The 72,089-nt window shown below is 48.1% G+C and overlaps 3 protein-coding genes across 3 annotated transcripts; 1 reads left to right on the top strand and 2 right to left on the bottom strand.

Moving 5' to 3' along the window:
- Window positions 1–32,849: 32,849 nt before the first annotated feature.
- LOC142483260 (histone H2B 1.1-like) lies at window positions 32,850–33,230 on the bottom strand. Its single transcript, XM_075583325.1, has one exon. It carries the CDS (start codon window positions 33,228–33,230, stop codon window positions 32,850–32,852), a length of 381 nt encoding a protein of 126 aa, XP_075439440.1.
- Window positions 33,231–33,556: 326 nt separating this feature from the next.
- Window positions 33,557–33,952, top strand: LOC142483259 (histone H2A type 1-like). Its single transcript, XM_075583324.1, has one exon. It carries the CDS (start codon window positions 33,557–33,559, stop codon window positions 33,950–33,952), a length of 396 nt encoding a protein of 131 aa, XP_075439439.1.
- A 16,412-nt stretch (window positions 33,953–50,364) lies between these two features.
- On the bottom strand, window positions 50,365–50,778 carry LOC142483252 (histone H4). Its single transcript, XM_075583316.1, has one exon. The coding sequence runs from the start codon at window positions 50,761–50,763 to the stop codon at window positions 50,452–50,454; it is 312 nt and encodes a 103-aa protein (XP_075439431.1). The 5' UTR covers window positions 50,764–50,778; the 3' UTR covers window positions 50,365–50,451.
- Window positions 50,779–72,089: the final 21,311 nt, after the last annotated feature.

The following is a 72,089-nucleotide window of genomic DNA, read 5'->3' as shown; positions in this document are numbered from 1 at the left end:
TTCTGGATCTCTTCGATGGTTAGGATTATAATATCGAAAGAACACTTATTCAGAATTCTCTCACATTTGTCACAACATCACTTATTAAGAACATATACAGACCAGCGCCCAAAAAGTCCAATAAGTCCCAAATAGAGTCCAAACAAATGAAGGGGGAGAGAATCCAGATGGTCCAATCACTGAAAGATCTCCAATCCGGGGGTCCGTGACATAGGGACAGAAACAAAAAGAAAATAATAGTGTAATACGTAATATTAAAATTAAACAAACAACATAGAACACATAACAAGAGACATAACACTAAACAAACAAGCTGAAAATAAAATAACTATTTATTAAAACAAACGGAGCCTGCTGCAGCGGGTCATCAGGGGGTTAAAACCCAAAACCCTACTTACAGCAGGACTGGAATAACCAAGTAAGGCAGACGCCGGCAGCAGTAAGTAAGTAAGGATAATCCCCTGAGGAAGTGACGTCAGTCACGAAACGCATAGGGTCAGAGGTCACGGCGCCTTGGAGAAGTACTGGTTGTGAGAACGTGTCTGTCAAGTAAAGCAGGGAACAGCATCATCGAGACATCGCTAGAGAGGCTGTTTTGCATGTGTGCAGGTGGGTGTGGATTTCCCTTCCTCGGCATCCATCTTGGAGAGTGCTCCGAAGTCAGAGGAAAACGGGACATATACCACACATCGGGGAGCTAGCGAGGACCCTTACTGCTGCCGGCGTCTGCCTTACTTGGTCACACATGCGTGTTATTCCAGTCCTGCTGTAAGTAGGGTTTTGGGTTTTAACCCCCTGATGACCCGCTGCAGCAGGCTCCGTTTGTTTTAATAAATAGTTATTTTATTTTCAGCTTGTTTGTTTGGTTATATGTCTCTTGTTATGTGTTCTATGTTGTTTGTTTAATTTTAATATTACATATTACACTATTATTTTCTTTTTGTTTCTGTCCCTATGTCACGGACCTCCGGATTGGAGATCTTTCAGTGATTGGACCATCTGGATTCTCCCCCCCTTCAATTGTTTGGACTCTATTTGGGACTTATTGGACTTTTTGGGCGCTGGTCTGTATATGTTCTTTGTGCTTTCTCTGGTGGTGTTCTGCTAGTGTTCCTGGCTGCCCTGCATACATTGTGTACTGTTACATGTTCTATTTAGTTTCTATATTGGTTGTATTTCTATGTTTATGGTTTGTAGCGCCTAAGCACTTTCTTTTGTGTTACAACATCACTTATTGTCACTAAATATTGTAGGCATTAAATTCACTCTTAACCCCAGAGGTATTTGTTTTACTCTAAAGTATTCAGCAAGTGAAACTCCACGCGGTGAATGGTCCCATCCCCTCTTCCATGCTTTCCTACGGTAGAGGGAAAGCTAGATAAGTGGCACCCGATTAGCACTCCAGAGTTCATTCTGATCCTAACATGGTGGTGAACAAAGCGCTGAGCTCTGATGCTGTGCCACCTGAAAACGAGGCTGAGATCCTTGCCAGCGGGAAATTCAAACATGATTCGTGTTGTGGAACTGTGGCTCTGCCGGAGAAGCGGAGAGCAGGACTTTAAAGCAGGAGATTGGAAAGTCCTCTGCTGCAAATTGTTCCAGAGAGGTTTGGACGATCCCAACCCAATGGGGTGTGGAAGAAAACCCTTGGTAAGCCTTCAATGTGGTGCTCACTATAACGGTAGGGTCCCAGAAACCAGAGTATTAAAGGTAAGCCCACTGCCTGGCCCCTATCTGTGTGATAGGTGTACAAGGTAATCCTGTATATCCATCTACCTGTGGCTCATGTGGCCACCATGTTATGTGTAAACTTGTATTTTCTGTGAAATATATTTGTGCTTGTGTAATTGTGTGTTTCTTTGTTCCCTGGGAATGCTAGGCTGGTAATACACTTACCCAGCCAATACATCCACATATCTGGGTTTATCTGGTTCCACGAGTGTGTTGTATTGTATGTCTTTATTTATATAGCGCCATTAATGTACATAGCGCTTCACAGTAGTAATACATGTGGTAATCAAATAAATAACAGATAATATAAATAACAGATCATGGGAATAAGTGCTCTAGACATAAAAGTAATATTTCGGAAGAGGAGTCCCTGCCCCGAGGAGCTTACAGTCTAATTGGTAGGTAGGTAAAACTTACAGAGACAGTAGGAGGGAGTTCTGGTAAGTGCGTCTGCAGGGGGCCAAGCTTTATGTATCATGTGTTCAGAATATACACAGTGCTATTCATATGCTTATTTAAGCAAGTGTGTCTTAAGGTGGGTCTTAAAGGTGGATAGAGAGGGTGCTAGTCGGGTACTGAGGGGAAGGGCATTCCAGAGGTGTGGGGCAGTCAGCGAAAAAGGTTTAAGGCGGGAGAGGGCTTTAGATACCAAGGGGTTAGAAAGAAGACATCCTTGAGAAGAACGCAAGAGTCTGGATGATGCATAATGAGAAATTAGGGGTGAGATGTAAGGCGGGGCAGAAGAATGTAAAGCTTTAAAAGTGAGGAGAAGAATGGAGTGTGAGATGTGGGATTTGATCGGAAGCCAGGAGAGGGATTTCATGAGGGGAGATGCTGAGACAGATCTAGGAAATAGTAGAGTGATTCTGGCAGCAGCATTTAGGATGGATTGTAGGGGAAACAGGTGAGAGGCAGGAAGGCCGGACAGCAGGAGGTTACAATAATCAAGACGGGAGAGAATGAGGGCCTGAGTCAGAGTTTTAGCAGTCGAGCAACAGAGGAAAGGGCGTATCTTTGTTATATTGCGGAGGAAAAAGCGACAAGTTTTAGAAATGTTTTGAATGTGAGGGGCAAATGTGAGAGAGGAGTCGAGTGTGACCCCTGGGCAGCGTGCTTGGGCTACTGGGTGAATGATTGTAGTTCCAACAGTAATGTGGAAGGAGGTAGTAGGGCCAGGTTTGGGAGGAAGTATGATTAGCTCTGTTTTAGCCATGTTGAGTTTAAGGCGTCGGAGGGCCATCCAGGATGATATAGCAGAGAGACATTCAGAAACTTTGGTTTGTACAGCAGGTGTAAGGTCAGGTGTTGAAAAGTATATTTGTGTGTCGTCGGCATAGAGGTGATAATTAAAACCAAAATATGTTATTAGGTCACCTAGAGAGAGTGTGTACAGAGAAAAGAGAAGAGGTCCCAGTACAGAGCCCTGTGGTACCCCCACAGAGAGATCAATAGAGGAGGAGGAAGTGTTAGCAGAAGAGACACTGAAAGTATGATGGGAGAGGTAGGATGAGATCCAGGATAGAGCTTTGTTCCGAATACCAAGAGTATGGAGAATGTGGAGGAGAAGAGGGTGGTCCACTGTGTCAAATGCTGCAGAGAGGTCGAGTAATATGAGCAGAGTGTAATGACCTCTGTCTTTGGCAGCATGGAGGTCGTCAGTTATTTTAGTGAGGGCTGTTTCCGTGGAGTGAGCAGTGAGGAAGCCAGATTGTAGAGGGTCTAGGAGAGAATAGGTGTTGAGAAAATGGAGCAAGCGAGAGAGTACAAGACGTTCAAGGAGTTTTGAGGCAAAAGGCAGGAGGGAGACAGGTCGATAGTTAGAAAGACAGGTAGGGTCAAGCTTGCTGTTTTTGAGTAATGTGTTAATGACAAAAGAGTGGGGATTGGTCGACCTCCTATCTGGGTGCCAGTCTGCCCACACAGAGAGGTGTATAAAGAGATATCGGGTCAGCATTGAGAACATTGGCAGGTAAGAGCGGTTCTCATTTTTGGTTTATAATTCCACCCTCCTTACCTCAGCCTCCCCATCATACTCGCCGCGCAGATTGCCCATTGTGCTGTGATTGGCCTAACTCACGGTATCTGAGCTGTGATCAGTTCTGCCCTGTTCTCCATGATTTCCTATGGAGGCTGGGAATCTGTAAAAAGGGCAGCTGATCTCAGCTCTAGAGACTTCGCTCAGGCCAGCGTGGAGAGGTTGTCATGGGAGACCAGGTACTTGTAACATCTTTTATATTTGTTCATTGATCATACATTAGGCCAAACTTAGTAGAAACAAAATGGAGTTTATTTTGGAAAACCTGCGTACAACAAGAATATATACACAATAGACAGACAACAAAAGCACACTTAATGGAGGTCTGGGGGGTAATGTAAACTTTCCTAAGTGCTGGGCGCCCGCTTGGAGTGGGCTTACCCTGACTGGAATATACCCCCGGTTCCTCTGCTTTTTCGAAAAGCGCACCTTACCTTCATCGACACAAGTCACTGGATGGTCTGGTTCCCTGCGTTGGTCATCTCCTTACATACACTCCACTAAGCTATACTTAGCATGGTGTTAGGAGGAGCGACCAATCATAGCGTGGAAACCCTATTCCACTAGAAAATAGAAACAGGGGCTCATCTCTTGGCTGATATCAGAGGAGGGTGCATGCCATGCCAGTTCGGGATGTGGGGGACAGGACATATGAATTGGCCAATGGGAAACGCACCAACATACTTCCACTTGCCCCAGTCAACCCATTGCCACCTACTGAGTAGGCTCCATTAAGTCTGGCAGGCCAGAGGATCCTCCCCACAGTTTGTCTCTGTTCTCCAGACTCAGTACTCCGCCCTGCCCCGTCCACTTAGCACCACCACACCTCTCAACATCCTGTCTCCTCTTTGAACTACAGACATTATGCAGACTTGCTGGCACCTTAAGCAGCTTCCCTGTCTGACTGCACAGAGCCTTAAAATACATGTATTAAACATAAAACATATTGTAATACATGGGGAGACACATGGCTGTAAGGGATATAGGAGTGAGATATCAGGGCTCGAAAACCTGGAGTCTGGGGCACACGGGGCAGCCCAGATGTAATTTTGCACGTGTACAGGCAAATCATGCCTGCTCACGGGTAGAATAAAGGTACTACCGGTAGCTCCGGTCTCCCCAAATTCCTACAAACAAAATAATTGCATTCTTACCCAAATATCCTACCTAAAACTTACACACAGAAAGTGTCATGAGTCTGGGGTAAAGGGAACATGGAAAGTGAAAAGAAGGGGTCAATTTAACTTTCATGCAAAGATACCTGGCCCCTGGCTTACAGGGATAGGTAGCTGCCAGGGACCCAAGGGCAACCAGAGGGCTTAGCCTTTATTATATAGCCTGGTTACCCTTGCCACATCACAGAGGTACTAATAAGTCTTAAGCAAGGCTGTGCCAAAGACACCCCAAGATGAGGCTGTCTGCCTTCCTGAAGCACAACATTTAAACCAGTCTGTCAGTTTCCAACTTGCAGCCAGCACTGCCTTTGGATGTGTGGAGGGGTGGTATTGTATTTTGGGTGTGTGAGGAGGGGTATTGTATTGTAGTGTGTGTGGGGGGTATGTTTTTTGGGGGTGAGTTGTATTGTACTTTGGGTGTGGCAAAGTATTGTGGGGGGTATTGTATTTTGAGTGTGTACAGGGGATTGAGGTAGAGGGGGTTAATTTAATGATAGTGGAGGGGGGAGAGTGAGTGAAGAGAGACAGACTGGGGAAGAGAAATACATGGGGAGAGGAGGGGGCCCACAAAGAGGTACGAAAGGGCGGAATAGTAAAGGGGGCTTGCAATGTCTGAAAAGGATGGGGGTTCTTGTAAGGCTACTTACATGGGGGTGGGGGCCCAGTCAAATCTCTCATCCTGTGCCCCGGTACATTTGTGTGTGGTACTGCCCAGTAGTACCTGGACTGGGCCGTTGGCAATGGGATCTGCAAGGTAGGTGTGCTGCCCCGTCTCAATACTGATATGCTGCTCGGTTCTGATTTGGGAAATTATTTCTGTATGTTCCAAAGGACCTTCCAGCGACCCCAATCACAACTGTAACACTCTGCTCTATACTAGGGGAGATTGTCTCAAATCAGTAGGAGATAAATCCTGAACCCTACCAGGATCAACTCCCATGCTGCCCATGCTGATCCCAAGAGTCTGCGTACATGGATAAACCAGGGGTTCACCCAGGCCCACCAGTAGATTGTGGGTGCCATAGGGTCCTAGCACGGTCCCGAGCCTGGCACCAAAACCCCAGAGGACTTGGACTTCCAGGTATACTGCAGAGGATGACTCTGGAGCCCCAGCTGGCCTTAATATTGGGGGGGGGGGTCATCCCAGGATGGGTCTTTCCCATGAACTCTTGGGTTAGAGGGGGAGGTGTGACAGAAAGGTACCCAGGAACAAGTATTGTATTGTATGTCTTTATTTATATAACACCATTAATGTACATAGCGCTTCACAGTAGCAATACATGTGGTAATCAAATAAATAACAGATAATATAAATAACAGGTCATGGGAATAAGTGCTACAGGTATGAAAGTAACATTAAGGAAGAGGAGTCCCTGCTCCGAGGAGCTAACAGTCTAATTGGTAGGTAGGGAGAACGTACAGAGACAGTAGGATGGAATTCTGGTAAGTGCGTCTGCAGGGGGCTAAGCTATATGTAACATGTGTCCAGTAATATCCACAGTGCTATTCATACACTTCTTTAAGCAAGTGTGTCTTAAGGTGGGTCTTAAAGTGGATAGAGAGGGTGCTTGTTGGGTATTGAGGGGGAAGGGCATTCCAGAGGTGTGGAGCAGTCAGTGAAAAAGGTTTAAGGCGGGAGAGGGCTTTAGATACAAAGGGGATAGAAAGAAGACATCCTTGAGAAGAACGCAAGTCTGGATGGTGCATAACGAGAAATTAGGGCTGAGATGTAAGGAGGGGCAGAAGAGTGTAAAGCTTTACAAGTGAGGAGGAGAATGGAGTGTGAGATGTGGGATTTGATCGGAAGCCAGGAGAGCAATTTCATGAGGGGAGATTCTGAGACAGATCTAGAAAAGAGTAGAGTGATTCTGGCAGCAGCGTTTAGGATAGATTGTAGTGGAGACAGGTGAGAGGCAGGAAGGCCAGACAGCAGGAGGTTACAGTAATCAAGACGGGAGAGAATGAGGGCCTGAGTCAGTGTTTTAGCAGTCGAGCAACAGAGGAAAGGGCATATCTTTGTTATATTGCGGAGGAAAAACAACAAGTTTTAGATATGTTTTGAATGTGAGGGGCGAATGTGAGGGAGGAGTCGAGTGTGACTCCTAGGCAGCGTGCTTGGGCTACTGGGTGAATGATCATAGTTCCAACAGTAATGTGGAAGGAGGTAGTAGGGCCAGGTTTGGGAGGAAGTATGAGGAGTTCGGTTTTTGCCATGTTGAGTTTATGGCGGCAGAGGGCCATCCAGGATGATATAGCAGAGAGACGTTCAGCAACTTTGGTTTGTACAGCAGGTGTAAGGTCGGGTGTTGAAAAGTACATGTGTGTGTTGTCAGCATAGAGGTCATATTTAAACCCAAAATATGTTATTAAGTCACCTAGAGAGAGTGTGTACAGAGAAAAGAGAAGAGGTCCCAGTACTGAGCTCTGGAATACCCTCACAGAGAGATCAATAGAGGAGGAGGAGGTGTTACCAGAAGAGACACTGAAAGTACGATGGGAGAGGTAGGATGAGATCCAGGATAGAGCTTTGTTCCGAATACCAAGAGTATGGAGAATGTGAAGGAGAAGAGGGTGGTCCACGGTGTCAAATGCTGCAGAGGTCGAGTAATATGAGCAGAGTGTAATGACCTCTGTCTTTGGCAGCATGGACATGGAGGTCATCAGCTATTTTAGTGAGGGCTGTTTCCGTGGAGTGAGCAGTGTGGAAGCCAGATTGTAGAGGGTTTAGGAGAGAATAGGTGTTAAGAAAATGGAGCAAGCAAGTGTATATAATATGTTCAAGGAGTTTAGAGGCAAAAGGCAGGAGGTCGATAGTTAGACAGGTCGATAGTTAGAAAGACAGGTGGTGGTCAAGCTTGCTGTTTTGAGTAATGGTATAACTGTATCATGTTTGAAGGAGGATGGAAAGGTTCAAGAGCAGAGGGAGGATTTAAAAATGTGTGTGGGTGTAGGGATTATAGTAGGACCAAGAGGTTTTAGGAGATGGGAGGGAATGGGGTCAAGAGAGCAAGTGGTAGAGGGAGAAGAGGTGATCAACAGCGACACATCCTCCTCTGAGACAGTGGAAAAAGAGTCAAGGAAGTCAGGAGGAGAGTTAGAAAGAGGTGTAAGATGGGAGGAAGTAACAGAGGGGATGTTCTGACATATGGATTCTACCTTTTCCTTAAAATAGTCAGCAAAATCCTGAGCACAGATGGAGGAAGGAGAGGCAGCTGAGGGTGGTTTGAGTAGAGCATCAAAGACAGAGAACAGTCGGCGTGGGTTAGACTTGTGCATTTTGATTAGTTAAGAAAAGTAGACATGTTTAGCTTGCGAGAGGGCAGAGTTGAAACAGGATAGCATAAATTTGTAGTGAAGGAAGTCTGCGAGAGTATGAGATTTCATCCAGAGGCGTTCAGAGGAACGAGTGGAGGAACACAGCATGTGGGAATTTATCCAGGGCCTATGGTTAGAAGGGCGAGGGCGGCAGAGAGAAAGCGGGGCAAGTAGATCAAGAGAGGAGGACAAGGCAGAGTTGTAGTTCCTGACCAGGTTGTCAGGGTCTGTAGCAGAGCTGAGAGAGGAGCGTAACGTGGATTCAAAGTCAGGAAAGTGAATAGAGCGCAGGTTTCTGCAGAACCGGGGGTTAGATGGAGGTGGAGAAAGGGAGAAGCGAGATAGAATGAGATGAGGTGATGGTCAGAGAGAGGAAAAGAGGAAATGGAGAAATCGGAGAGAAGTTTTTAGTGAAAACCAGGTCTAAGTAATGGCCATCCTTGTGGGTGCTGGCTGCAGACCACTGTTGAAGGCCAAACGAAGAGGTTAGAGAGAGAAAGTGGGATGTCCAAGGGAGAGAGGGGCCATCAATATGACAATTGAAGTCCCCAAGGAGAAGAACAGGGGAGTCTGAGGAGAGAAAGAGAGCCAGGATTCAAAGTGAGAAAGGCAGAAGGGGGGTGAGTAGAGGTAGGTGGGCGATAAATGACCGCCACATTGACATGGAAAGAAGATCTGGACAGTGTGAGCCTAAAGGAGGAAAAAGCAAGAGATGGAGGAATAGGAAGGGTTCGGTAACGGCAGAGAGAGAGCAGGAGTCCCACGCCTCCACCCCTGCCGTCAGGACACGGAGTGTGGGAGAAAGAAAGGCCACCATAGGAGAGCGCAGCTTCCAGAGCAGAGTCAGACTGAGTGAGCCAGGTCTCAGTTATAGCAAATAGGAGCAGAGTGAGAGAGAAAAAAGTCATGTACAGAAAGGCACTTGTTAGTAAGGGAGCAAGCATTCCAAAGGGCACAGGAGAAAGGGAGAGAGGAGGGAGGGTGGCAAGGGATGGGTATGAGGTTGGAGGGGTTCACACCAGAAGGAGTAGAGGTTGTAATTGGCAGGCGAGGACGAGAGCATGTAGGAATAAGGCAGGGACCAGGATTGGGAGAGATATCCCCAGAAGCAAGGAGGAGAAGCATGGATAGAAAGAGGATGTGTGAGGATGATTTGTAGGGGTGTTTTTTAGTGCAGGGGATATAGCTGTGTGGTGTCAGAGGACGCAGGTAAGAAAGGAGTTCATGTGAACAGAGAAGTGGTAAAGGAAGGAGAGATGGAGATATATGAATGGAGTTAGAGACATACTGAGGCTGGTAAAAAGAAGTGCATAATTTGAGAAGAAGTGAACACACAGCAAATATAAATGGTAAAGGCAGCATCACAGCAGTAATGATGCAGTCTGGTATAGATGACATCCTCCTTTCCAGCGTAATTCAAATGCAGGAATCAGGGCCAGTTGGGGGTGTCCACTTCTTCTGAACTTCCTTTTAAACTTTTGTCTGCTTAATTAGCACATCTGAGGCACATTCAAACAGATGGTTTTCTACACAGGGTGTTCCCTGCCTAGGTGTCAATGCTTAATTTAATTAAGGGTAGGATGAAACAGGATTCAAAGATGGTTTTTACCTAGCATTGTATCACTTGCATATACTGTACTATAATACACACACACAAGTATAATAAAGGTTAATACCTGGGGCTCGTCCTTACCTGGGGCTCATCTAACCATCAGACACGTTAGCTACCCTGTTGTTACAAGCCCAGAAGCCTATGGATCCTATTTAAAATATACTCTTTATTCAACTGCAAATGTAGAAATGTTTTTTTTTTTTTTTGTTTTTTTATGCAACAGTTAAGCATATCCAAAGTCTGGGCATGTGGGGATGAGAAACCCTTTGTGCAGCCCACACGTTTGGGGAAAATGGCTGCTGCTGTGACTCGAGGAGCAGGTGAAGTGTAGAAAGAAAGGAGAGTGGCAATTGGCGGACATCTGACTGGGGGGGGGGCATCCACCATAAAAGTGGAACATTTTGTTACCTCCCCAGCCAGAGTGGTGCCAGCCAAGGGGGGAAATCATTCCAGCCAGCTGGGGGAAGCCATTGCTGAGTCCACACTGATAGGTTGATAGGTGCTGCTCCCATTGACTCGTTTGCATTTCCCTCCACAGGCCCTTACATCTCTTAGCCCCACCTCATCTGATTGGCCAATTACAGATGAACCCTCACCTACTGATTGGTCACCTGCAATTCTACCATGATTTCCTATGGAAGCAGGGAATCTATTAAAGGGGAACCCAATCAGCATTCCATAGTTCATTCTGATCTTGCCGTCAAAGTGAACTAAGCGGTGAGCTCCAAGACTGTGCTGGAGACACCCAAACATGGGCCTGGAAGTCTAACCCAGTGGGACATTCAAAATAACTTTTGTACTAAAAACTGTATCTTGACAGAGAAGAGAAGTGGAGAGCAGGACTATTAAGCATTACTTTTGAAAGGTCTCTGCTGCAAATTGTACCAGAGAAGTCTAGACAATATTTGCCTCAACAGAGAGTGGAAGCAAGTCCCGGGTAAGCCTTCAATGTGGTGCTCAGCACCTAGCCAGCTCAGATCCCTTCCGTATGACCCTGTTTTAGTGAGAATAGCTCAATTATGTTTTTTGTTTTGAGGTTGCTGGCTCTGGCTGGAATATAAACATTTATTGAACTGCTTTGTCCTGTCTGGTCACAGTGATAAGTTCTGGTCTCTTGTGACAGGCCATATGACACATTCTGGTGCCTGAAGACACGTTGCAGCCAATTCTAGTCAATGAGTCATGGCATGTTTGCTGGTACTTGAATGTCCTACACTTGGGGTCCAAACTAATGTAGATGAATCAGAGCATTACAGATTTTCATCAAGTAACATTTATTGTGCCAAAAGGAAACACAATGTTTAGGCCTCAAACTGGCTTTTATCAAGTGAAAGGCCAGTTAGAGGCAAAAACAATGTGTTTTGTTTTGGCACAATACATTTAGCTTGATGAAAATCCATAGTGCTATGTTTCAGCTACATTAGTTTTGATTCATTCTGGATTATTGGCAGGCTGTCCGTGGAACCAGGACCACAGATATTAGTATCAGATTTTTTCCCCCTCATTTTATGGTGTGCAGCATTTACCCTATTTTTCACTACACATGTGGTCCCAACCTTTTTGTGTCCAAGGCGCCCACTTGAGAGTCCAGGAGAGTAGCAGGCAGCAACCAATTAACATACAAAAACAAAATTACCTTGGGGGTGGCCTCCAGTGTCACAGATGCGGAAGTTGTGCCCGACGTCCGGAGCAGAAGGAAAGAGCAAGAAGCACAACAGCTGTTGGCGGCACTGCGGCAAGCTACTCACTGGCAGCCGGCAAGCTAACCGTAGCTCACGATCAACGTGTTTGCGACCCTTGATCTATGAAATGGCTAGTCACGGCCACCCACAAATGCTTGGCAGGCATCTTGGTGCGCATTTGGGACCATTGCATATAGACAGGCAGCCTTACATCTATAGACTCAAACAAAAATGCAAACTCGTTCAGCAATGCACTGAACTTATCAAAGTTTAGTGAATAGGCCACAAAGTGTTTAATAACCCCACAAAGGATACCATAAATATTCACACCACTGTTGGTTGGGTAAAATGGAAGTCTTCTTGCCTCAGACTTGTATTCAATGTTTAGAGAGTTGAGATTCTCCTATAGAAGGTCCAATGTGACAAAGCTTTTTTATGGACATTGTGTTTGATTTTGAGAAGGGCCTTTATGCTTGTAAATCCTGGCTCTAAGGCCCGGATGTTTAGATCACTTGTTTGTGGCTCTAGCCAGTAGCACAATCTTAGCTAGTAGCACAATCTGGAGGCTGACAAAATTCAGGGCCTCAGATACACAACTCTAAACTTAGTGGTCACATTTCGTCTCTCACAAGTCTGCTTCTCACGTTTACTTCTTCAGAGCACCCTCTTTGTTTTCAGCCTCCAGATATTATTTCATTTAGACAAGGATTCTGGTATTCAGACCCACATATCTCTCTCTGAAAGTGCACGCTCACCCTGCCACAATACTTGCAAAGGACACCAGAAAAAATAGCATTGAAATTATAAGGTAGAGTGACCATGTAAGTCTGCCAGGATCTTCAGGGAAACATACAAGTGTATTATGCAAAGTAGTAGACTGTCAGGTTTGTGCTCGCCACAAACCAGGACTGGACTGCAGGGCTGAGGTGGGGATGGTTATACACCAACCTTAGACTACAAAGACGGGTCCGGAGTGCGAATTCCGTGGTCAAACGTAGCCGGGTCAGGATTGGAGAAGTCAGGGTTAACAATATATATCCGGGCCGGGGTTAGGGCAGGCGGCATAGGTGTAAGGAATCTGTTCATGGGTTTGGTGGAAACCCTATCCTTACAGAACTGTGCTGTTTCCAGACAACCTCCCCTCACATCCACCTGTGCTGGCAATTAGTGTCACCCTGCCTTGGTGCTCTCTCATTGGAGGAATGCCCTCACACCTCTCTTGCTGGCCTTCTTATACTCTGCTCTCACACTTCCTCAGTGCCGAGCATAGTTCTTTCTCTTAGAATGTTACTGTGTTTGCCACAAGCTATCTTTTTTGGCGCCCTGTTCCTGTATTCTTGTTCCTGGTTCCTGTGACCTGCTGCCTTTTCCCATAGCAGAGTTCTGCCTACTGAGTCCTAGGTCTGTTGCTCTCTCGCCTCACCGAGGCCTGTTTTGGACTCCTGTGCTGAAGCACTGGTTTGCCATTGCTGCCCAGCAGTGTGCCTGTTCCGACCTCCTTCTCTCTTTGCTGTGACTGGAACCATGGGCCGTTCCCACTCCTTGCGAAGAGGCCACTCCTGCGCTGCTGCTTTTCCTATGCTGAAGCGCACCCGATTTCCTGGCGTGTCAAAGGATTACCCTGGCCTCTCCAGCCCTGACCATGCTATGAACGACAACGAACTGCACAATCCAGAACCAGCTTCGTGGCCTATGGTCTGTTTATTCACATCCCACCTCAGCCCCGCGGTCCGGTCTAGGTTTGTGGCGAGCACAAGCGTGACAGTATGCTCGACCCCACAAACTCGGACCTCCCTGTGGTGAGGGTGGGAATGCTCGTGCCTGAAATACTATCTGCAGACCGGTTCCTGTTTGAAAGAATGCCCCCGCCTGAAATCCCGTCCCTGTATGAAGGTCTAACTCCGCCTGAAAGACTGCTCCATAAAGATCTCCATATTAAGGCCCAGCACCTTAGGGAGTTCAAACAGACCCTGCTCTCCTGTGTCCCATCTCCTGGTTCCCCTGTTACCTGGGAGAAAAGGAATTATGCGCACCTGCTGCAGGTTCAAAGTATGATCCAAGAACTGTCCTTAGCTTTGGATCAGTGCATAAAAAAAAAGGGTGACCCTCTCGCCAGCTACGCTATTTCTGGATGGTTCCCCGGCACTATTAGTCCTGTTACTAAACCTTTGGAGGTACCCCCTCCTCCTGAAAATTACCAAGCTGATGTTTTCCCTCTTAAGCCAAAAGAGAAGTTGGCCACAATCCCTGGTTTTGATTCTACCTCTCATTCCTCTGACTCATGTACTGCCTGCTTTAACCCCTGCTAGTGAAACCTTTGAGCCTCCCTCTGTGTATTCTTGTAAGCCCCACGCCAATGTTATGTTCCCAGCACCAGAAGATGAACCTTCTATGCCCCCAGTTTCAAAGTCAGATTCCCTTTTCTCTGACTCTCAGGCACTGCCTGCGTTAACCCTTGATAGTTCTCTACCCCTGGTTTTAAAGGCAGACATTGCACATTATGCCGCCCCTGAAGTTCATTGCTTTCATCCCACTGTCCCAGCTAAAGTTCCGGCCACTGAGTTCTTCTGAAACTTTAGGCCAACTAAAAGGAATACCCATGAAACCGCCGTAGCCATGAACCAGCACACAGATTCCCCCCTCTCAAACGTTTATGGTATCTAGTAATACCCCTCCAGTTTCCCAGAGAGTTGAAAATCCTGCTTTAGACTCTAAATCTCCTTCCTTGGAGCCACCCACGGCGGTTGGTCCCCCTTTTGCTGTTTCTCTAGCTACCACTTCAAAGGTCAGCGTACCTGCGTCTGTTCCCTTAGTGGGATCGGAGCCTTCCCTGCCAGCAGTGGAGGATCAGGTTTCCAAGTCCGATTTCCCTTTCACTCATTTAAACCTTCAATTCCCTCTCACTGCATTTAAGAATTCTCCAGCACTTCCGGTGTTAACCTGTGCGACTGCTAAAATTCCTGATGTAAAAGCAGGTCACCCTGTCTCTGCCCCTTGAGTAGTATGTGATACGCCTGTCACCAATGCTATTCCTCCTATGTCTCAGACTGTTGCTATTCCTGTCCTTGTCTAAGTCTGTCTCCTTGGAACCTTTTATAGCGATTAGCTCCCCTGTTACTGCCCCTCAGGCTATCCCTTCAGAGATCAGCTTTTCTGCCTCTTATCCTTTAGTACCCTCTGAGTCTCCCCTTATTGCTTCTAAGGATTCTCCAGCATTTTGTGTGTTAACCTGTGCCACGCAGACTCCTCCAGGTTCTGACTTATCGATTACGGACCCCCTGACTCCCACTTCAGAGACAAGCACAATGTCCTCTGATTCCATTGAAGAGTCTAGAGCAGTTCCGGTCACTTCCCAATCACCCTCATCTGAGACAAGCACCATCTCCTCCGATTTAATTGAAGTGTTCGGTCCGGTTTCTGCTATTTCCCAAGCACCCATTTCAGAGACAAGCACAATGTCCTTGGACCCCATGGAAACACCCAGTCTGACTCCTCAAGTACTCTCGGCAGTGTCCAGTATACCTTCCTCGGACTCCGCTGCTGTACTTAGTACAGGCATACCCCGCTTTAAGTACACTCACTTTAAGTACACTCGCGAGAAAGTACATATCGCCCAATAGGCAAACGGCAGCTCACGCATGCGCCAGTCATCACATCCTGAACAGCAATACCGGCTCCCTACCTGTACCGAAGCTGTGCGCAAGCAGGGAGACTATAGAGCCTGTTACAAATGCGTTATTTACATCAGTTATGCATGTATATATAACGATTGCATTACAGTACATGCATCGATAAGAGGGAAAAGGTAGTGCTTCACTTTAAGTACATTTTCGTTTTACATACATGCTCCGGTCCCATTGCGTACGTTAATGCGGGGTATGCCTGTATAACCACTGTTGCTGTTCAATCCTTCGGTTCAGGAACAAACTGTTTCTCCACTGATTTTCCCGCAGCTTCTGTGATAACCAAGAATGACTTTAAGCTCCTCACTGCTGAGAACGCTTTTTTCTTCTTCCTAACTTCCCTATAGCTCCACGCTTAGCCTTAGAGTCTGGCATTCCGACTCCTCAGATAATACTCTCTTGCTGTTTTTCCCACAGCATTTGAGGTATCCGCTACAGACTACATGGCTGCTACAACCAACTAAGGGTTATCTCTCTTGGATTCTTCTGTAGTGCCTGTTTATCCTACAGATTCAAAGGACCCAGGGTTCAAAACCGAGTTACACTTCTCTGATTTTTCCACAATATTTGGGGTACCTACTACAGATCGCTCTACTTCAGCTGCAAACTCAGGCTTACCTTCCAGTGAGGTTTCGCTAGTACCTAATGTATCTACTGCTTTCAAGGACCCTGTGTTCGAAACAAAGATATCTGATACTGTCTCTCCTACAGTATCGCGTGAAGCCTCTGACGCTGGGACTTCCACTACTCAGTCAAGTTCATGTTATCCCGATCCTTCCTCTGTGCTTGAAATACCCAGTTCTAAATACAAGACTTCTGTTTCTAAATCAGGTTTACTGCTCACCTTGCTTCCTGCTGTACCGGATAAAGTCTGTATGGATCCAAGCTTTCTCACTTTGCTAGCAGATCCTATGCCCGCAGGGCCCCGTGTGGCGGCTGAGGTGTTTCCTCTGGATTTCATGTTGCCCTCGCCAAAGATTGAAACACCCCTATTGGACTGTTTCACCCCTGTGGTGTCCGTTCCTGTTTCTTGTCCTCCCACGGTGAATACGGGCATGCTTTTCTCTGCTTGTTCTTTGGTGCCTACTGCTCCCTTCCAGGATGTCCAGCTTTCGGACCGGATGCTTCCTAGACCTCAGATGCCCAGGAATGCTGACCTATCGTTTGCCAGTGCCACGGCAGGAAACTACTTAAACACAATAACCTCCACGTTTGACTTCTTTGGGGGAACGGGCCAGGACTGTACCAAAGGGGTTGCGTCAATATCTTGCAGTGAACCCTCCAGCCCTATACCCTTGCTAACCACGGTCAGGAATTCCTGGGGAGCAAAAGATTTTCTCAAGCTTCTACGTACCGATTCCAGCAAAAACATTGCCTGTCCAGAAGGCCTCTCTGCTATATCCGACCAACAATCAGTGTTTTTGTCCTATACTCTCGGACTATTACTAGGGACCAGGCACCTGGCTGGTGTCCTTTGGACTTCCCTGTTCGGGAATCACCTACTTTTCCACAGCTCTGGATTTCCAAGACATTTTGTGTTGCTTTCCATATACCAAGAATTGCAGTGCTACTGCTCTCTGATCTAAAGATGGTGCTTGCCAATGATTTGTGGGATTATGGATCTACTCCTCGCCAAGACAGTTCAGGAACAATGATATGTCTCCCAGATCTATGAGTGGTCCTGTTCGCCCAGAGTTCTCACCTGAAAGGGTCGGGGGTACTGTAAGGAATCCGTTTCTGGGTTTGGTGGAAACCCTTTCTTTACAGAACTGTGCTGTTTCCAGATAACCTCCCCTCACAATTACTGCCGCCCTGCCTCGGTGCTCTCAATGGAGGAATGCCCTCACACTTCTCTCCTGGGATTAGCCCGCTGGCCTTCTTATACTGTGCTCTCACACTGCCTCAGTGCCGAGCATAGTCCTTTCACTTAGGATGTTACTGTGTTTGCCACAAGCTACCTGTTTGGCCGCCCTGTTCCTGTATTCTTGTTCCTGATCCCTGTTCCTGTGACCTGCTGCCTTTTCCCAAAGCAGAGGTCTGCCTACTGAGTCCAAGGTCTGCTGCTCTCGCCTCGCAGAGGCCTGTTTTGGACTTCCGTGCTGAAGCGTTGGTTCGCCAACGCTGCCCGGAGGTGTGCCTGTTCCGGCCTCCTTCTCCCTTTGCTGCGACCGGTACCATGGGCCATTCCCACTCCTCGCACAGAGGCCACTCCCGCACTGCTGCTGCTCCTACGCTAAAGTGGAGCGCACCTGATTTCCTGTTGCCGAACCCCTGCTTGGATAACAATTTTTCTACTGTCTCCAACCAAGACCCATGCGTGTCAAAGGATTACCCTGGCCTCTCCAGCCCTGAACCTGCTATGAACGACTACGAACTGCGCAATCCAGAACAGGCTTTGTGGCCTAAGGTCGGTGTATTCACATCCCCACCTCAGCACCGCGGTCCGGTCTTGGTTTGTGGCGAGCACAAGCGTGACAATAGGAGCATAGTTTGAGGTCACAGACCGGGGTCAGCATCAGGAAGAGCGTCAGCGTAGGGTTTCAGCATAGGCACTGCAGTGCAAAGGGAGGTCTCCGGGACAGGAATCCTGCAGTGCAGCGGGTCCAGCACAGGAGGTCCTCAGACCAACAGGAAGGGCTTTGGCAAGGGTGCTCCAGCATAGATGCTGCAGCGTAAACAAGGCAAAGACTTAAGAGAACAAGGAAGCTTCAGCACAGGGGATTCGGCACAGGAATGGACTCTGGACAAAGGAGGCTCCAGGATACAGGAAGCTTAAGCACAGGAAGGCAAAGAAGAGACAAGCAAAGGAGCTTGTGGTCAGCACAGTAACACCAAGAAAGGATTATGCTCAGCCACTTCCTGGGTAAAGGGCTGACCCTAAATAGCATAGGCAGCCAATAGGGACAGAGCTGCATAGCAGGCAGCAAGAAGCAGACTGCATTGTGAGTCCAGACCCAGGTGATTCCAATTGCCAAGTATAGGGAGGCCTTTGTCTGGAAGCTCTGAATGCTTGTAAGGGTGAATTGCAGCCAAAGCCAGGACCAGAACCCTAACATAGACATTCACTTTAATTTAAGATGTTACAGAGACAGAAGAACAGCAAATTGAGAACATGAAGACATAATGCCATTTGAACTGCAACACCACATATGTGGATTATACTATCAAATGCTCTTGTAATAAGAAATATGTTAGCCTGACAAAGAGACTATGACAGTAGGGGTAAATGTGGCTGCTCTTTAATAAAGGTCAAACACACCATTATCCCTACCTGTCAATAATATGCTATATTTATTCATGTATGAATACAGTAGGGCCCCACTTTCCAGTGTTCCGCTGATACTGTGGTACAGAGAAGGGGGCCGCCATGTCTGCGCATGCACAGAATGGGGGCTGCTGAGGTCACGCATGCGCAGAAGGTGGATGTGCAGGTCTGCATATGCACAGAAAATATCCGGTTAGGGTCCGTAGAGCAGAACTTGCCGTATTAGCGGGGCCCGCCTGTAGTCCCATATCTGTATACTGTGGCTACATTGTAATGATGTTATATGTTGTAGCCTGGATTCAGCACTTTTGGAACCAGGAGTTAACCGATGTTAAATATGTTAAATGTGCGGATAATTGGTATATCAGTATCCAATCTAAACACAAGAGATCTTGGGCAAGATAAGGCGAGTGGCCTGAAATATTATCGAGCGTGGCAGGGCTCTGGACTCAGGTGTGGGAAAAGTGGCTCCCCGCAGGGGTACCAGTGTTTGGTCCAGACACTGAGTTGCCTAAACCTTCAGGGGCTTTTGAGCGGACATAGGGAACCGTTGCCGGGAATGTGCCCTGTTGTTGTGATTCCCATTGGTCCATTCAAATGCCCCGCTAAACTTAAGCATGCCCCTGTGGGCTGTACTGGAAGTCTTGTAACCCGCCGTCACTAAGGATTGGTCCGATGCAGGCGAGCCTTCACTCACTGATTGGACCCTGAAGACTATCCGCCCTGGGATTAGCCGGCCCTCTTCTTCCTCCATGGTGGTGAATGGTGACTGAGGGATATACAAGTGGGAACCCGGCTTTGGCTCCAGAGTTATCAGAAAGCCAAAGTGGACACATTACATATTCAAAGTCGTTAATGGGTGATCCGGAGGGAAGCAAAGGAAGAAACTTTGAAAATGCTGGCTCATGGAGAGCAAACCAGTGCTGCCCATACTACCAAGGACAGTGGCACAAATTTGGGAATGTGGATGAGGGTAAATATTCAAGACAGATGTCCCCACACGTAGGACTTTAGGTTGTTTGTTGTTCCCCGCGTTGGGTGAGTTTGTGTATATGTTTTATGTACTAGAGCAGGCCTGCACAACTCCAGTCCTCGAGGGCCACAAACAGGCCAGATATTCAGGATATCCCTACTTCAGCACAACTGGCTCAATTAGTGTCTCAGTCATACTGAGCCACTAATTGAGCCAGCTGTGCTGAAGTAGTGATATCCTGAAAACCTTGCCTGTTTGCGGCCCTCGAAGACCGGAGTTGTGCAGGCCTGTACTAGAGGTTTGTGAAATGTTCTAATGCATTCCCTTTTTTTCAACTCTGCAGTTCTGTCTAGTGTACGGATCCCCCGGTGTAATTGTCATGGTCTCCCGTGACAAAGTGTTTCAAGCACAGCCCAAAGGTGCAGGCTTAAGCACAATGGGAAATTCAAAATGGCCACCAGGAATCATGCCGACAGGGCCAATACCCAGCAACGGCTCCCAGGGCCGGCCTGATACCTACCACAAAGAAAAACTACTAAGAGTCTGGGATGAACAAAGGCTCCGCTCCTCGAGCCATCGTTCCCTAAACCAGAGTACACACCCCTCCTGACTAACAATGTCTTAAGCACTTCACCCACACCCATTTGGATAACAAACCCAGATTTCTGTGTGTGCATGCTGGCTAAGGCCACGTCCATAGAGGAGTTACTAGCCCTGCACACAACTCGGGGGGGGGGTGGAGGGGGGGAGGCATCTGCCTGAAAATCGGAGTATTTGAATGTTCCACCAGATATAACGGCACCAAGCCCAGCGGGGGATATTCTGCTATCCGGGGAATCCATTGCCGATCTCCCGCCTGTAGCCGCTGCTACCATTGACCAGTTTGTTGATTGGTTCCAGTGCAGCACCCCTCACATAATAAAGGTGAAGCCCGTCTGGCTGCCACAAAGCCGTGTGTAATGGTCACCTCTGTAAGGCTCATTTTGCCTGGAATGTAAAGTATTGTGTGTAACCTATTCCAGATGAGAGCTATATCACTGTGTGATATTTAGAAGGGGGGAAACTGTGTCTTGGGGAACAGGGATTGTTCCCATACAGTTAGTAAGGCAACCAGCACTGTCCTTTTGTGTTAGCATTTCTCTGCATGCAGACACAGTAATTCACTTAGCTAAGATGCATGCAGAGAATTGCCGGTTTGTGTCAGAGATCGGGAGCGGCTTAGTACCTTGACTATGGTGAGTGGGGAAGGGTTGTGATTCAGGTACGGAGAACTGGTTCTCGGCAGTGCAGACCCTTTGTTTACCGAGACGCTAAGGCACCTACCCAGCGGGATGTATGGGGCTGGCCAGGGAGCCATTGCCGGGTCTGAGCCCCATAGCACGATTTCCAATGGTCAGTTTGAATTTCTCGCTCGCCAGACGCTCACTCCACGATGGGCGCCCTAAAGTCCTTAAGCCGGTCCCTTATATGATTGGTGCAGCCTGGCGAGCTCTTGTTCTCTGATTGGCTGCACCGTCACAATATGCCCTTTGATTGGCCAGTGGCCCCTGCTCCATGGAAACAATAGGCAACCGAGGGCTATGTAAGGGGAGCAGCCAATCAGAGTACCAGACAAGTTTTGGAGTTGATCTGAGACGCGACTGGCTGGTTTTTTGAAAGTGCTATTGGACAAATAGCACAGAGAAGCAGGAGGAGGAGCTAAAGCAGGCCCCTGCACATAGTTCAGTCTATATTCTCCTCCAGGCCCAGTTGGTGAGTGTACATTGTGTGTTTTATATGTTTGCAAGATATACATTTTTGTTTATTCAACTATTGTGTCCTGCATTGAAAGTTCTGGTCTCCCGTTACAGTTGTAATTTACCCTATAACAAATTTCATATGGCCGGGGTGTATCTATGTTAGTGGAACCTGATCAGAGTGCCAGGTCTGTCTGATCCTAGCGTGGAAGTGAACTAAGTGGTGTGCTCCGAGGCTGTGCTGGAGACACCTGAAACCGAACTGGGAGTCTAACCGAGTGGGACATTATAAGTGCTTCTGTGCCGAGTTGCCGGAGAAGCAGAGAGCAGGATTTTAAAGTGGAGAATTTGAAAGTTCTCTGCCACATATTGCACCAGAGAGGTCTGGAAGGTCCCTATCCCCTTACATAGATTACCTTGTGACCAATCACAGTGCAGATGTTGCACAGCAACCACCACTCCTGGCCCTGCGCTCTGGGCAGTGTGAATAGCCATAATCAGTGGTCATCAAATCACCCAAAAATCTACTCGCCGGACCAAAAAAATCTACTCGCCACCTAGCCCTGCCCTAGTCTCGCCCCACCACTAGTCCCACCCCCAGGCCCGCTTTAAAAAATGTTTTGAATAAATTCCAAGTAAGAACAACATTCGTTGTTGACATAAGTTTATTTATTGTATTACATTATACTACAATTAGTCCTTGTTAAGTGTATGTGTGTATATGTGTGTGTGTATGTGTGTGTATATCTGTATCTATGTGTGTATGTGTGTGTATATCTGTATCTGTGTGTGTATGTATATGTCAGATTTAGAAAAAAAAGCCAGGTGTGAATGACTAGTTTCCTGCACCCTTTAAGCAGTGTCTGGACGTCCCCGCTTCACAATATCTAAAGCAGCAATCTCACCTGGAATCTTACCTGATCCGCAGTCTTTCAATGTCCAGGTACCCTCATTCCCGCAATGTTATATGTTGGAGGGGAGGTGTTCCCTACCTGTCTTCTGGGTTAGGAGGGATTCCGATGTCTCCCGTGTGAAGCTTGAGTCAGATCTGGAAGAAAGAATTATAGGAGAGTGAGAGAGACAGAGAGACAGAGGGGGCAGAGAGACTGAGAGAGACAGAGGGGGAAGATAGAGAGACAGACAGAGGGGTCGAGAGAGAGGTCAAGAGAGAGAGAGAGAGAGAGAGAGAGACAGAGGGGCGGGAGAGACAGAGGGGGCGGGAGAGACAGAGAGACAGAGGGGGCGGGAGAGACAGAGAGACAGAGGGGGCAGGAGAGACAGAGGGGGCGGGAGAGACAGAGGGGGCGGGAGAGACAGAGGGGGCGGGAGAGAGAGAGGGGGCGGTAGAGAGAGAGGGGGCGGTAGAGAGAGACAGAGGGGTCGGGAGAGAGAGACAGGGGGCGGGAGTGAGAGAGAGGGGGCGAGAGAGAGAGACAGACACAGAGGGAAAGGAGAGAGACAGAGGGGGGCGGCAGAGAGAGAGAGACAGAGGGGGGAGACAGAGAGGAGAGAGAGAGAGAGAGAGAGAGAGAGAGAGAGAGAGAGACAGAGACAGAGACAGAGACAGAGACAGAGACAGAGAGAGAGAGAGAGAGAGAGAGAGAGAGAGAGAGAGAGAGAGAGAGAGAGAGAGAGAGAGAGATTCGCAGTCTTTCAATGTCCAGGTATAGGAGAGTGAGAGAGACAGAGACAAAGAGGGGGCAGAGAGACTGAGAGAGACAGAGAGACAGAGGGAGATGCAGAGAGAGAGAGAGAGAGAGAGAGAGATGCAGAGAGAGAGAGAGAGAGAGAGAGAGAGAGAGAGAGAGAGAGAGAGAGAGAGAGAGAGAGAGAGAGAGAGAGAGATGCAGAGAGAGAGAGAGAGAGAGAGAGAGAGAGAGAGAGAGAGAGAGAGAGAGAGAGAGAGAGAGAGAGAGAGAGAGAGAGAGAGAGAGAGAGAGAGAGAGAGAGAGATGAGAGAGAGAGAGAGAGAGAGAGAGAGAGAGAGAGAGAGAGAGAGAGACAGAGACAGAGACAGAGACAGAGACAGAGAGGTAGGTAGAGGTAGATAGAGGTAGAGGTAGAGAGGGGGGCAGGGTGCGGCAGAGGGGGGCAGGGAGGCAGAGGGGGGCAGGGTGCGGCAGAGGGGGGCAGGGTGCGGCAGAGGGGGGGCAGGGTGCAGCAGAGTGCGGCAGAGGGGGGGCAGGGAGCAGAACAAACAGTATAAACCTGGCAGTAAGAAATCTCAGCAAAATATTCCATCTAATAGCAAAAATATCAAACCTGAAAAAAAACTATCCCTAACAGACCAACAACAAATGACAAAATCAAAGAAAAATGGTTCGATAAGGAATGCAACACCCTTAGAAAAGCCTGCAAACAATATCAATCCAAAAACACAGAGACCCAAACAATACAGAACTACGAATGAGGTACCACCAACACCTGAAGCACTACAGGCACTCCCTAAGGAAGAAAAAACACAACCACATTGCCAAAAAATTAGAAAGAATTGAAGAAGCATTAGATGAAAATACTTTCTGGCAAACCTGTGTAGCCGTGACCCTTGATTCACCCCGAGTAATGAGAGGTTGCGCTTGCACGGAGTAGTTGCAGAAGCCCGCGAAGGAGGAGGATACATATTGGCGGGAAAGGAGCAGTCCCTTGACCCAGCAGCCCCCACGGGGAGGGTCAGGTGAGCGCGTTTAACCTATGGGCGGAGGAGTTGCCAGAGATATAGGCAGTTGTTGCGCGCACGTGGAGTTAGAGCATCGTGGAGAGACGAGGAGACGGAGACACTGCGCTGGGAGGTTGTACCCCCCTCAGGCGCAGTCAAGATGCCCCGGCCCAGTTAGCCCTGAGTCACCGTAGAGACAAGCGGAGCTAGGGACACCCTTAGTAAGGGATTTACCCCCCTAAAACTACTGCTGTGTTCGGGACTATCCTGTCGGGGAGAAGCGCCCCATATCGCAGCGTGGAATCCCCAGAGACTCTTCTTGAAGAACCGTAGCAGTTCCGAGCACTGGAGTGCTCGGCAGGTATTTCATCAAGTGCACCAACTCTACCCTTTCAATCACCTAAGACCTAGTGGCTGCGCAGTCACCCCTACACATACACACGGCCGCTGGAAGCGAGAGAACTGATTAACGTATTTGGACACGGGGTGGGAACACCCGGTGGTGGGATTTGGGGAAAGTTATTGTTGGCGTCCGCCGAGGCGCAAGTTATTGTTGGCGTCCGCCGAGGCGCATAATTGTGGACGTCCTCCGTGGCGTGTTAAATGTTGTGTACCAGCGGATTGGAATGTCATGGCATGCAATGTATCGTAAGGTTGATTTATCAGTAAACAAGATTGGTTTTATAACATGGTCGTGTGAGAGAAATTCTTGTATAGAGGTCCTGCGAAGACTAACTCCCCCTTTGGCGGGATCTGTCACAGGTGGAGGCGCTGCACCGAACATATACATATACATATATACAAATTCACATATACACATATATATATATATACACCCCGGGCTCTCCGTGGCAGAGGCTCAGGCCCTGTGAGTCAGCAGGTAACACAGCACAGAGTAACAGCTTGCCAAGCGATAGGAAGCAGGGTTACACCTGGAAACATCTGGATACAAAGCAGAATAACAGACACCTGGCCATTCAGAATGGCAACATCTGGAAAAACTACTTCAAGGACCTTTACCAAGAAATCCCAGAAGAAAACCTGACACAAGAACAAAAACAAATCTTCACCAAACAAACATCACTGGAGAACACTATAAAAGATAACCAAAACCCTCTGGACATACCAATCACAATCCAGGAAATAAAAGAAAAAAATAAAACTAATAAAAACCAAGAAAGCCAGCAGACCAGATGCATTCTGCAAGAGATGCTGAAGTATAGCAATCCATCTATACAAGAAGCAATACTGAAAATGTTCAACCTGGTCCTCACTACTGGCTACTTCCCTGAACTATGGAACGAAGGACTGATAACCCCTATGCACAAGAAAGGAGACAGGCTGGACCCATCCAATTCCAGAGGAATCTGTGTCAGCAGCACCCTGGGGAAACTGTTCAACAGCATCTTGAACAGCAGAATCCTCACCTTCCTGACAGAGCAGTGTACTGAGTAAGAGCCAGACAGGCTTCCTGCCAAACCACCGCACCACGGATCACATCTATACCCTACACAGCCTGATTAATAAGCACGTCCACAACACCAACAAGGGCAAAATCTTTGCTTGCTTTGTGGACTTCAAAAAAGCCTTTGACTCCATCTGGCAGCCAGGCCTATTGCTGAAAATACTAGAGAGCGGAATAGGGGGGAGAACATACGACACAATCAAAAGTATGTACTCTGAAAACAAAGGCTGCGTGAAAGTTAATAACTAGAGGACAGACTTCTTCCATCAAGGCCGTGGAGTTAGACAGGGCTGCAGTCTGAGTCCCAAACTTTTTAACATTTACATCAATGAGCTTACAGCAGCCCTAGTATCCTCCTCAGCACCTGGGCTCAACTTGGCTGGAACTGAGATTAAGTCTCTTCTATACACAGACGACCTGCTCCTGCTGTCTCCAACAGAACAAGGCCTCCAACAGAAACTGGCAATACTAGAAAAATTCAGCCAGGCCTGGGCACTCTGTGAACCTAGAAAAAAACAGAATAATGGTATTCCAGAAAAAATATAAAAAACATCCAACCATATCGCAATTCACACTGGACGACAATGCACTGGAACAGACAGCGAGTTACACATACCTAGGTCTAACAATCAGCTCATCAGGGAAATTCAGCCTGGCCATAAATACACTGAAGGAGAAGGCCCGCAGAGCATTCTACACAATAGGGAAACAGATGTAGCACCTCAAACCACCAATACGAATCTGGATGAAAATATTCAACAGCATCATCACACCATCCTTCTGTATGGCAGCGAGGTGTGCGGCCCTGTAACATTCCCAGACTCCACAAAATGGGATACCAGCCCAACAGAAATACTGCATCTGGAATTCTGCAAAACACCTTCTCCAAGTACACAGGAGTACATCAAACAATGCATGCCGGGCTGAGCTGGGCCGCTTTCCTCTACTGCTCACTGGACAGAAGAGAGCACTGACATGCTGGGCCCACCTAAACAACAGTCACCCACAGTCTTACTGCTACAGAGCAATGAGAAGCCAGGACCTCCTCACTAAACCCTGTGCCATCAAATAACTTGTCCTCTCACTCCAAGGACAAAACCCCACACAGATCAACAACCTGCCGAAAAAATAAATCAACTCAATCGCCAACGAAATGAAGAAGCGGTATGTGACTAGGTGGGACAATGAAATCCAGCGCTCAAAGAAGCTGGAAACCTACCACAGCCTACAGAGAGAATACACTCTGGCACCCTACCTACTGAAGGTAAAAGACCCAAAGCAGAGACAGACCCTGGGCCAGTACAGAATAAGTGCCCACAGCCTAGAAATAGAAACAGGCAGACACAGACAGAACTGGAAGCCGCGGGAGATGAGACTGTGCCAAAGATGTGAGCTAGGAGAGGTAGAAGATGAAACTCACTTCCTGTTGCGTTGCACACAATACTCTGAAATGAGGAGTGCCCACCTAGAGAAACTCACTGCACTTATCCAGAACTTTAATAATATAGTGGAGAACCAAAAAATAGCGATCCTCCAGGGAGAAGATGAAACCACAGCAGAACTGGCTGCACACTATGTCAGCACCTGCCACAGGCTGAGAGACGTCCACTAACCCCCACATCCCTGTGTGAAACTGTTACCCATATACTGTGCAACCATTATACCCTACCCCCTAGTATTCATGTAATCATTGTCCCCCACCCCCTATTATTCACGCGAGGGCAAGACAGAGGGCGAGACTTCAACTTACACACACACTCTCCCACACACACACACACACACACACTCCCACTTACACACTCCACTCTGGTATGCTGCATCTCCCTCCTCACACACAACCACACTCTCTCTCTGCCACTTACACACACACAGACACCAAACCCCTCCCCTACACGAGAGCAAGTGTCCGCCCTCTCAAATTCCTCTCTCTCCCTCTTATCAGCGGTGCCAACAGGAGATGAAATACAGCAGTGACCGGGTGGATGCTCTTATGTCTGAAGCCGGCTCACTGGAGTGGTATGCTGCATCTCCCTCCCCCCCCCACTCTCTTACCTGCCATGAGAGTGAGGAAATCCAGCCTGGGGGGCTCCCACCGTCCGCCTCGCCCGCGATACACATGGAAGCAGCAGCAACACGAGCAGCACTTCCTCCAGCCACACAGCGCCGCTCCGCAGACACATCCAGCTAAAGCCACAATCTCCAGGCCTCTCTCCGCCTCTGGTCCCGGCAGTTGCTAGGAGATCCTTAGTGGGGGAGGGCGTGCCTGTATGCGCCTGCGTTGGTGTGTGGCGTAGCGTCACTGCAGTGCCTCCAAGGGATGTCTTCGGCTGGGCTATCCTTCCGGCGTCCCGCGTTGCTAGGTGACCCGCTTGATCGTGTCCCGGCATCCTGAAATGAGCCACAGCACAGCAACGGCACTCTACAGGGGGTTAAATGCACTCCTCCGGGCGATCGGGGGTTGCATTTGTCGAACACTGGCCAAAATCATGTGTGTGCATGGTCCATCTCAGCTTCAAACACTCTCCGGATTGGACAGCTGATTAAAGAGACAATGCTGAATGGCCTAGCCGCCCCCTCTCCATGGTTTTGTATGAGAACCAAACCTATATAAGCCCAGAAAGACTTCCAGAGATTCAGAGAAACTCTGCGTCCGGTGGAACCGTTTGTTGACTGTTTTGAAGCAACATGCTCCAGCTGCTGGAGGTCCTCACCCAAGCCTTTCTTAGTTCCAGAGGCCTCACAGTCTGCAAGAACTTAACCACAGGATAAGCGACATCATGAACTCTAGTAAGAGTTTATGTTCTATGTTTTCCCCTTTTAATTTCTATTGGGCTAGGCCTGTACTATTACCTGTTCCTAATAACTCGTCCCCCTAGGATCCCTAGAAATGGTGTGATCTGCATGCGTGTCATGACAATGCATATGCAGAAAACACGTCCCCATCAAGCTCTTGCAATATCCACAACTGGGTGTCGTCTCTCAGACAGAGGTAAATAAGGTTTATGTGCAATGCAGCAAGTAAAGTGTGGCATAGATTTCCATATCCCAGTGGTCAGCCAACTATGTTACAGATGCACATCATACACAGATACAGTTGTATTGAGGCATACTCACAGACACCATGCAATGCCGATTTGGCAACCAATTGTTTCCTGTCTGCCGAGAGCTGCTGACCCCTATTTGTAGTAGCACTGGTAATGCTTGTTGACTTCCACAATGGAGGTTGAGTATTGCCGGTAGACCGTGTAATCTTCAGCAGCACACCTTCAATTATAAATGCCATTTATAATGAATGTGTTGTATTACATACAAGCTTCATTACCCTGTCAGAGAGACGACAATACGTCCAAGGGGTATGGACATTCCAAGAGCTTGATCACAACTGTTATAATGCAGACAAATACTTTTTGAACTCAGAACAGCTCAAGATACTTCAACAAGTGGGGCATATTACATGACATCGAAAGTCCCCTATGGCCTATTATGGAGACTGAACCAAAACAACATTGTAATTGTGCATTAGGTGAGACTTATATTTGTTTGTTGAAGGGCATTCAGGGAGACATACTTCCAATTATACCACTATCCTGCTTATTATTGTAGTTTCTATGCACCTCCTATAGTTTTTTTTTAGATTTCTGAGGCATGAAGAAGTGTGGTAACTTTGCAACATAATCCTACATTTCCTATAAGGATATGTAATGATAGCTCAAACTTTTCATAACTGTGCATTGTACCATAATTTACCACATCATTGTTTTAGCATAGCACAATTATCGCCAGTGTATATTCCTCTCCCCTGTGCCTTATTCTGTCTGGTGTAATTGCTAATTTCCTATTATAAGACAATGATTAAAAGATGGGCCAATGGGGATCATATTAATAAAGGTTAACCCATTGTCCCTACCTATCTTAAGGGATCCTCAGGGGGTTAACCCAGTATCCCAGAGAATAATGTGATTGGGTTTATGTACCTCCCTGATTAGAATGAGTATGTTTTGCTGCTGCCCATGTGTGCAGGGCTGGTAATCACTCAGCGAGCCTGCACACACAGAGATAGGGTCCTGCTATCAGGAATGTGGGTGGGGAAGTGCCCCAGCCATTGTTAGGAGTGGGGAGGAGCGCTGACTCAGGTCTGGGGAACAATGTCTCACCGAGTGGCGCTATTGTTCAGTCCAGATTCTGAGGCGCCTATCTCTGAGGGATATATTGGGTTGTCTTGGGGAACCGTTGCTGGGTATAAGCCCCGTAGGTACAATTTCTACTTGTCAGTTTGAATTTCCCACACCTCTTCAAACCCACCTCTGTGGGGTGTCTTAGGGGCACAGTCACCTCCTGTGTCCCGGATTGGCTAATCAGACGAGCCTCTGCTCGGTGATTAGTCAGCACCCCGTCTTCCATGCTTTGCTATTAAGACAGGTAACCTATGTAAAGACAGAAAGTTACTCCCTGCACTTCAATCAATGGGTAGCAATAAATGGGGAAATAAATATACATAGTGAAAACTAAATCTATAAGACAAAGGAGACTTTTGGTTACATCCTTTTATCAAATAATGCCAAGCTTGGTAACCAACGTCAAGGTAAGTCTCAAAAGCAGGTCCCTATGCTAAATGCATATACATGTTCTGTGAAATATACCCTGTAAAGAGCTGCCAATTTCTCATTACTATGCCATCCGAGGTTTGTGCCGGAGATAAACCAAAGTGAGGCGTGTAAGTGGAGGCGAGCAGGCGATTTGAACTTGCTATAGTGCAAATATCATCCCTGGATTACTGCGCTACCCACAGCGGACGGAGCGTGGAAGCCTCCCGGGTCAGACTTGGAAGCGGCGCCTGGCACCTAGTTGAGAAAGGATTCCCTGTTTGGGTGAGTTTGTGCCTAAACTGTGGGTAGCGCCGTCTGTCGACCTCGTTCAAAATGTGTGTGTGTGTGTGTGTTCCCGATGTTAAGTGTCCTTGTCTCCTGTGACTGATATCACAACCTGCAAATAATATTCACCTCCCCAGGACCAGCTGTGAGATGAGGGCCGGATCTTTTCCTGGGAGTGCGTCTGTTTCTCTCCTGGGCTTTGCATGTACAGTAGACCGTTGGCATCTCGTTTCTCAAGGTTACGTTTCCTAGACAATGGAAAATTAAATAGAAACGTGTTATTGGGAGTTTTTAAAACCCACTATTTTGGGGTGGGGAGGGGGAGATATTTTGCACACCCACAGGTTCCTAGTTTATGGTTGTGCTACTCCCCAATGTTGCTGTGATTAAGGATAAACAGCTGCTATAAAAATAAGAGTTTTCTAAGAGGTTTCAAATACGATGTTATGTCAATGTTTCTCCATAAGAGGAAACATTGAGGAATTCAAAATAAAATGTAATATATAAATAAAAATAAATATAAATAAAAAGGCAAAACCTACATCTCAGATAACAGATTTGTATAATGAGTCCATTCACTTCTCCATCTCACCATTATGTGTCTGTAGTGACGATGATGGGATAAGCTGCCTAACCAGGATCACCTTACAGTGGGGGATTTGTGGAGACTAATTAGCAGAGAAATCATTATCCTCCTGACAATGATGGATGACATTAAACTATGAGGTCACATAAGAAAGCTATCACAGAGCCCTTACCCCACCTCCTCCCACCCCCTCCGCACAGCACTAGGTACATGGCCGCCGCTGCTTCTCCTCTTGCTCCTCCGTCTTATTACATGAACCACAGTCACCCACCGTGCAGCCTCCGAACTAAAGCCCGGTGCGCGGGGGATCACGGGAGATGTAGTTCCGGGGAAGTGAAGCTGGGAGTCAGGGACATGCATAGTAATGTATTGCAATGGAGACCTTACTGCGCATGCCCATTATCAAGAGTCTCGGTCACCATAGAGATGATAGATGATGCACTCGGCGGCCATGATTACTTTGGGCAGATCCCATTGAGTGTAATGATAACTAAGGGCAGAGGAATGAGGCAACCAAACTGTGCAAAAAAATGTGACTGGAATAACATGGGATCTTTGAATGAATATTACGGAGCTTGGATTTAGAATAGAGACAGTAATTGAATAGATGTAAAAATGTCACAAGTGATGTTGGGATAGTGAAGGAACAGCCCAAGTGTTTCTTATTAATGCGAGTGATACATTTGTGTTTTGCTGCCTTTCTCCCTCTATAGATGTTATGGGGAATGTGGCATCTCTGGCAGTCTCAGCACCTGTACATGTGTTTTGCTCAGTTATCATTTTGCAAATTCAGGATTTTACTCAATGTTTTTCATTACATTATGGGCTATTCAAGGGATTAAACCTAAATGTATCAAGAATGATGCAGCAATGTCAGAGTCCTATTGATTTGGACTTAATTCACACCAATTCTATTAAGGGAAGCCACACAACGTGCAGTGTGTCACAGAACTATCTGGGGGTGAAACCTGATTCAGATCACGTGAGAAATCCAGGTCTCCGGGATACACGTTAGTACCAAAGCAATACCGCCACCGTGTGGTCTGTGTGTGAATGGCAGATATTAAATCCTTTGGCCCTTTTTACCTTCTCTGTATATTTGTGTTGCTTTTTTTTTGTGTGGTTTTAGGATTCAAAAAAACAGGACGTGATAAATATTTGCGATTTAGAGTTCTGACAAGTTATCACAAAACCACATCAACTGCTACTGAAATCTGAGGAAACACATGTTGCTCAGCCTTGTTTTTATACTAAAAAGGTGCAATCCCTGATAACAGGTTGAACAAGGTGACAATAGAAGCCTTTAATGTAACACATCCCAGCCTATTTAATGCAGATTTGACCGATTTCTAAACTAATGTCCAACCCAACAGGACAATGAGAAATATCACTTGTTACATTTATGTAAATGGAATAAAAAATGTGCGACAAACTATAAAAGGCCAATTCTGATAATGCAAATGAATGTGCTCGTATCTAACGCATGTGGCAAACACGGATTGCATGGTCTGTTACTAATCCCAAACTGCACTAGGACTTTCCCCCGATCAGATGCGTTATATACCATGCGGGTGTGAGGGCATCATTTCATGCACACTTATTCTGACACGTGCACATATAATCTGTATTTTAGTGAGGCTCAAAAAAGTAAATGAGGGAAAATAATCGCAGGTTATTAACCCCAAATCCCACTTCCCGAGCACGAACTCCATTACTAACACAGCAGCGCCACCCTGTGGGATGTGTGTGAACTGCAGATTATCTGAAGGGGATTCTCGGCGATTGTCACTTTGTCTGCGGTTCTCCCGCCTCTTACTAACAAAACAACACAAGTGCAGCAAACACGTGGCTGGGTAGGAAGCCAGAAAGAGCTAAAAATACATCACAAGATACTTTATAATATATAATAGCTACAAAAGCAAATAACTGAGAAAGTGCAATGTATAATAGAACACTTCCCTTTTATCCCGAGCACAGATGACATATGATCATATCTCTTATAGTGATAAAGTGGGTGGCTCTTAGAAGAGCCTTTGTGTTTGTGGGTCAGTGATGAGATCGGGGTTACTTGGCGCTGGTGTACTTGGTGACCGCCTTGGTGCCCTCGGACACGGCGTGCTTGGCCAGCTCTCCCGGCAGCAGCAGGCGCACAGCGGTCTGGATCTCCCGGGAAGTGATGGTCGAGCGCTTGTTGTAATGAGCCAGACGGGACGATTCCCCTGCGATGCGCTCGAAGATATCATTCACAAAGGAGTTCATGATGCCCATGGCCTTGGAGGAGATGCCGGTGTCAGGGTGAACCTGCTTCAGCACTTTGTACACGTAGATCGCGTAACTTTCCTTCCTGCTCTTCCTACGCTTCTTCCCATCCTTCTTCTGGGTCTTGGTCACGGCTTTCTTAGAGCCCTTCTTGGCCGCTGGCGCAGACTTGGCTGGTTCAGGCATGTCGGGCGATGCTTCCTCTCCAAACAGCAGAGAAACAATGTCACCTAAACCCCCAGCAGCTCTATTTATAGGAGTCCTATGCAAACTAGCAGCCCCTGCATTCTGTTCGTCTATTGGCTGACTTTATCATGTGACCGTTTAAGACATCATCAGTTTTCTTTCAAATTAGACGATTGGTGGTTACAGGATTATGGAACTGATTGGCTGTTTTCAAAACTGACCAATCACAGAGGAGTTCAGCTGCTGTCTGCGTGTATAAATAAGGGCACAGGGGGCGGGGTTTGTCACTTCTCCTGTTACCCGAGCTGCTGTCTGACTGATACACGATGTCTGGAAGAGGCAAACAAGGCGGGAAAACTCGCGCTAAGGCCAAGACGCGCTCATCTCGGGCTGGGCTGCAGTTCCCAGTCGGCCGTGTGCACAGGCTGCTTCGGAAGGGAAATTATGCTCAGCGTGTGGGGGCCGGAGCCCCGGTCTATTTGGCCGCAGTGCTGGAGTATCTGACCGCTGAGATCCTGGAGTTGGCCGGTAACGCCGCCCGGGACAATAAGAAGTCCCGCATCATCCCCCGGCACCTGCAGCTCGCTGTGCGGAACGACGAGGAGCTGAACAGGCTGCTCGGAGGGGTCACCATCGCTCAGGGGGGTGTCCTGCCCAACATCCAGGCCGTGCTACTGCCCAAGAAAACCGAGAGCCACAAACCGGCCAAGAGCAGCAAGTGAGCTTCACCCCCGAGACCAGGAGCAGAGATCCCCACATACCCAACACAAAGGCTCTTTTCAGAGCCACCCACAACATCAAAAAAGCGTTATAGTATTTCACATTTCCTGCAGGACATGTTTTTATTATATTTCTATCTCCATTCTAAGTCACTTTAATGGTTTATGATAATAGTTCTCTTCATTTGTAAAGTCATGTATATTTGAGTCCATGTATGTGGAGGTGTCAGTTCTGTCATTAGAAACAGTAATGCGTTTGATACGACACTGCAGAAAGCAAATCAATATTTAATTGATAATTTTAAGGAAAAAATCCCATAAAATTGATGAACTGATTAAAGTATGCATTTAGTTTGCTGGAACCATAACTATAAAGCTAAACAAAAAAACTGTTTCTAGTTCATCGCTAAATAAATGAAAACAAAGTAGTGTAGCATGGCTAATACACTATAAAGTAGTGTTTGTTTCTGTTTGTGATTATACAAAAGGCGCAATGTGTTGGTATTAGGAGTCTATTCTTGAAACAATTTACCACACGGTGGCGCTGTTGGATTAGAAATCGGTATCTTCATTACTTGGCTTGTAAAGGCTAAAACCTGTTTTTATATCGGACACAAATTCGCAAGCCATGAAGGTGTATTATACTGAAAATGTATATAATGTATCATTAAAGACAAGTGAGTAACATTGATGCAAGAACAATTAAAAAAAAAATATATTCAACCAACGTTGTTTACAGATTGCCCTCGAACATGCAAAATCAAGTCATAATATAATTAATGTTGACATGTTAGAAAATAAAATAGCATAATGGTATAGAAAGATTCAATAACCAAAACGCAGAACACATAATTACAGCATCTGGTCTTCGAAATAAACAGCACAAGTTTTTTGGAGGTACAATTTATCAAATTAATTCCTTTATGAGCAAGAACAATAATCAGAATTTTTTTTTGTACCACTAATATACTCTGTGCTATAAACTAAAAATGACAGATCCTGTCCCTGGTGTCATTTTTTTTTTTTAATCTGAGGAACAGCAATGTCATGTACGGTCCATCTGTGAGCATGTGGCCCATATACTCTCTGTCACGGACTGCACACAAGTGAGCATGTGATATGCAACCAGGGTTAATACACATGGCTACTCTAGCCAACTCACCTTTCTCCTGCACAAAGTACTTTCATTATGTTTATATTAACCCATTACTCAATTGCAATCCCATCTATGTGCGTACATCACTGGATAAATTAGGCAAAATATGTAATTATTTACCAGAGTCTCAGGTCCCTGTTTATTATAGAAAAAAAAAATGTGCACTTAACACACAATCAGTTGTAGCTAAATGTGGCAGCAATGAAAATACTCTCTACAATGCGTGCACCAGTTTATTCTGAGCCCCAACACATCACTTATTAAATGTTTTAATACCCCCGTCCATGGTCAGTCCGGAGTCCCTGGGCTCTGTTCCCTGTATGGGAGCTGGCGGCACTCACAAGCCAATCGGATCTGGACTCAATGACCGGTTTGGCAGCGTGCTGCCACATGCCGTCTAAGCTCTGATCTGACAGCAAGGTATTGCGGAACTGCCGACTGTGCTGTGGCTCATTGGCCCTAGTCAGACTGGCAGGGATAGGGTTGTCAGTTTGGTCAGGTTACACCCAGCTTACTTTACTGGTCTCCTCCAGGACATCCAAGGGATGAACTCCAATGTCCGGGGAGTGATGGTTTCATTCTTGGGACCCTGAGAACAAACATAGTGTCAGATGTGGCAAGGTCTCAAGTCTGACAGCAGGTCACAGCCACAATGGGAAAGAAAATTGGCAAATAGCCAAGGATAGCGTCGCACCACGAGCAGGAACAGGTGAAGAGGGTGTGGTAAAAACATAGTTATTGGCAACCAGAGAAACACACTAACATGTTTCGCTCCCACAATAGGGCACACTCGACGGACACACTCTACCCCTATTAGTGGCACATAAAATTGCCCTAATCAGTTCCCAACAACATGTTGGTGTTATGGCCTGGGAGGTCTCTGCCATTACGGATGCTCTGGGCCATGCCCTAATCGATGAAAACACGGGCCATCTACAGGGACTAAGGGGCACCATCGGACAGGTGGCAGATGCTCTGGCCCAAACATATCAGGTTGGACAAGAGTGATGACCGTGCCAGGGTCCAACTGGCTGGCCACCATCATAGTGCTGATGGTATAAGGGCACAAATATTTCAACCGCACAATGATCTGCTCTAGCCCAATGGTGGCTCCTCTTTGTGTTGCAGCACAGGCAGCAATCTCGGAAGCCTCGGAGACTGGGACCTGGGTTGCCTGGGTGATATGGTGGGTCACCTGCTATTGCTTGAGCATGGGAATGTGACTTACCCTGGCGTTTATATGAGGAGCTGGGTTGTGGGTCCCATCGCAGGTGGATCGGTTCAAAGTGCAGTGGGGCAAACCACCCTCAGGTGGCACGCCCTGTTGAAACCAAAGCATTGCCACTTATGGGTAAACTTGGTGGTCGGGTTCTGGAACTAGGGGGCACTGGTCAGCTCCACAAAGATGCATCGGACCTTGGGGTTTATGTGTGCCGAGGAGGTTGGTGGCCAGGAACTGGAACACTCGGTTGGGGTTGTTGCCAGAATAGGAGTCGAGCCGCCATGAACTCATCCGTAATCTTGGCAGTTTGCTGAGCCATTGATGGTTTGCCATCCATAATGCATTCACTCACCTCCGGGAAATGTTTGAGTACAAATTGCTCCTTCACGATTAAGTTAAGGAATACATTGAAGATACTCACTGAACACACAGTTATTCACCTCTTTGCATGATGGGCTGACCGGGCCACAGAGTCAGTGTGCAAATCCGTGGACCCCTTGTGCATGGCATGAAACTGGGTCCAGTAAGTCTCGGGCGTGATCTCATACTGAGACCAGAGCAGTGCTTTTACCACCTGGTAGTCACCAGCATCCTCCCAAACCATTGCTTGATAGGCTTCCATATCTTTCCCACGCAGCTTGGGGAAGAAGCCTGTCACGGGAGACCAGATTTTTTAACACACTTCGCCAACAAGGGTCTGAGGGAGAAGAATCTAGCCTCAACTAGGTGCAGGGGACTGCTTCAGTAGATTTGCCCTGTACAGCTCCTTCTCAGTGCTATTGTCCCAATAGCACTATTTAAAATCCCGCCAGTCGCCTGTCCGATCAGCTTCAAAACTTGTCTGGTACTCTGATCGGCTTCTCCCCTTACATAGCTCTCGGGCTCCTATACTTTTCATGGAGTAGGGGCAACCAGCCAATCGGAGGACGTTGTCTTGTCCGGCTGTACAAAACAGAGGAGGGGGCCGGCTTAGTCACTCTTGACCGCCCCTCGAGTAGGGAGGGTCTAGTGAGTGGGAAATTTGAAATAGCCAATGGAAATTGTGCCTATGGGACTCAGACCCGGCAACGGTTGAACTAGCCAGCCCCATACATCCCGCTGGGTAGGCACCTCAGCCTCTCATGTGAAAAAAGTCTTTGCACCAACGAGAACCAGTTTCCCGGACCTGATTACCATCCCTTCCCTACTCACCATTGTCCTCATACTCACACCGACCCCAGCCTCCGTCACAAAGCAGCTTTTCTCCGAAATGCTAGCAAAACAAAAGGCAGTGCTTGCTGCCTTACTAAATGTATGGGGAACATACTGTACTACTAAAAGGCACAAAAGTGCTTTTTTTTTTACCGATACAATCCCTTTTCCCAATTCCTACCGTTTTCCCCCTTCTAGAGATTACACAGTGATTAGCTCTTTTCTGGAAGAGGTTGCACAAAATACATTATACACAGGCCAAACGAGCCTCACCGAGGTGGCTATTACACACAGTTTTGGGGTATCCAGCCGGGCTTCATCTTTATTATGTGAGGTTGGCTACCCCATACCATCAAATATCCCCCTTTAAGATGAAGGCTCTGGGAAAGCTACCTCATCAGGTGTCTCTCCAAGGCTGAAGACCCTGGAAGTCCATTTGTCGGGGCTGGGATCGTCGTGCTGGGAATGACTATTGGCATTGGTTTGCTCATTGCACTTTTTTGTGTTGAATGGTAAAATTAAACTCCTGGAGGTCACACCAACTTCCCATTTTCACCTTACACCCGCTGCAACAAGCTAAGGGGGTTGCGATCAGTGATCACAGTGAAAGGCTTCCCGTAAACATGACCTATAATTTCTTGAGAACCCAAACATTGTTGAGACTCTCTTTCTCGATTGTGGCATAGGTGATCTCCCAAGGCAACAGCTTGCAGCTTAGGTAGGTGAACATATCCTTGCTGCAATCCTCACCTACCTGGCTTAGCACAGCACTGATGCCATAAGTTGAAGCATTGGTTTGCACCAAGAATCGCTTGATGTTATCGAGGACAACCAGGATCAGAGCACTGGCTAGAGCATCTTTGAAAGCCTAAGGGGAAGGGCAGTGGGAACAGCGCTAATGCAATGAAAATAAAAAATTAGTGACAATTAGACAACTAATAAATATAAATACACCCCTAAATAATGAGGTGAAGGCAGCCAGGAAAAATAGGTGACACAAACCAGAAAACACAGTAAAAACAGATAAACCGGCGCCTAAAGGAAATAAAAATCTGACCAAATATAGTCCAATTCAAAAGGCTGGGATGAGTTCCATGGAAGTGTCCTCAATTTAATCTCAGACAAACAGACATGTAAGACGACAACATGAACGAGAAAAAAAGAAAGAAAAAAAGATCATAGTGCAACTAAATACAAACAACAAATCACTGATATAGTATGCAAAATAAGACAGCAGTTTAATACAATGATTAAAAAGTAAATATAAAACAACAAACATGTGCTAGTTGGGCAGAAACCACTAATGAAGTGATGGCATCCAGTGGGGCTAAAATTGAGACCCTACTTACAGCAATGCTGATATGTATACGCCTGTAGCTCAATCACACTTAACACTCCGGGGCCTGGAGGGAGGATGATACAGCTCGACCGCCTAGAGACTCTGCACCGCTGGGAAGCACAACTCCTGTGGCTCCACGCCGCCAGCCGACACAACTGTCCTCAAACGCGGGTCAGCTCTTGGGTAGGAAGCCGCCCAAACTCAGTGCCGCCGAAGGACTCACTGGGACACTCACGCAGACCAGAGGTCTCGCGATAGTCAATGACGTCACCGCTGTGAGCCGGAGAGGGGAGGGACACACGCAAGTGCTAAGGGCTCAGACAGCCAAGGCCACGGAGGGAGGTGGAAGGGCTAACAGGGAAGGAAGCCAAAATGTCTCTGCCAGAGAATAGTCCACCCTACGCGTCCTTTGCACCAAGAATCGCTTGATGTTATCGAGGACCACCAGGATCAGAGCACTGGCTAGAGCATCTTTGAAAGCCTGTAACGCTGCCCACACTCAGGAGACCAGGCAACTAGCACCAACAGCATCTTCTTTGTTAAATCAGTCATGGCTTGAGCCAGGGCACTATACTGGGGCAAAAACATTCTATAGTAGCAGGTGGTACTTATAAAAGTGATTACCTGCTTTATAGTGTGGGGGACCGGCCTGTCCACTATTGACACAACTTTCGTGGGCTCAGACTTGAGATGTCCCCGGCCTACCCGGTAGCTGCGGTACAATACCCCCGCCATGCCGACTTGGCACCTGGATAGCTTTAGTGTCAGGCCAGCCTCCCTGATCCTATCTAGCACTGCTGCTACATTAACCAGATGAGTGTACCAGTCATTAATACAAATGGCTAAGTCGTCCAGATAAGCAATAACATAGCCCTTAATCCCTTCCAGCAACCGGTTGACAAGGCACTAGAACGTGGCCGGCGTTTTCTTCATCACAAATGACATGACCAAAAATTCTTACAAGCCAAGGATGTTGAAAGCCGACCTTTCCTACGCCTGCTGGGTCAATGGAATCTGTACAGATTCATGGTGGCCAGATACCTGGCCCCGATGAGCTCATTTAAGAGCTCATCCATGTGGGACAAAGGATAGGCATTTGCCACAGTCTGAGTATTAAGCTGACGTTATTTTACACAGAACCAAGTGGTCCCACCCTCCTTGGCACCACGAATACCGGTGAAGCCCAAGGACACTGAGTACGACAAATTACCCCTAATGCCATCATCTCCTCAACCTCCCCCTTAATGCTAAACTTTACCTCCGCAGAGATCCATTACGCTTCTTGAGGAGTGGCCAATGATCCCCGGTGTTGACCGGGTGATCGGTTAGATGGGTAATGCCCTGATTATCTGTAAACATGACCTGGTACTGTTCTAGCATCTCTTGCACCAGCTTGGGAACCGCGAGTTGGGGACCCATCTCCACCTGCTCCACTAAGCCTCCCTGCCGGGTTTCTCCCAGGAGATCGGGCAGAGCCTGGCTTGCCGGATCCCCCAGCAGCGGGCTACAAATAGCAAACACCTCCGGCCCGCTCTTGTGATACTCCTTTAGCATATTGATATGGTATGTTATGTGCCTACCTGCCTCTGGATCCTGGTTTACCACATAATTACACTCATGCACCCGCCGGTGAACCGTGTACGGGCCCGCCCAGGCGGCAAGTAGCTTGTTCTGCCAAGTGGGCTTCAGAACAAGCACCTGCTGCCCTGGGATTAATTCTCTACTACGGAAACTCCTATCATACCAGCGCTATTGCCTGATCTGAGCTGCCTCAAGTTTAGCCTGTGCCAACCCCATGTGTTCCTCTATCTGGTCCCTGAGCCTCACCACGTAATGTAGCACCAAAGGATCAGTATCTCCCCCTCCCAGCCCTTATGAAACAGATTGAGTGGTCCACGGACATGGCACCCATAGAGGAGCTTGAAGGGGGAACGGATGGTAAACTCCTTTGGCACCTCTAGATACGCGAATAGCAGGTGATGTAAGTGAGCTTGTCAGTCTCACCCTTTCAGCTTCCACAAATGCTTGCAACATTGACATTAAGGTCCCATTGAACCGCTCACATAATCCATTCGTTTGGGGATGGTAGGGGGTTGTACAGAGAGAATTGACCTCGCACATAGCCAAGAGACATTGGAGCAGTTCGGACATGCACTGTGCCCCCGGATCAGCCAGGATCTCACTTGGGAAACCTACCCTAGTGAATATCTCAATCAAAGACTCTGCTAATTGACGTGCTTCAATCAAGGACAGAGCAACTGGGATCATGTGCGGATCCACTATATTTACAGCTACACGCTGGAAGGACTCACCGATCACCGGTAGCGGTCTCAGGGGAGCCTTTGTGTGGTCACTCGACTTACCCACTAGGTGGCAGGGATTACAGTTATGGCAGAACACCAATACCTCCTGTCATGACGCCGGTGAGTAGAAAGTCTGTAGTAGCCGGGCTCTAGTATGAGTGACTATCTGATGCCCCTACCAGCAGGATCACATGGGATATCTGCATCAACTGTGCCCTATACTCATGAGTAACAACTATCTGTCGCCTTAATGTCCCTGATCTGACCAGAGCACTCTTGGATTCCTGTTATGAGACACTGTGGTGCCAAAGGAACCGATGGGACACACCCTTGGAGTCAGACTCGGTCGCCCGAAGTATCATGCCCTCCAGTTTGGGGTCCGATCACACAATGTCCATGAACTCCTAGCTCAGTTCTGGTAGGTTTGCCCTGTCAAACAGTCAGAGGAAATGTTGGGACAGGGTTCGGGACAAATGTCTGGCTTGTTCTGGCTTACCTGCTTGGTGTCCACCGGGACTTCAGCTCTCTTTGGCTCCAAAAGCTGGGGAGAGATGATTGGGGTGGTGTGCGGCAATGCCAAAGGCACTTCCACCTGGGCAACTGCCTGACTTTTGCTCGGGGTGACCGCAGCCACTGGTGCATTCTCCTCAGAGTAGGAGCATATAAAGTGCCCCAAGTCATTGCCCAGCAGGATGTTGGTGTCCAAGCCGGGTTACACTGTGACATCCCAGACTCCTCTACTAGTGCCCTGATCAAGTAACACCCGGGCAACTTGCAATAACTTGGGGGCTCTGTCCAGCATTCTCACCGGCATCCCCGTGCCTTGGAGAAGTTTCTCTGGGCTGACCATATCAGGTTGCACCAGATTACCGTAACACCGGCCACCCGGAGATGGCCTATGGCCTATGGTAACCGGGCACAAATATTGTTGGCGGACATCATTGGATTCCAGCCCGATGGCTGCGATTCCATGTCAATCCAGATCCACTTCTGCATCGTTGACGGCTGCTGCTAGGTCTGCTGCTGCACATTCTGCACGGCCTCCACTTGCTATGCTTTTGGGGCCAATCTCACGTAGGGGATTGGTCTCGCTGCTTGTGAGCATTGCCCCATGTTGGGGTTACTGGAGCAGGGTGGGTTGCCAATTGCACTGGTAGCACTGGCGCTCATGGGCAAACTCTGCAGGCTTGGCTGCAGCACCTCCGGCACTCCACTTGTTCCATCCCAGCTTAGTGGCCTTGGGAGGGTCAGCTACGTTAGGTGGTGTTGTCGCTGGCACTGGATCGGGGGTCAGGACCCACTTCTCCAACTGGCCGCATGGTCACAAAATCATCTGCCATCATGGCGGTCGTCTGGTGCATTCTCGGCTTATGCTCTATGACCCACTCCCGCAACTCCGGTACACATTTGGGCAAAAACTGTTCACGGATGTCGATGTCCATCCTGTTTAGGAGCAAGGTGACTCTGCATCTGGCTACCCACAGAGGGCTGTGAAAGTCTAGCCAGGAGTTGAACTCCATGTAGGTGCCCCGCCTCCTTTGTCCAGAGCCCTGAACTGGGCACCATAGAACTCTGGTGAGAGGTGCACTGGACTATGCTCATTATGTTTGGAACTATCGGTCCTGCGGTCTTGAAATCACAAACTACTCAGAAATGAAAGTCCCGCAAGAGATTCAGAACTGGGCCAAGTGATGTCCATTACTATCCACCAGATAAAAAGCCTGTCACAGGAGACCAGAACCTTTACACACATCCCCCGGGATCACACAGTGATTAGCTCTTTTCTGGAAGAATTTACCACTCAATACATTATAAACAGGCCAAATGAGTCTCACAGAGGCAGCCATTACACACAGTTTTGGGGCAGCGAGCCGAGCTTCCCCTTTATTATGTGAGGCTGTGATAGGATGAGGCGGAGGAGAGGATAGTTGGTGATGGACTGATTATGGTTTGTGAGGTTGGGTTGAACAGTGGAAGTTCATCAAGGGTTAGTGGTAATTTTAGTGGGGATAATGAATGGAGGTGTCAGTTAATAATGGAGCAATCTATGTAGGGTTTTACAGGTACAGATAATGGGAGAATCATGTTTTTTTTTTTTCAAATAATTTTATTAGGCATTTAGATATGTATGCAGGTACAACAAGCGATAAAGCCTAATATTTTTAAATCAACATTTTTTTTGGGGTGAAACAGATTGACAACCTCAGTTGTCAGTAAAGAGGGGGGAGTGCCTTCAGAGAGGGAAGGCAGGGGGGGGTACTGGAAGGGTGAGGGGGGGGTTAGAGGGGGGGGAGGGGTCGGAGGGGGTTGGGAGTCCCATCTGGCTGTTGGGGATGTGGTCTCGCAGGTAGTTTTAGTTCACTTCTGGGGAGGGGGTAGACCTCTGTCACGTTTGAGCTGGTTGTCTGACCCTATTGCAGGAAATCCACGGTTCCCAGATGTCCTCGTAGGCGGGGAGTTTTTGTCTCACGATAGCGGTAAGCCTTTCCATGATCATCACCTCGCCGGCTCTTTTTTTGATCGTTCCCAGTGCCGGCGTGGTTGTTTTCCTCCAGGAGGCCGCAATACAGCATCTTGCCGCGGTAAGAATGAAGGATATTAATTTCCTGGTTGGCCGGACTATGTCAGTCATTGGTGCGGCCAACAGGTAGGTCAGTGGTTCGATAGGTAATTCCAGGTCAGTGACCACTTTTATCAAAATGTGGACCTTAGCCCAGTACTTCACAATTTCTGGACAGGTCCCCCAGATGTGGGCCATGTCCCCTCTATGACCACAGCCTCTCCAACATAGGTCTGATGCCAGAGGGTAGATCTGGTTTAATCGTGCTGGGGTAAGATACCAGCCAAACATAATTTTATAAATGTTTTCCTTTATTGTAGTGCATAGGGAGGTCTCTGAGGCTGCCTGCCAGATTTCTTCCCAAGTCTCTCTGTCTATATTTATATTCAGGTCTGCTGCCCATTTGAGCATATAATCATGCTCTTTGGGGGTCGAGGAGCGCTCTAGAGCACCATATATGTCCGAGATTAGAACTTTCTGGTGGGTCTTTGTCTCGCAAAGTTGTTCAAACGTCGTGAGAGTGGGGTATTCTGGGAGAAGGCATGTTGTTCTAATAAAGTTTCTGATTTGGAGGTATTTAAATGTGTCCAATTCTCTAATTTTATATTTGGTCCTCAATTCTTGGTAGCTCAGAAGCCTCCCTAGGCTCAGTAGGTCCGCAATCGCCTCTATACCCCATGTGTTGAATTGATCGAACAGTTTAGATCCACATCCCGGGGGGAACTTCGGATTGTTAAAGATGGGGGTCAATTGGGAACTTTTGGTGGTAAGGCCATATTTGTATTTACATCTTATCCAGACGTCCCACGTGAAACATGAGACCTGTAGTTTAAGATTGTGTGTATGCCCCTCTCCTCTGTCCAGGCTCCAGAGGCAGGCTTGCAGAGAAGGCATTTTGGCACATCGAGTCTCTATCTCTACCCAACTACAACGGGTCGGGTCCGAGTTCCACATTACTACCTGCTTGAGCTGTGCAGCTAAGTAATATCTGTGTAGGTCTGGTACTCCCAGTCCTCCCCTAGATCTTGCTGCCAGCAGGACCGATCTGGCGACTCTGGGTCTCTTGCCCTGCCAAATGAAATGGAACAATCTGTTCTGAATATGTTTTAGATCAGCGCCCGGAACGTGGGTCGGGAGTGTTTGGAAAAGGTATAACATTCTTGGGAGTATATTCATCTTAGTAGATATCATTCTACCGAACCACGATATCTGGTAACCTTCCCACTGATCTAGATCCTTTTTGATCTTGTCCCATAACTTCGGGTAGTTATCCCGGTTTAAATACCGGTAGTGCCTTGACAGATTAATTCCCAGATATTTAATGTATGAAGGGCACCATCTGTAGTTAAAGTTAGTTTTGAGGAGTTTGACTTTGGGATCTGGGAGACTAAGATTTAGAGCCTCTGATTTGTCGCTGTTTATTTTGTATCCTGATACTTTACCAAACTCCGTCAGTTCCTTCTGAAGGTTAGAGAGGGAAGTTAGGGGTTTAGTCAAAGTAAGAATGATGTCATCAGCGAATAGGGACATTTTGTATTGCGCTTTATCGAAAGGGATTCCCTGGATGTTCAGGTTTTGTCTTATTTTAGACGCCAGTGGTTCAATCGTGAGGGTGAAGAGGAGGGGGGATAGGGGGCATCCTTGTCGGGTACCATTTTTGATTTGGACATTGTGGATGGGATAGGACTCCCTTCTAAGAATGAGTTGAACAAGCTTAATAGGTGTTTGGACAAGATGGGGAAAAATTTCTTGTAGTATGCATTTGTGAAACCATCAGGGCCCGGTGCCTTGGAGATCTTTCAGGCTCTAACGGCCACTTCTAATTCGTCCAGCGTAATTTTTGCATTTAGATAAGTATTTTCTTCCTCTGTTAGTGATGGAAGATTGCAATCGGATAAGTAATCAGCGGCTAATGCCGAGTTCGTTATACTAGAATTAGCAGAGTGGGTCCTTAAGTTATATCATTTGGTGTAGAATTTGGAGAATTCCTCTGCTATTTTTTTCTCTCGTTGTATTGGAGTTCACCAGAGTTATTCCTGATCGCCGTTATTTGTGACTTTTTCTGTATTCCTCGTAACTTATTAGCGAGAAGTCTATCGGCCTTGTTCCCTTTATCATAGTACCTCTGACCCGTCCATCTAAGAGCTTTTTCTACATTTTCCAATTGGGTTATTCTTAAATCGTTTCGAGCAGTTGTCAATTGTTTGTAAATTCTCCGGGAGGGGTTATTTTTATGCTGCTGCTCTAAATTGATTATATTGTCTGTAAACTCTTTAGTTAATTTGAGTTTAGTTTTTTTCCAGTGGGAGGCAATCGAGATAAGATTTCCTCGGATTGTCGCCTTATGGGCTTCCCACAGGCTTGCTGGTGAAGATACAGAGCCTTTGTTTATTCTAAAGTATTCCCTGAGGGATTTTTTGAGTTCCAGCACTGTCCCGGAGTGGTTCAGTAGGGAATCGTTTAGTTTCCAGCTATATGAGATAATTTTCCCAAATGGAATGGATAGGGTCATGGTGATAGGGGCATGATCTGACCACGTAATTGGGCCGATGTCTGAGTCTGTGGTGGCCTCTAGGATGTTCTTGGTAGCAAGAAAGTAGTCAATACGGGAATAAGACTGGTGAGCAGCCGAGTAAAAGGTATAATCCCTTTGCCCCTGATGTTGTATTCTCCAAATGTCCACCAGATAAAAGTCCCCAACAATGTCCTTGATTTTTTTCCCCAGTCTTTGTGACTGAGTGGAGTGTTGTCGTCCTGGGTGGCTCGATTTGTCTTCGTTTGGGTTGAGAGCCATATTAAGATCACCTGCAATAAGTAGCGAGGATAGGTACTGTGGGTCAATTTCTTCCAGAACCTTCTTCAGAAATTCTGTCTGGTTCTCGTTCGGGGCATATAGGTTAAAAAGGGTGATTGTCGTGCCTGAAAGTGAGCCATAGACCACAATAAATCTCCCCTCTGGATCTGCCTGAATTTTTGTTAAATTAAATGGGGTGCCCTGACGGATCAGAATGGCAACCCCTCTGCGTTTGCTGCTGAATGATGAGAAATAGCTCAATGGGAACGCGTGTTGAAATATTTTATGCGGTTCTTGAGACGTGAAGTGCGTCTCCTGGAGGAAAACAACATCTCCCCCTGTATTCTTTATCTCCTGGAGGGCCAGGCGTCACTTTCTATAGTTGTGTAGGCCCTTCACATTTAGGGAGACAATTTTTAGTGCTTTTTGGTGAGACATAATGACCTCCCAGAGGGTACCGCGTGTGTTGTCCTTGGACTAGTGCTGGAGAGAAACAGCCAAAATGGGCAGAGGGAGAGGGTTGGGTAAGGGGCCACTGGGACAGTAACAGCGGCTAGGAAAAGAAAGGAAAGTCGACCCTAATGGGGTCTAAAAGGTGTTGAACCGGTCTTTAGTAAAGGACCGGTTAGTGGGGTTTAAGACCCTTGGGGGCGGGTCCGAAAACGGTCTCCAGTGAAGGCGGGCTGGGTGGAGACCCTTTAGACTCTATGGTTTCATCCGAAATTACTTACACCGGGGAGGCCTGGACCTAAAACAGGTTTGAAAGCGCTGCAGTCTCAAACCCCACAGGAGTGGGAGCAAACCCTGGGGAGCCTTGGAAGTGGCGCCTGGCACCTAGAATTCCCCTGTATTCCCTGTTTTGGGGAGTGTAAGGGGTTTGTGAGTTTGTGCTGGGCTGGATACGGCCAGAATAAATTCTCTTTATTGAAACGCTTTGTCCGTTCTGGTGCCTTGATCCCGGGGTTACGTTCTGGTCTCCGGGATAATCTTTGAGATAAAGTGTGACTGAAATAAAAAAAAGCTGTGTGTGCTGTGCACGCGCATAGTAAGTGAAACTTCTTTGACTTTTGTCACAGAAATTTTGTTTGTGATGTTTTAATTAAAAATCAAAATACAATTTCTTTGACAAAACGCAAATAAATTTGGACTTAGAATGTGCGTGCTCGGCACACATCCCCTGTATTAGCTATTTGCACTAAGCGTGAATTCCTTGTGCGTGTGACTGTGTATGTGCGTGTGACTGTGTGTGTGTGCGTGTGACTGTGTGTGTGTGCGTGTGACTGTGTGTGTGTGCGTGTGACTGTGTGTGTGTGCGTGTGACTGTGTGTGGGTGCATGTGACTGTGTGTGTGCGTGTGTGATGTATGCGCACCCATCCTGCACCTTGCATATGCCCCTTCACCTCGCATATGCCCCTGCATCTCGCATATGCCCCTGCACCTCGCATATGCCCCTGCACCTCGCATCACCCCCCTGCACCTCGCATCACCCCCCTGCACCTCGCATCACCCCCTTACACCTCGCATCACCCCTGCACCTCGCATCACCCCCCTGCACCTCGCATCACCCTCCTGCACCTCGCATCAACCCCCTGCACCTCGCATCAACCCCCTGCACCTCGCATCAACCCCCTGCACCTCGCATCAACCCCCTGCACCTCGAATCACCTCCCTGCACCTTACATCACCCCCCTGCACCTCACATCACCTCCCTGCACCTCACATCACCCCCCTCCACCTCACATCACCCCCCCACCTCACATCACCCCCCCCCACATCACCCCCCTGCACCTCACATCACCCCCCCTGCATCTCACATCACCCCCTTCACCTCCTCACATCACCCCCCTTCACCTCCTCACATCACCCCCCTTCATCTCCTCACCTGCACCTCCCCTCACCCCCTGCACCTGCGAGCACGGCGGCAGAGCAGTGTGGTAGGAGGAGGGATGGGCACAGGTTGTGTTGCCCCGCAGTGCCGGGGATCAGGGCAGGGAGGACGGCACATACGGCGAGGAGGCCCATGTGAGTGTGACGGCCCCCATCGGGGAAGAACACCATGATGCCGGTGGGGGGGTGTGGGGGGAGGAATAGAGGGGGTAATTGGGGGGAGAGGGGTGGGGGAAGGTTGAGACGCGGCCGCACCGGGCCCGCCGTATGCGTGGGAAGCGGTGCGCTCAAACCCCCCCGCTTCCCACTTTACCCGAGCAGGAGCCAGGAGCGCACGATAACGTCTGTGCGTGCATGCGCGGCACATGCACCCGCCGGGGGCAGATAGCGGCTGCGCGCCACCCCCTCCCCACTCCCGTGGTGATTGGAGTCACTGGCGCAATCGCGCATGCGCGGCACGGCAGTAGGCAGGGAACGGCGGCCGTTATGAGCGGCGCCGGCGGCTATCGCCGCCGCCGCATGTCAGCGGCTGTGTGGGGGGTGCGGTGGCCATAAGGAGCGGCGCCGGCGGCTATGTCAGGGTTGGGGTCGGGCTGAGCCAGAACTCAACTGCCAGCACTGACGTCACATCCGTTTCATTTCTGTCTCCACAATCCATTTTTGCATCACGAATCATCACGAATGAGTGGCCACTAAGGAAGTTTCACTTCAAAAAACAAAGGATCATTGAATTAATTGAACAGATTGATTTAGTAACATTGTTCACAAAAGTAAGTAAGACCCCAAGTGTTTCTTATTAATGTGAGTTACACACGTGTATGTGTTTTGCTGCCTTTATTTTGGTGCTGCTGCGTTTTCCCTGTATAGATTGTGTGGGAAATGTGGCATCTTTGGCAGTTTCAGCCCCCACATCAGTCACATATTTGTGCGATTTAAGAAGTGATGCTAGAGTCCTGTTGATTTTCAACTTAATTCACTAATTATATTAAAGGGAATCCGCAAAACGTATTTATCACAAATATCTGGAGGTGAAACCTTTGATTCAGATCATTGTGAAAAATCCAGGTCTCCAGAATCCAGATCATTTCCAAAACAATACTGCCACCGTGTGGTCTTTGTTTGAATGACAGATAGTAAAGCTTTGGCGCCTTTTTACCTTCTCTGTATAATTGTTCCGAGATCCCCAAACCGAGTGTTTTACACATGAAATGCGGGGTTGTATTTATGATCATAAAACCAAAAAACGTGTTCAATATGTATGAGATTTACAGTTGTGACAAAGAATCATAAAAGTCACAGAAAGTGCTAAAGAAAATCCGATTGCATTTTTTTCTCATCAAAAGCTGATACATGATGCCCAATATATGGGACTATTTAATGGAATATAAAAGGAGTCACTATTTTATGAAACATTTGCATTGGGGATTCTGTTTTAAGAGCAGAAAAGACAGCAAAATAATAATGAATGAATGCTCAAACATTGTCATTGTTTTATGCAAGTCTATAAAAATGTAATTGTTTTCATAGCGGTTAAAATCAATACAGATAAGGCATTTATCAGATACATTTTCTTTTGCAGATTGTACCAATGTGTAATGTAAAAAAATGTGTATATGGATCGAGCAATTAAAATCACGTATTTAAATCTATGTCACGTGCAGGCACTTCTAATTCAGAGAAGTTATATCAAAAAGTGAAACCACTATTTGTAGTTTGCTTTATGAATGAGCAGTTAATAGCATGAAGGGAGTATAGCAAAGTTTATATAACTCACGAGTGTACATGTCAATTCATAGAAAAGAATCGTACATAAAGCGCTGTAACAAAATGCTGTCACATACTGGTGGTTTTGTAGTGAATTGTATTTCTCTAACCCGTTTCCAATATGAAATATTGAGTCCCGTCAGAGACAGCAACATGAAAACGGGTAAGAATAAGATGGCGGTGTAACCAGAGCTCTATACAGGAGAATGTGGGTGGCCCTTAAAAGAGCCTTTGGGTTAAATGAATGTGAATTCCGTATCATCAGTTGGTAAGAAGTGTCACCGTTTAGCCTCCGAATCCATAGAGAGTGCGGCCCTGGCGCTTGAGAGCATACACCACGTCCATAGCGGTGACTGTCTTCCTCTTAGCGTGCTCGGTGTAGGTGACCGCGTCCCGGATCACATTCTCCAGGAAAACCTTGAGCACCCCACGGGTCTCTTCATAGATGAGGCCGGAGATGCGCTTCACTCCTCCTCTGCGAGCCAGGCGGCGGATAGCTGGCTTGGTAATGCCTTGGATGTTGTCACGAAGAACCTTCCTGTGCCTCTTGGCGCCTCCTTTCCCGAGCCCTTTTCCTCCTTTGCCCCGACCAGTCATTCTGCAAAGTGTCAAAACAAGAAGCGTATGAGGTAATTGCGGTAAAGCTGCTGCTTATATGCAGTATGAGCGGACCTGAGTGAAAACCACAGACACCCCATGAGGGGAGAAAGTGAATTGCACTTGAAGATGTTCATTGATTTTGATTGGCTGAAAAAGTCTTTAGTCTGATTGGCTCAGTGAAAGCCGTTACTGTTTATAAAAAAAGGCCGCGTGGTAATGGGATTGGTTGGAAGTTTATCTCATTAAAACTGATCACATTTGCTTTGCCTAGTATTGCCCAACTCACACGAACACATTTGTGTGCCATCTATTTCATGTATTTAATTATATTGTGTCTGCATCTATATATCTGTAAATGTAATTCATTTGTAATATTTAGATGTGTATGATCAACTACATACATCAGTATTTTTTTGAATAAATATCCCTGTTTTATTAATTTGCTTTTATTTCTAATTTACCCTGCATGAGGTGACACGGGGAAGAAATGCAGACCGGGGAAACAAGTTCAGCAAACACAAATCCTCCAGTAGAAATGTCTGAAGTTGACAGTTACTCCACAGGGTGGCAGTGCTGCTTCGAAATTGAAGTCACGTGGGAATGAAGTTACATGAAATCACTATAAAGCCATAACACAAGTCTAAGGCTGTGCCTATAGTTATAGCGCCGCCGATGGTGACGGCGACACGACGGGTGACGTCACCCGTCGCCACCGGCGAAAGTTATGTTTCGCCGCGACGGCGCGGGATTCCGGGCATTTAATTGGTTCAAGGACCGTCACGTGACACGACGGCCCCTGAAAAATCAAATTTGCCGGCTTCAAGTTTCCACTATAAGCGCACGCGGCGGCGGCAAAGCTTTTGTGTTTGTGCGATGTTGTGTCGCTGTCGCAGGCACTATAAGCACGGCCTAGGGGCTGTTATATAGTGTGTGCAGCCGTGCACAAATGTATTACATTGTGCACACACACAAATACACACACAAATACACACACACACACACACACACACACACACACACACACACACACACACACACACACACACACACACACACGCATACATATATACACACAAATACACACACAAATACACACACACACACACACACACACACACACACACACATTACATACACACACACACACACACAAATACACACACACACACACACACACACACACACACACACACACACGCATACATATATACACACAAATACACACACAAATACATACACACACACACACACACACACACATACATATATACACACACACACACACACACACACACACACACACACACACACATATACACACATATACACACATATACATACATTCAGCGCCGGTAGCAGCGTAAAAAGATTATTTTTCCCGTCTTCGCCGCTGTCTGTCGGCTCCCCGCTCCCTGGCGTGCGCGCGCGGCTCTTGTATAGAAGGGCTGACTTACCTCAGCCATCTATAACTGCCGTGCGCTCGCACCCCCACCACTATAGAACGGCCCTAAGGCTGAGGACCCGCTGCGGACGGCCGCGCGCGCGGACCACCAGCCCCTACCTGCTGCCCATCTGTCCCCGCTGCCTCCTTCCGGCGAGGCTCACTACGCGCTGTGACGCGTCAGCCGCCTGGGGATGCAAGAGAATTGCGATCCCGAGCGGTGACGCGTCACGTGGTGCGCTGGTGAGCCTATCAGCGCCGGGTCAGGAGTGTTAGAGGCAGCTTCCCCAGCTGGGGGGAGTGTGTGTGTGCACGTGTCTATGTATGTGTATATATGTGTATATATGTGTGTGTATATATATATATATGGTGTGTGTGTGTGTGTGTGTGTGTGTGTGTGTGTGTGTGTGTGTGTGTGTGTGTGTGTGTACGGACCGACTGGGGAGGGGTAAGGGGGAGGGGGAGGAGGGTCAGCACGGAGAGCCCTCCGCTCAAACCACACACCCCCCCCCCCCCCGCTCAAGCTCCCGCTCCCTACAGCCCGCAGGTTCAATTGCCTCTCAGCGTGCCGCCTGCATGCAGTGCTTAGCCTAAACTGTAACAAGCTGTGCAAATCCAGCTAAAGGCAAACAGCCACCAGGCACTTTTCTTGGCTATAAAGGTGCAATTCCTGATAAGAACATATGTTGGAAAGGGAAATAAGGTGAGGAAGCATGTTAGCAAGGTAACACTCCCAGACTATTTAAACATAGTCACATAATGCCACAAAATCAGGTCCTCAGCGGGGAAAAAAAATAAGTTGCACGCATTTATCCCTAACCACTTTGCTGTATGGTGTGTGTGTTGTGTTGTGAACCCTTGTAGAGGTGTAATGGGTAAACAAAATGTATATAATTACTCACTGATAAAATATAGAATACATTTTTAATAGGGATAGATTTAAAAAAAATTGCTTGTACTTTATAAAACATTAATGTAAATTAATCTGTGCGATCATATCTGTGTTAAATAAATGTTATGCTGTGCTCACCACGGACAAGGAGGGTCCCCGAAACTGAGGTGAGATGGGTAACAAACTGCACCCACAGCTACGGGACACGCCTAGAAAGTGGAAAATAGGCGTCTGGAACCGTCTGGGAGTTTAAGATAAAGTAAGATTCTCGCCAGACGAGAAGGGAGGTTCCAGAAGATAGGTGGTACCGAGAGCCTGGGGTCCAGAGCCGGGAGGTAGGTCGGAATCCGCAAACCGAGGTGAAGGGGTCGGGGAGTCCAGGAGGTCAGGATACAAACCAAGGGTAGAAGACCAGAGCGGATCCACAGCCAGGCCGGTTCAGTACGCAAGGGATCACTAAGGAGACAAAGAGACAGGAACTGAGGCAGGCACGACCGTGGTTAACACAGGTCATACAAAGCTATGCTCAGCCAAAGAATGAATGGCTGAGCAAGGTATACAGGTATAAGTAGGAGGAAGGACCAATAGGGAGAGGGGGTGTAACGAGGGAGCGGTCCCAGGAAAGATAGGGAGTGGTAGGGAGAAACTCACCACAGCTGTGCTAGATGTGCAGCTTGTGAGCAGTGCACGCGCATCAGGCGTGTGCGCCATGCGGGAGAGGCGTGCGCGGCCTCAGCTGGGGGCGGGAACTTCCCCTGAGGGAGGACGTAAAAATCCTCTGCCGTGCGCGAGATCAGTAGCCGCCGCGGGAAGCGGTGGAGAAGGGAGATCCCGCCCGCGGCGGCAAGAAGGCAGAGCTGGAGCGGGGTTGAGTAAAGTCACGGGGGGAGCCCCTTTAGAGAGAGTTGTTCCCCCGGACCTTACAGTACCCCCCCCCCCTTAAGGAGCGGCCTCAGGACGACTCCAATATGGCTTTTGGGGATATTTGGAGTGAAAGAGTCTCAGCAGTCTGGGGCATGTATTTGATGGTAGGGTACCCAAGATCTTTCCTCTCGGCCAAAGCCCTTCCAGTGAACCAGGTATTGTACCGAACCCCTCGTCCTCCTGGAATCCAAAATAGACTGGATTTCGAACTCTTCCTGACCCTGAACTATGACTGGTCTAGGGTCAATCGGTGTCCTATGGAACCGTGGACTCTGGGACACAGGTTTCAGCAGTGACACGTGGAACACGGAGGGTATCCTCATGGATGGGGGAAGTTCCAGACGATATGCCACAGGATTGATCCGTTCTACTACTGAGAATGGACCCAAGAACCTGGGAGCCAGTTTGTGGCTTGGACCAGTTTGTGGCTTGGAGTCTTCAGTCTAATGTTCTTGGAGGAGAGCCAGACCTTATCCCCTGGTTTGAAGACTGGTGCCTGACGAGGGTGACGATCTGCCTGTGCCTTTAGTCTATGGGTTGCGTTTCTCAAAGCCTCTTGGATCCTTTTCCAGGATTCCTGAAGATCCTTGATTTGGTCATCGGTCGCTGGAACCCCGGAAGGAACTGAGGTGATGGGCAGCTGACCCGGGTGAAAACCATAATTAATGAAAAAAGGGGATTTCAACGTGGAGCTGTTCTTTAAAGAGTTATGGGAGAACTCTGCCCACGGAAGTAAATCTACCCAATTGTCCTGGCTGTCTGCGATAAAGCATCGGAGGTATTGCTCCAGAGTTTGGTTCGTTCTCTCAGTTTGCCCATTAGTTTGGGGATGATACCCGGACGAAAAATGGAGGGTGATATCCATCCTGCGAGCGAAAGCTCACCAAAATTTTGAGACAAATTGTGTACCTCGATCGGATACGATGGAAAGAGGAACTCCGTGAATGCGGAATATTTCCTTAACAAAAATGTCTGCCAGGGTAGGGGAATTGGGAAGGCCTTTTAGAGGAATGAAATGGGCCTGTTTGGAAAAACGATCCACGACAACCAAAATGGTATTCATCCCTTTAGAGGTTGGCTGTTCCACCACAAAGTCCATGGACAGATGACTCTATGGGCGTTCTGGTATAGGGAGGGTTTGTAGAAGGTGTAGAAGGCCGTATGGCTTTTTACGAGCGGTCTTATCCTGGGCGCAGATTGGACAAGTTTTTACGTACACTGAAATGTCCTGCAACATGGTTGGCCACCAAAAGGTACAACCAATGAGGTCAGAAGTCCTGCTAATGCCTGGATGACCGGCTGACCTAGAAGAATGACCCCACTCAAGAATCTTCTTAAGGAAGCGTGGAGCTGCATACAGACGGCCGACCGGCACCTTAAGGCCCCTCGGGAGATTAGACTGTGCTGCCATGACCTGATCCAGGATATCAAAAGAATTGGCCGAAACAATATATTTGGAGGGTAAGATTGTTTCGGAGATAATCTCGGATTTATCTTCAAACAGGAATTGACGTGAGAGTGCGTCTGCCTTTTGATTCTTTGAACCAGGAATGTAAGATATGAGATAATTAAATCTCGGAAAAAAAAGAGACCATCGATCCTGACGCGCCCCAAGGCGACGTGCACTCTCAATGTAAAATAAGTTTTTATGATCAGTAAAGATCGAAATGGGGATCTCCGTTCCCTCCAGAAGATGTCTCCATTCCTGAAGGGCGAGTTTAATAGCCAGGAACTCTCTGTTTCCGACGTCATAGTTCCGTTCTGCCGAATATTTTTTTTTTTTAAAGAAGCCACAGGGATGAAGTTTGGCCTGTGGGGACTGTCTCTGAGAGAGAATGGCACCAGCACCGACGTCGGATGCGTCTACCTCTAGGGTAAAGGGGAGCCCGGGATCAGGGTGACGCAAAATAGGAGCAGAAGCAAAAGATTTCTTAAGGGAGTCGAAAGCTTGGAGAGCTACAGAAGACCAGACTGCTGTGTTAGCTCCCTTTTTGGTGAGGGCAGTCATTGGGGCCATGGTAGAAGAAAAATTATTGATGAATTTACGATAGTAATTCGCAAATCCCAAGAATCGCTGTATGGCTTTCAGGGAAGTGGGTTGTGGCAATTCTAAGACAGCCTTGAGTTTGACTGGGTCCATAGAGAAGCCAGTGCTAGCAATAATATATCCAAGAAAGGGAATGGAAGAAAGATGAAAAGAACATTTCTCTAGTTTAGCATGGAGATTGTTCTCCCGAAAGCAGGACAGGACTATCTTGGTGTGTTGAATGTGGTCAGAGAGGGATTTGGAAAAAATAAGGATATCGTCAAGGTATACGATAACGAAGCTGTCGAGGAGATCACGGAATATCTCGTTGACAAACTCCTGGAAGACCGCCGGGGCATTGCACAGGCCGAAAGGCATGACTAGATATTCATAATGCCCATCCCGGGTGTTAAAGGCGGTCTTCCATTCGTCGCCCTGACGGATGCGGACAAGGTTATAGGCTCCGTGGAGATCAAGTTTGGAAAAATTGTTGCCCCCTGTAAACGATCGATGAGTTCGATAATAAGTGACAGGGGGTAACGGTTCTTGATCGTAATTTTGTTAAGACCTCTGTAGTCAATACAGGGGCGCGAGGCGCATGCGCGAAGCCAGGGTGAATGGCTGCTTAGGGATTTAGCTCCCTTCACACTGGCAAGAATTATATAGCACAGTGACAACAAAAATCAACATAAAATCCTCCGGAAGGCTGATAAACTTGGCGGAATAACTGGGGATGCCAGCCAAAGCAAAATCGAAGCAAGAGGACCCCTCGGTCAAGCCATATTTTAATAAAACCACTCCGTCGGCAGCAGGAGGCTCTGTCTCACCCACACCGACTATGCATTCAGAGTCCGACAGCGAGACACTAACCCCACTGGCAGATGACCAGGAACTGGTCAGGAGAAAGGATCTACGAGAATTTTGTGGGGAAATGAAGTACTTTTTCCGCAAAGAACTGTGGAACCTGCGGAGAGACCTGGACGTGGTGGGCGAACGGACCGGGACCCTTGAGACAAAAATGGATACCAACACGAGGGCCATAGTACAAACTAACAAAACAGTCTCCCAACTGGCAGAGAAGGTCTGCGAGATAGCAGACAAGCAGGAGGATTCAGAAAACCGGGACCGCAGGAACAATGTTCGCATAAGGGGGATCCCAGAAACTATCACTGACCACGAGGACTTTGTGCTAAATTGGCTGGAGCATTTGCTCCCAGATAAATCGGAGCAGGACTTACACTTAGACCGCTGCCACTGAGCACTCTGTTCAAAACCGCAAGCGGGAGACCCCCCTCGAGACATAATAGTGAGTTTCCACTATTACCGCATCAAAGATGCTGTCTGCCAGATGGCGAGGGAGGCGAGATCCCTGGAGTTCGAGGGATTCAGGCTTCAGGTCTTCCAAGATCTGTCGCCAGCTACCCTTGCCAGACGCAGGAGTCTAGGCCCTGTAACAAAGATATTGCAAGAGAAGGGGACCCGCTACCGGTGGCTGTTCCCGTTTGCCTTGCTCGTGGTAAAAAACGGGGTCGCAAACACGCTTAGGAAGGTGGAAGATGGCGACGCATTTCTAAAGAAGCTGGGACTGTTGCAGAGAGCGCCTAGCCCCGGTCCCTCCCAACCTCCTCACCTTAATCCGGAGCCCGATCCAGTGCTGGAGGCATCCTGGCAGAGAGTGGGGACTTCGGTAGCTGCTGATCAGTGAAGAGCCGTGTCTCCCCGCAGCAGCCGTGTCCAATTAAACATTTAAAGGCAAAGTGCCCTATATCCCCCCCCACAGAATACATGGCCGCCGGGTTCCCTTGCCTGTACCTTTTTTCTTCTCTCTCCGTCTCCCCCTGGTGGTTGTCCTCGAACATTGCAGGCCACATTGGAAGTAGACGACCATCCTCGGCAGCGTTTGGCGGGAATCCAGGAAAAGAGCGCGAAGGCAGCGGAGGCGGCATCGTAAGATTGAAGAAGGCTCCGCGTCACCACTATGCCATGGCCCATGTGACTTCCGCCTGTCCCGGCGACCTCTGGGACAGCGGAACTTCCGGTCTGACGCACACGGAACCATTATTCCTCCACCGCGGCAACAGGAGGATTACACCCTCCACAGAGGGGCGGCGGCCTTCACGGGGCAGACGGAGGCGCGTGGCCGGGAGGAGGGAACGACCGGGGACTGCAGAGGGAGAGACGACTGGACTCAGAGGGGTGGGAGGGGCCAGATTGATGACCTGATCCCCGTCGCCCCCCGGGGATCCCACGGGTGGTAGCTGGGCAGGCCGTGTGCAGCGGGCAGAGGGAGGATACCCGGAGGGTCCCTCAATCTTCATCATCATGTCCCGTTCCAGTCGGGGCCCGGGGGGGCGGGGGAGGGGGGGAGAACTCCCTATACTGAACACCCCTCAGATGAAAGGGCCTAAAGGGTTGCTTAAAAAGACATGGTTATGCCAAAAATACCCAAATTGTTTGCTGTCTAGTTCAAGAGATAGCCTAATGTTGTCTTATTTTACATTTTCTTTATCTCTACAGCGGGCGGTGGGACTGGGAGTCCGGGGATGCCCGTGATGGGGCTCGCCTCGTGTGCCCCTCTGCCCGACAGCGATGTGGATCCTGGCTCGGCCCTGCCCTTACCGGAGGGCACGGGCGAGTCAAAGAATGGCAAAAAGAGTATAACAGGGAGAGGTGTGGCAGTAGAGACGAGGGGGACCATCCGGTCAGCGGGGATCTCCGGACGTCCATCCACAGCTGCTCGACTAAAGTTAAGTCAAGTTCAGTTAAAATTATTCGGAGTTGTTAGGAGGTTTTACACTTACACTGTGCCACTTTTTATACTATGTTGACTTGCCGGTGTGAACTACCCTGGTAGTTTGTCGGCGCCTCGAAAGGTGCCTCATGGAACTAGTCCATGAGGACCGCTCTTCCCTACAGAGGACAGAACTACAAAGGCCTGGTAGCCCAACCCAGCGGTACCAGGCAACTGTCCAGTCCGTAGTGCTGAAGAGCCGGCTCTGGCTCACCCCAGACAGGGCTCTTTCCATTTGTATTATTCATTTTGCGCGTTACCACACTCCCTCCCTGACCCCCCTCCCCAGGCCACTCCGCCATACCTGGGCACGGAACCCCTATGATAAAAGATCACTGACAACTACTCCAGCCGAGACCCTCAATGTTCACTCCAAGGCCATCCATTTAGTACAGATCACGATGCGTACACATACAATTTGAATGGCGTTAAATATTATATCTAACAACGTCAACGGCTTTAATAGCCCCATAAAAAGGAAGGCCGCATTCATAGATTACAAAAGGAAAAAAGCAGACATGCTCCTCTTACAGGAAACCCACTTCAGTACCAGTAGCTCCCCTAAATATTTAGATAACCACTACAAACAATTCTACCTAGCGTCTGCCACAGAGAAAAAGAGAGGGGTAAGGATCCTCTTTCATAATAGCGTACCCTTTACAATGCAGACACTCAGGAGGGATAGTGCAGCCAGATTCCTGATTGTCGTGGGAATTATCCACGAACAACCGATAACCCTGGCGACACTATATGCTCCTTGTGAGCAAAGTCATGATTTCTTCAGAGATTTCTTCCAAAAACTGTCCCAAGTAGCCAAAGGCAACATTATCCTAGCAGGTGACTTTAATCTCACGATGAACCCAAACCTAGATAGGTCAGGCACACCTAGGAGTGGGCAGCGAAGGGCTCTGGAGGCTCTAAAGAAGGGACTTAAGAAAAATCAGCTGACTGATATCTGGAGGGAGTTATATCCCACAGAGAGAAATTACACCTTCTATTCCCATCCTCATGATGCATATAGTAGAATTGACTATTTCTTCATCTCTAGTAGACTGGTCCCCTTGGTCTCCTCTACAAGGATCCATGATATTTCATGGGCTGACCATGCACCTATAGAGCTACGGTGCACTCAAATTCATTCTGATAGACCTGGTGCAAATTGGAAGCTTAATGGGTCACTGTTAAAAACTCCAGATATCTGCGGAGCAGTGAGGGAGGAAATCAACCAATTCTTTAAGATAAATCATGGTTCAGTAAAATCATACTTTACCCTTTGGGAAGCCCATAAGGCAACCATAAGGGGCACATTAATTGGTATAGCAGCTCGCAGAAAACGAGAGAGAAACACCAAATTGGTAACGCTCCAAAATAAACTGCATGCCCTCACAGCAAGGCATAAAAAACGATCTGACCCGCAGACATTAACTGAAATAAAGAACACCAACATTGAACTTAATCTTCTGCTGACCTCGCAGGCAGACAAATCATTGAGTTGGTCAAAGAGGAAATACTATGAAAAGGCAAACAGGCCAGATACTATGCTAGCGGGCAAATTACAAACCAAACACTCAAATTATAACATACAGGCGATTCGCTTAAAAACTGGAGCCTCTACATCAAATCCGAAAAACATAGAGGAAGTATTCAAATCTTTCTACGAAAACTTATATAATGGAGAGAAAGTGGCACATAATATCAAAACCACAAGGGCCGCAGAAGATTTTCTGGCAAGCGCCAAACTGACGGGGCTAGATGAGGTGGACAGAGGGGTGTTGGAAGCGGAGTTCACGATAGAGGAACTTTCCCAAGTCATAACTGACCTCAAGCCTTCTGAGGCCCCAGGCCCTGATGGCTACACAGGGCTGTATTATAAGAAGTTCATTAAGAACCTAGCCCCATGGCTGCTCCGAATGTTTAATGCCGTATTGGCAGGAGCCCCAATCCCGGAGCAGATGCTCCAAGCGTCTATCTCAGTGATTTATAAAGAAGGAAAAGATCCGCAAGATTGCAAAAGTTATCGCCCAATCTCCCTCATTAATACTGATGTTAAAATATATGCCAAACTAATAGCCAATAGATTGAGTCACATCCGGCCCAGACTTATACATCCAGATCAAGTCGGCTTTATTAAGGGTAGACAAGCTGCGGACAACACCCGACGAATCATTGATCTGCTAGAGATAGCCAATAATAAGAAAATACCATTTGAGCAGCTGTGTTCCAGAGATACGGACACAAGGGGACTCACGTCTAGAATGTACAGGGAAGTGATCTGCCAGAAGTCGCCCATTGACAATAGACTGAGTTACATGAGACACTGGGAGTCAGACCTAGGAGAGACTTTAGAGGACGACGAATGGGACAGAATTATTCAGGCGGCGGCAAAAAGCTCAATCTGCACCACATTAAAGGAGAACGCATATAAAGTCCTTATGAGGTGGTATTACACTCCGACGCGCTTAGCGAAATTTGTAAAAGGCTACTCCCCTCTCTGCCCTAAACAGTGTGGGGAAGCAGCAGACCTCCGAAATATGCTGTGGTCTTGCACTAAGGTGGCCCCTATTTGGGAACAAATCAGAGATTGGATTCAGCGGATTCTCGATTTGGAGATCCCCCTGGACCCGTGGCTGTTCCTATTGGGCAGGCGGATCCAGGGTCTGTCAATGCGTCGCATAAATGAATCGCGCATTTTGCTACTGCCACAAGATGTGAGATCGCAGCATTATGGAAACAGCAGGAGATACCAATTATCCCTAAGATCAAAAATAGAATTTGGCATGTCTGCCGGATGGAACAATTAACGAGTTTAGTTAATGACTCCGGCACAAATTTTCTAAAAATCTGGGACCCATGGTTGACCCAGGTAGACATCCCAGGAGTGGAGGCCTCCTCAATCTTGCACTAATAAAAATAGGTGAGTTCTCCTTTAAGGACAGATTAGACAACATGACTTAGCGACGCACAACTAGCAGACCTCCCTGTAGTCATAGAATTGGGAAAAACAATTGAAAGAGAGAAACCCCAGAAGAACCTGTCCCAGTTAAATTCCTTAGCGAATACCTAAAAAATTTTAACAAGAGATACCTACATACCTACTCCAGAGCATGGCAACCTACCACCTCCCTCCCCGCACCCCCCCCTAGCCTCTATCCCTGTCCCCTTGTCTAGTTTGTCTGGTCTTGTTTGTAAAATGTTAAGTGGATACGTCTTCAAGGCGTCACTATATGTGTTTGACAAAACTGGAAATGTAATAATGGGCTGTGGATCATTGGCTGTATTTGTACTTTCCAATCAAAATTTAAAGTTGAAAAAAAATAAGAAAATACCAGCTATGATGTTGAGTCTGGATGCAGAAAAAGCTTTTGACAGGATTGACTGGCCTTACCTACAAAAAACGCTTGGGGCATTTGGCTTTGGGGACAAGGAGAGTGGCGCTTTAATGGCGTTATACTCTGGCCCTGCTGCTAGGGTCATACACCAGGGATTCCCATCAAACACATTTCAAATTAAAAGTGGTACACGTCAGGGGTGCCCATTATCTCCCCTTTTATTCGCCCTGTGTATGGAACCACTAGCAGCGCAGATCCGCAACAACCTGGATATCTCAGGGATTAATATAGACTCGAAATCCCACAAGGTTGCCCTGTATGCTGATGACATCTTATTGATGGTCTCCAAACCCCTTACCTCTCTGCCGAACCTATTTGACCTGTTGGAAAAATTTAATAGGATATCTGGCTTTAAAATTAATCAAACCAAATCAGAGGCCTTGAATATCAGCCTCCAAAAGGAAACAGAAAAACTACTGAGTCTGAACTTCAATTTCAATTGGCAACCAAAACACATTAAATACCTAGGTTTTCATATCACTAAAACCTATAAAGGCCTCTACGAAGCAAATTATCGCAAACTGATTTGAACGCTAAAAGAGGATCTGAGAAAGTGGATGCCATATAGGATCTCCTGGATTGGTAGCATACATAGCGTAAAAATGAATCTCGTCCCCCGTATCCTATACCTCTTTCAGACTCTGCCAGTGCCACTGAGACTGAAGAAAATACTCTCACTCCAGTCTGAAATCTCCAATTTTGTATGGGGAGGAAAAAAGCTGAGAGTAAACAAGACAATTATGAGAAAGACAATTCGGACAGGGGGACTAGCGGTACCTTGCCTGGTATCTTATTACAAAGCGGCGCAATTGTGTCAACTCACACAATGGCAGATCAAACCAGCATTGAAAAGATGGGTGGATCTGGAGACATCGGTTTGCTCCCCTTTGGAGTTAGACAATCTGCTGTGGTTACCTAAAACAGCCATTAAATGGGCTGACCGGCCGCTTTCCTCGATGATAAACTCATTGTCGATTTGGGAGGCCTCTAAATTTAAATATGCCCTAACGTCCAAACACTCGCTGATATCCCCGCTTTGGGGTAACCCCGACTTTGCACCAGGACTGTCAGAACACACCTAAGAAATCTGGAAACAAAATAGATATAATCGGCTTAGAGATCTGGAGTGGATACCAAATTAAATTAAATCATTTGAACAAATTAGATCTGAGAAAAACATCCCACATTCTGAATTTTTCCGGTACCTCCAGCTCAGGGCGTACTTTAACAAGAACACGCCATACCCGCCATTAACTACATTTGAAAAGCTCTGTCTGACAGAAACAGACACGCGGGGACTTACATCGCAGATTTATGGAGAAATAGTAGGTTCTGGGAATACACAACAGGAGCAAAAACTAGCATACAGAATTAAGTGGGAGACGGATCTGGGAGAAGCCCTGGAGGAAGACGACTGGTCGGCCATTTTGGAGGCAGCAGTCAAAAGCTCTATTTGCACGACTTTGAAGGAAAACGCATATAAAGTATTGATGAGATGGTACCTCACCCCACTGAAATAATCAAGGTTTGTGCCAGGATACTCCCTGCTGTGTCCGAAACAGTGTGGAGAATCGGCCAACCTGTGGCACATGCTGTGGTCTTGCCCCCGTATCTCACCCATTTGGGAAGAAATTAGAAATTGGATCCAGAGGATTTTTTACCTCACAATTCCCCCGGACCCGTGGCTGTTCCTCCTGAATAGACCATGGCCGGGTCTCTCTAAAACTGGTAATAAATTAGTTGAACATTTCTCAACGGCAACGCAGTGCGAGATCGCAGCTATGTGGAAACAACCCGAAATCCCAAATATCCCCAAGATTCAAAATCGAATGTGGTACATATGCCAGATGGAGAAATTAACGAGTTTGGTTAATGACACTGGTGATAAATATCTAAAAGTCTGGTCGCCCTGGTTGGAACAGACAGATATCCCGGGGGTAGAGGTCACCACAATTTGGCAATAATAGTTCAAAATGCGTTTTCACTCGAAGGACGGGAGCATTGCAGTAGGCAACTCGGGCACACACAGGGAAGCAATAGGACATAAGAGACCTAAGAGCTAAGTCGACAAGAGCTGAGGGATGATGCAAATCGTTATCTGAATACTATTTTTTATTCTAAAAACTGGAGAGGACCGCACCCGCGGGGTCATCACCCCCCCCCCCAATCTCCCCCACCCTATCCTAACTTTTATTTTATTTCCCCCATAGCGCAGCACCCTAATTGTACCACATAATGCAAAACCGGAGTTATGTTAAGGTTCAGACTGCATAGGTACTCAGGAGAGTACTTTGGTATCGTACTGGAATGTTATGTTTGAGAGATTCACTTGATGTGTACTGTGATACTGTATGTACTGAAAACTCTTTCAATAAACTCAAAGTTGAAGAAAAAAAAATACAGGGGCGCAAGGAACCATCCTTTTTTATAACAAAAAAAATCCAGCTCCAGCTGGAGATGAAGAATTGCGGATGAAACCCTTCCTCAAATTATCCTGGATATACTCGGTCATGGCCTTGGTCTCAGGTATGGATAGGGGGTAAGAACGGCTCTTGGGTAAGGTAGCACCGGGAAGAAGCTCAATAGGACAGTCAAAGTCTCTATGGGGAGGTAACACTTCAGAACGGACCTTATCAAAAATGTCCGCCAGGTCCCAATAGACCGTTGGAAGGGAAGTTTTATACTCTGCTGGTAATTCCACTCCGGCTAACGTCCGTTTGGGGGGAAGACAGGTCTTAAGGCACTGGGGGCTCCATCGTATGGGCTCCTTACCAACCCAATCTAATTGTGGGTTATGAAGTTGCAGCCAGGGGAGACCTAGAATTACATCTACCGATGGAGTATGGATCACGTCCAAGATAATCTTCTCTTGGTGACCGTCCTCTGTGGGAAGGGATAGAGAACAAGTCTCCAGATAAATAAAGGCTGGTTGGAGTGGACGCCGTCTATGGCCTCCAGACCAACTGGAACAGCCTTAGATCGAAATGGAATCCCATTCCTATAGACAAAACTCTGATCAATAAAGTTCCCCTGAGACCCAGAATCTATAAATGCAGAGGCGGGGATCAGGGAGTTATTCCAGGCCAGAGAAATAGGCAGCATTATACGATTGGGAAGTACTTTAGATGAAGAAAGAGGGGAAGAGATTATACCCAACGAGACCCTCTCATACCTTATTGGGTCCTGGCGTTTCCCGGTCGCAGAGGACAGCTTACCAGCAGATGACCGGGATGACCGCAGTAATGGCACAGTCCACCATCTCGTCGGCGCAGTCTCTCAGACGCGGATAGACGATGACCTCCGAGCTGCATAGGTTCGGGCTCATACATGGGTTAGGGGACGTGATGGACGAGACTGCGGCTGGAAGATCGGGAGGAGTTGATACGAGGAAGAGCGCGTTCAAATCTCCTCTCTCGTAGCCGCTGGTCCACGCGGATGCAGACCGCAATGAGATCCTCCAATCTGGTGGGTCTCTCCATAGTGGCCAGCTGGTCCTTGATGGCATCCGACAGACCCTGCCAAAAGGCTGCTGATAGTGAGCCATCATTCCAGGAGGTCTCCGCCGCGATACTCCGGAAGTCCAAAGCATACTCGGCGACAAGACGAGTACCCTGGGGAATATGGAACTGAGAAGAATCTGCCGTAATTTGACGACCAGGCGTATCGAATACTTGCCTGAATTCTCGAAGAAAGCAAGAATAGTAATGCGTCATGGTAGGCTCCCGCTCCCAGATGGGGGATGCCTAGGCTAGGGCCTTTCCATTCAAGAGAGACATAATATAGGCCACCTTTGAACGAGCAGTGGGGAAGCACAAAGGTGATAATTCAAATTGCATCTCGCACTGATTAAGAAACCCTCTGTACTTGTTGGGATCCCCTGCATAGCGGTTGGGAGCCGGGAGATGAGGATCCACAGCCACGGGAAGAACCGGGGAGGGAAACGCCACAGTTGCCATGGCAGAGGAGCCTGGGGAAGGCTGCAATGAGGAGAGTCTAGAGAGCTCCTGTGTCATGGAGGCAAGCTGTGCCTCTAGCTGGAGAAGTTGCTGCATGGGGCTTGGTTGCTCAAACTCTTCGGGGTCCATGTCTGTGGGGCTGAGCATAATGTTACACTGAGCTCACCACGGACAACGAGGGACCCCGAAACTGAGGTGAGATGGGTAACAAACTGCACCCACAGATACGGCGGACACCTGGAAAGTGGAAAATAGGCGTCTGGAACCGTCTGGGAGTATAAGATAAAGTAAGATACTCGCCAGACGAGAAGGGAGGTTCCAGAAGATAGGTTGTACCGAGAGCCTGGGATCCAGAGCCGGGAGGTAGGTCGGAATCCGCAAACCAATGTGAAGGGGTCGGGGAGTCCAGGAGGTCAGGATACAAACCAAGGGTAGAAGACAAGAGCGGATCCACAGCCAGGCCGGTTCGGTACGCAAGGGATCACTGAGGAGACAAAGAGACAGGAACTGAGGCAGGCACGACCGTGGTTAACACAGGTCAAACAAAGCTATGCTCAGCAAAAGAATGAATGGCTGAGCAAGGTATAAGTAGGAGGAAGGACCAATAGGGAGAGGGGGAGTAACGAGGGAGCGGTCCCAGGAAAGATAGGGAGGTAGGGAGAAACTCACCACAGCTGTGCTAGATGTGCTGCTTGTGAGCGGTGCACGCACATCAGGCATGTGCGCCACGCGGGAGAGGCGTGTGCGGCCTCAGCTGGGGGCGGGCACTCCCCCTGAGGGAGGACGTAAAAGTCCTCTGCCGTGCGCGCGTATGCGCGAGATCAGAAGCCGCCGCGGGAAGCGGAGGAGAAGGGAGATCCCGCCCGCAGCGGCGAGAAGGCAGAGCTGGAGCGGGGGTGAGTAAAGTCACGGGGGGAGCCCCTTTAGAGAGAGGTGTTCCCCCGGACCTTACAATAAATAAACAAGGAACAACAACATAAACTATAAGCAATGGTGTATCTCTTAATATGGGGAACCAGGGGGGCCGGGGAACAAGGGGGAAGTCCAGAGGGACCTGGACTATATGTGTTATTTGTATTACCGTATTTCCTCTTGTGTAAGCTGCCAGTGACTGTAAAACACACCATAGATTTGACACTTACAATCAAGGAACATTACTTCTCACTTACCAGGTTTCAGGAGAGGTCCCATGTCAGCGGACGATGAAGCGGGTGGCCTTGACAGGACAGGTCCCACATCTGCAGAGGATTGAAGTAAAGACTGTCAGCAGTAGGTGAAGACCATCACGGCATGATAAAATGTTTGTGTTGATGTGTAGTTACCACATCCCTATCCCCACTTTATACAGTTTTCCACTTCCAGACATCAGTGATTAGCTCTTTTCTGGAAGGGTTACACAAAGAAAAAAACCTATACATTGGGCACAATAAGCCTGGCAGAGGTGGCCATTGCACACGGTATTGGGGTAGTCAGCCGTGCTTTGCTTCCACTCCCACTGGGGAGCTGCGAGCTTCAGATCTGTATCACCCTGCTCCACTAAGCCTTCTCCCATTGCTACTGCCAGGGCGTTGGGCAGAGCCTGGCTCTCTCAATTTCCCTTTGGAGGGTTATATACTACAAATACCGCCGATCCACTCCCAGCCTCTCACTGGAAATGCTCACCTAGTCCCGGTGGCATTCTCCTGGGAACTCTCACACTGTCCCCTGGCCATGCCTTCCGGCCGGCAGGTTTCCCGGGCACGGTCAAACGCTGATGCCTCCTGGGATGCCTTCAACTCACAGAACATTTGCACTAGACAGGCTCTGGTGTGAGCAACCCCTTAATGCCCCATAAGCAGGATCTCCTTAGCTCCCTATAAACTCTGTTCCCTACCCACCCAGTGACACAATAGCTGGCCCCTCTCTGCCCATAGCTGGCCCAGTAAAAAAAACACATAAGGTCTGGGGGACTGAACAGACAGACTCAGCCAACTGAGGTCTCATGCCCTCCATATCGGGGGACCACTCACTGAGCTCTGGCCGTTCACCCTCCGTCACACTGTCAGAGGATTTGAAAAAGGTGGGGGGGGGGGGGTTGGTATTCAAGTAATTAGGGACACAGGTTTTGCTTGGTTGGGCTTTGTCTGGTCTTACCTGCCTTGTCTCTTCACAGATCATGACACTCTTTGGCACCAAAAGCTGGGGAACAAGAAACACTGTGTCTGGCAGCAGCACCAAAGGCACCTCCGCCAGGGTAACTACCCAACATTTGCACCCTGTGAAAGCAGTCAAATAGCATCATCTGGCAGCTCCACCCGCATCCCCTGGGATTGGATGCTCTGGACTAACCATATCAGGTTGCTCAAGAGGTACTGTAGTGTTGGGGTCCCCCAGTCCAAACGCCTGCCGATTACCTGGGACCCCTGGACGCAAAACTGTTCTTCTATGGACTGCATAGTCCTCCAGCCTGATGGCTGCACACAGCCGTAGGGATCGCTGACTGGGTCATCCGCTGGAACCGCACGACTGCTTGTGGTTCCTTTGCTGGGGCTAGCCTCTCATAGTCGGTAAGCCCTGTTGTTTGGGGACTTTGCCCCAGATTGGGGATACTTGATTGGGATGTGTTGGGGTACTCATCCGCAGATGGTTTAACTGGTCTCCCCGGGAGCACTGGCCATCATGGGCATCCTCTGCTGTCTTTGCTACAGCATCTTCGGCACGCGGCTGACCCACATGGCTTGGTGACTTGCAGAGAGTCAACAATTTGGGGTGCTCTCCTAACCGGCATAGTAGCAGGGGTCAGTACCCACTTTTCTTGCTGTGTACACGGGGGCACACCGTCGTCCGTCATCTTGGCGGCCAGAAGTCAAAGCACCTGTGTGGCACATTCCTAAGCCAGCAAGGTTGCTCTCATGGAGACAGATTCACCGGCAATGTCTCGGTCAATCTCTCGTTCAGCCCCTCTGGCTCATGGCTGACTCAACCTCGGCTAGTGTCTCATGTAGAGTCAGCTTCTGGAAGTACTTGGCTTGCCAGCACTAGGGTTGCCAAGTGTCTTGTCCAAAAATACTGGACACAATGGTGAAAAATGTGGTGTGTGGGGAGGTATGTTATTTATAAATTATCAGACCCCAGGGAGGTACTGGGGCCTCATTTCGGGGTCTGGGATAGGGCAGGAGAAGGTCTGACAAGGTCTCTCAGTATTTAGGTTAACTGTAGGTGATGGTCTGTCATTGCGCCTTGACCCAACATGGCAAACAGAGCCTCACAATTATACGCCATAGTAGGAATGGCAACTGGGGAAAGCCCTGGAGGGTTGAGGTTCGCCTCTGAGATAGTCTTCAGGGTCTCAGTCTCCGGGTGCTTAGCCCCACAAATAGTGGCCAGAACCACATCAGCGTCCAGCCTGCTACACTGAGCTTCCCTGCCTTGCTTCTCCAAGGACATCAGGCAGGATCCGGCTCTCCAGAACTCCCAGCGATGGGCTAAAGAAAATGAATGCCGCCATCCCACTGAACAGCCTTGTGCTGAAAGGGCTTACCTAGCCCCGGTGGTGGTCTAAGGGGAGCCTTCGCACTGTCACATGGCTTGCCTACTTGCTGGCAGACATCCCAGGCACGGCCGAATGCCGTTAACTCCAGTGATGACTTTAGGACAAATAGAACATATATTTTTAATAAAGTGCCTTTCTGGCTGCAGTTTTAAATGTACAGGCAGGATGAGGCTTTTTCTACTTGCCTTTGCAATGCAACCAGTAACCACATGTTTTACACCGATGAGCTGGGGGCACTTCCTTCTGCAAACTTCAGAGACTCCCTGTTAGGGCAATGCCTATGGATCTAGGGAAGTGTTGCAGATGAAAGCCCCAGAGCCACAAAGTGTGAATTAGCCGGGATGCTCGCTGACCAGGAGATCCTGTTAGTCATCTGGGCTAGTTCACACCTTGGGTCCAACTCCTAGCCTGGGAGAAGCCAGGTAAAAAGGGGAGCACTCATATGGTAAGCAGCCCAGGTGTCAGAGTTGCACAGGCGCTGTATCAACTGGAAATCCCTGTAGTGCCCATCTGCAAACTGGGGGCAAGATGGAGATTGGTGGGATGGAGGTTCCCACGAAGGGGATTGGGCGGGTATGTTATAGATATGCTAGCCGACCCTATATACATGCTCCCTAAGCTATCCCCGTTGTCTTTCATCTCTCTTTTACAATGTGAACAAATTTCCACTTTGCTTCTACAAGCGGATAAGAGCAGCAGCAACGATTCCCTAACTCAACAAGTTAATTACATCAGAACCAAGGACATAACTCTTCTTCAGGATCCCGTTAGTGCTGGGGGTTATCTAACGAACCCCAATGGACCAGAAAGAACTTTGCAATATTCACAGACTTATTGGGCTGGCAATTTATGCCCCTTGCAAAAGGACAGCATTTTAAAAGACAATATTCTGGTGCTTTGTTTTACTTCTGGACAGTCTATCCCATTCTCTTCCTCAGTAAGTGTTTTGTCAAGTATATTCTAAGGTTGTCGTGTGTCTGTCTATTAAGGAAATAAATATCAGTTTATTTTGCTCAACTTGTGTGCTCAATCTATTTCCCTAAAATATAAAATTGTTGATACGTTCCGTCCATCGTGACAGTGGCCACACGGCCACAGTTGGAAAAGCGTTTCCTTTCCCTTACTCCAGTGCTGGCGGTCAAAAGACCTAAGGTAGCTGACCCTCCCCAGGCCACCAAACCAGGGGGAAGAAGTCAAAAACCTGGGGTGTTGAAGTAGAGCCGATGGAGGTTGCCCACGAGGGCCAGTGCTCCTTGTGTAACTGGCTGGGCCACCTGCGTGTTAACTGCCCAAACTACCCCTATCCAGTGTAACAGGGTATGTCCCATAATACCTCTCTTTCCCACATAGTGTATCTATTATGTAAGTCCCTATTATGTTCAGAGCACTAACAGGTTAATCTATGAGCCAGTGACCCCCCAGTGAAGGAAGTAAGGTGGTGACTCATGGCCTGTGCAAGCCTATCCAAGATGGGTACAGTCCATGAGCCCGCCCCTTGCAGAGACTTCCAAGTGGGAGTATCTGTAACCCGTAGCTCACTACAAACGAGGCGTGACCGTGGGGCTGAGGTAGGGATTTGTATAGAACGCCAACCACAACAACGAGGGCACATCTAGAGTATAGGACAGTCGTACAGGCCGGATCAGGGTAACAGAAGACAGGGTAAGTGAGGTACTTGTGAATCTTGGAGTATAGAGCAGCGGATTGTTGGGGTACGAAGCCAGGGTCAGGGTTGTAGAGCGTAGAGCAGTCGTGGAGCCAAGCAAGGGTCAGTGCAGGAGAGAGTGGCGTCGCCGTGGTTCCAAATCCAGGGTCAATGCAGGAGAGCATCACAGAGTAGTCGTTGCCAAAGCCAAGGTCAGTGCAGGAGAGCATCACAGAGTAGTATCCATGCAGGGTCAGGCAGACAGGAACTAGGTGATGAGTGCAGCGTCACACAAACAGAGGTTATGCTCGGCAATGAATGGGAGCTCTGAGAGCATATTTATAGGACCTCCCACCAATGGGAGGCAACCAGGAAGCAGGCGTTCGGTACAGGATAGGCTGCTGGATCATGCAGGTGTGACCTATTACACAGCCAATAGCTACCGCGTCAGAATTTGTGCATGCCCCCCGCAAAACCCGTAGGTGACCTGGTCACGCACTGTCATTGTGCGCCACGACACCCGCACCGCCATGAGGGCGGAAACCAGAGGCGAGACCCATGGAGATAGAGGAGGGGCGCAACTGCGCCGCATAACAGTGATATCAGGACAGGGCCGGGTACCAGAGGCAGGACCCGCTGAGGTAGAGGCGGAGTGAGGGGCGTAACCGCGCTGCATAGGGGTGATGCCAGGACGGGGGCGGGTCAGAGGGGCGGAGACCGCAGACCA

The sequence above is a fragment of the Ascaphus truei genome, unplaced genomic scaffold, assembly GCF_040206685.1.
Source record: "Ascaphus truei isolate aAscTru1 unplaced genomic scaffold, aAscTru1.hap1 HAP1_SCAFFOLD_312, whole genome shotgun sequence".
Taxonomy (NCBI): domain Eukaryota; kingdom Metazoa; phylum Chordata; class Amphibia; order Anura; family Ascaphidae; genus Ascaphus; species Ascaphus truei.
This window is presented reverse-complemented; position numbering and strand designations above follow the sequence as displayed.

Coding starts and splice junctions, on each gene's coding strand:
- LOC142483260 (XM_075583325.1), bottom strand. CDS start 33,230: ATGCCTGAACCAGCCAAGTCTGCGCCAGCGGCCAAGAAGGGCTCTAAG.
- LOC142483259 (XM_075583324.1), top strand. CDS start 33,557: ATGTCTGGAAGAGGCAAACAAGGCGGGAAAACTCGCGCTAAGGCCAAG.
- LOC142483252 (XM_075583316.1), bottom strand. CDS start 50,763: ATGACTGGTCGGGGCAAAGGAGGAAAAGGGCTCGGGAAAGGAGGCGCC.